Source organism: Anomalospiza imberbis, chromosome 5 (assembly GCF_031753505.1).
Source record: "Anomalospiza imberbis isolate Cuckoo-Finch-1a 21T00152 chromosome 5, ASM3175350v1, whole genome shotgun sequence".
Taxonomy (NCBI): domain Eukaryota; kingdom Metazoa; phylum Chordata; class Aves; order Passeriformes; family Viduidae; genus Anomalospiza; species Anomalospiza imberbis.
In genome coordinates, this window is record NC_089685.1 from 60282791 (window position 1) to 60351087 (window position 68297).

General features: G+C 47.8%; 5 protein-coding genes across 24 annotated transcripts in view; 2 read left to right on the forward strand and 3 right to left on the reverse strand.

The window, feature by feature from the left end:
• MPST (mercaptopyruvate sulfurtransferase) overlaps positions 1–2411 on the forward strand; it is a 4967-nt gene extending 2556 nt beyond the window's left edge. For all 4 annotated transcript variants that reach the window (XM_068191162.1, XM_068191160.1, XM_068191163.1 and 1 more), the window contains 2 exons: positions 150–802; positions 1417–2411. In XM_068191162.1, the coding sequence (XP_068047263.1) occupies positions 150–802; positions 1417–1715 (952 nt within the window). In that variant the 3' untranslated portion in view covers positions 1716–2411. The remainder of the gene's footprint in view (positions 1–149; positions 803–1416) is intronic.
• A 5466-nt stretch (positions 2412–7877) lies between these two features.
• KCTD17 (potassium channel tetramerization domain containing 17) lies at positions 7878–15854 on the forward strand. 10 transcript variants are annotated; one of them, XM_068191164.1, is made up of 8 exons: positions 7883–8808; positions 9430–9538; positions 11282–11373; positions 12295–12390; positions 12770–12895; positions 13613–13691; positions 13936–14225; positions 15122–15854. In XM_068191164.1, the coding sequence occupies exons 1-7, from the start codon at positions 8602–8604 to the stop codon at positions 14190–14192; spliced, it is 966 nt and encodes a 321-aa protein (XP_068047265.1). In that variant the 5' UTR covers positions 7883–8601; the 3' UTR covers positions 14193–14225; positions 15122–15854. The 10 variants fall into 10 exon arrangements, 9 of the variants coding, with proteins under 9 accessions (XP_068047267.1, XP_068047265.1, XP_068047266.1 ...); XM_068191165.1 differs by having other exon boundaries at positions 7973–8808; positions 13936–14152; XR_010999400.1 differs by having other exon boundaries at positions 8006–8808; positions 13613–13757; positions 14153–14225.
• Positions 15855–16257: 403 nt separating this feature from the next.
• On the reverse strand, positions 16258–34800 carry TMPRSS6 (transmembrane serine protease 6). 6 transcript variants are annotated; one of them, XM_068191156.1, is made up of 19 exons: positions 34268–34799; positions 34062–34181; positions 32218–32374; positions 31902–32044; positions 31656–31723; positions 30239–30423; positions 27511–27552; positions 26462–26666; positions 26004–26140; positions 25682–25794; positions 25096–25205; positions 23897–24042; positions 22883–22981; positions 20836–20949; positions 20439–20555; positions 19556–19724; positions 18880–19151; positions 18062–18198; positions 16258–17366 (listed from the first exon to the last, which is right to left on the reverse strand). In XM_068191156.1, exons 3-19 carry the CDS (start codon positions 32363–32365, stop codon positions 17208–17210), a joined length of 2364 nt encoding a protein of 787 aa, XP_068047257.1. In that variant the 5' UTR covers positions 32366–32374; positions 34062–34181; positions 34268–34799; the 3' UTR covers positions 16258–17207. The 6 variants fall into 6 exon arrangements, with proteins under 6 accessions (XP_068047257.1, XP_068047258.1, XP_068047255.1 ...); XM_068191157.1 differs by lacking the exon at positions 34062–34181 and having other exon boundaries at positions 34319–34800; XM_068191154.1 differs by having other exon boundaries at positions 34062–34799.
• Positions 34801–37636: 2836 nt separating this feature from the next.
• IL2RB (interleukin 2 receptor subunit beta) lies at positions 37637–57164 on the reverse strand. Of its 3 annotated transcripts, XM_068191176.1 has the most exons (11): positions 57044–57139; positions 52042–52282; positions 50682–50779; positions 50229–50355; positions 48638–48752; positions 47032–47143; positions 46342–46490; positions 45732–45909; positions 43859–43955; positions 41953–42037; positions 37637–40586 (listed from the first exon to the last, which is right to left on the reverse strand). In XM_068191176.1, the coding sequence occupies exons 3-11, from the start codon at positions 50761–50763 to the stop codon at positions 39759–39761; spliced, it is 1773 nt and encodes a 590-aa protein (XP_068047277.1). In that variant the 5' UTR covers positions 50764–50779; positions 52042–52282; positions 57044–57139; the 3' UTR covers positions 37637–39758. The 3 variants fall into 3 exon arrangements, with proteins under 3 accessions (XP_068047277.1, XP_068047278.1, XP_068047279.1); XM_068191177.1 differs by lacking the exon at positions 52042–52282 and having other exon boundaries at positions 57044–57164; XM_068191178.1 differs by lacking the exon at positions 57044–57139 and having other exon boundaries at positions 45738–45909; positions 52042–52338.
• Positions 57165–64161: 6997 nt separating this feature from the next.
• Positions 64162–68297, reverse strand: part of C1QTNF6 (C1q and TNF related 6) — an 8915-nt gene continuing 4779 nt past the window's right edge. Inside the window, exon 3 of the mRNA XM_068191179.1 lies at positions 64162–67169. Coding sequence (XP_068047280.1) covers positions 66622–67169 — 548 coding nt within the window. The 3' untranslated portion in view covers positions 64162–66621. The remainder of the gene's footprint in view (positions 67170–68297) is intronic.

A 68297-nucleotide genomic window follows, 5' to 3' on the forward strand; every position in this document is an offset into this window, starting at 1 on the left:
GAAACTACTTTCGGGGCTGGAGCATTTCAAGACCCTCATTGTAGGCTGAGCCAGCACCTCAATGCAAAACGGGTCCCAAAATGCATCTTTGTTTGTCCTGTTGCTTTTTGAAGAATGGTCTCTAATTTGTGACTCTCTACCTTCTGCAGTCAGGTGGACTCAGGCAGTATCCAGAAATTGGCTAATCTCAGCCAGGACTCCGGAGCGATGTCGCAACAACTCCTTTACCGAGCTCTGGTGTCTGCAAAATGGCTTTCAGAAGCCATCAAGTCCCAGCAAGCTGGCCTGGCCTTGAGAATCGTGGATGCATCCTGGTATTTGCCAAAGATGAAGCGTGATCCGAAGCGGGAGTTTGAGGAGCGCCACATCCCCGGTGCGGTTTTCTTCGACATTGACCAGTGCAGTGACCGAACCTCACCTTACGATCACATGCTGCCTAAGGCGAATGACTTTGCCGAGTATGTGGGGAAGCTGGGTGTGGGGAATGATTCCCATGTTGTGGTGTATGATGGCAGCGACCAAGGTCTCTTCTCAGCACCTCGGGTGTGGTGGATGTTCCGGGTCTTTGGACACGAAGCCGTCTCCCTTCTGGATGGTGGTCTGAAGAACTGGCAGCGAGAGGGGAATGCACTTAGCTCTGGGAAAACCCAGGTAGCTCCATCTGAGTTCCATGCCTCCTTGGACAAGTCCCTGGTGAAAACATATGAGGACGTCTTAGATAACTTGGATTCCCGTAGCTTCCAACTAGTGGATGCCCGTGCTGCAGGACGGTTCCGGGGAGTAGAGCCAGAGCCCCGAGACGGTAATGCGCCTTCTGAGACAGTGGCATTATAAAGAGGGGTTTAATTTAAGGTGCCCATTACTTTGACTCCTGTAGAGGTAATGCTAAGAAATAATGGCTACCTTTTATGGGATGGGACTTCAGGCAGTGTGTCCACCTGTCCTCCTTTCCTTTTGACTAGCATGTGCTACTCTTTGAAAATTCAGCAGTAGGGAAGCCATGGATCTTTTTGTCCTCATGAGGGGCTGGGGTGAGGAACATAGCTTTTGATACATCCCAAAGATTGTCATTGGTCTCTTCAAGTATTGGTGCTGCTATTCCCCTCAGAATGGTCTATGGAGGTGCTTCATCAGTGTGGGTTGCTCTGATGGGGAGAAAGCTGTGGAGGGAAATAGGGGAAAGAATGGAACTTGACAGGGTTGTGCCCATGTGGTAACATGAAGGTTACACATACAGCCATCCTTCCTGAGTAATCAGTAATCTAGTAAAAGCAAAGTGTAACAAAAATAAATGTACTTGTTTTAACAAAATACTCTAAGCAATAAATATTCCTCTCAGTGAAACAGAATAGGCTTTGCAATAGACTTGTCCCAGACAATAGAGGTTAATTCCTGTCTGTATTGTTTTTCCTTTAGGAATTGAGCCTGGTCATGTCCCTGGGTCGACGAGCATCCCCTTCACTGATTTCCTCACAGAGTCTGGCTTAGAGAAGACCCCTGAGCAGATCCGCACTCTGTTCCAGGAGAAGAAGGTGGACCTCTTAAAGCCAGTGGTAGCCACATGTGGCTCTGGGGTCACTGCCTGCCATGTGGCTCTGGGGGCCTACCTCTGTGGCAAGCCAGATGTTGCAGTGTACGACGGGGCCTGGGTGGAATGGTACATGAGGGCACAGCCTGAAAATATTATTTCTGAGGGAAAGGGGAAAACAGTGTAATAACCTGCATTGTTTCCCAGCTGTGCACGTAGCTTGCCTTGAAATGGGATTTGGAAAAGATGGGTTTAGCATTCCTGATTAAGTGTCTTGAGATAAAGGCATTGGGAAACAATCATGCGCACATGGTGCTTCAGCACTTTCTCCTTACCCTGCTGCTGCTTAGGAAGAAGATGACAGCAGTTCTGGGCAGCCAGCTCTAGGTGACCCTGCTTGAGCAGATAGGGTGGAACAGATGTCCTCCTAAGGTCACTTCCAACCTCAGCCATGCTGTGGTTCTGTGACCATTTCATCGTATCAGATGGATGGCAGAGAGTGCTGCTGCCAGCATGGAGAATTAATCGAGTTAAGCCAAGCTCCTGACTCAAAACATTCAGTCATGCTCATCCATGGGATGGTCTTACTTACATAAGTGTGCCTCATAATCTTGCTGTCTGCTTCTGTCCCATCCATGCATGTTATGGCCACTTTGAGTGCAAAACTTTGTGGAAAGAGATGCCTATTAAAGAAGCAAATCGCATTTAGGTTGGCACTTAGGCTAGAGACTTGATTTGTATTTCTTCTTGTACTTGGACTCTAACTACAGTGTGTACTTAGCCAGCCTTGTAGCCCCATGGTCCATAATCCCCCTTGAGAAAAAGAAACGATTCTGGGATTTAAACAATGTAAATAAACATGTTTCAAGGTCTTTCTGCTGAATGGAACTTACCTGAGTGTTGCTTAGGTGAATACTTTTCAGGAATTCTGTTTTTATGGAATCACTTTGTCCACAGTAAGATTCAAATCAGATTATTTCCTCCTCTCTGTGAGTAGAACCGCACCTCTTATAATCAACAAGCTCTTTGACCCAGGAAAGACAATGGCATGCCTCTCTCTTGGGTCTCTGCACCATCTTCCTGCTTTTGGTCCTTGTCCATTTGCTTTTTTGCCTTAAAGTCCACAGTTGTAGGTTACAGCTCTGTTCTTGAAACACTAGATGTCAACTTACATAGTGAAAAATGGACTGCATGGGTATTTTCATTCTTGCCATGTAACCTTACCCTACCAACTTAGCAGAACTGAGACCTTCAGGGGAATAGCCCACACTGGCACCTATTTTTCCCCAGTACCTTTTTCTTTTATGTCAAAAAACTTGAGAGTACACCAGGTATGCCTGATAATGTTCAAGAATTTGTTCTCTCTGGGATTTTCTCCTCTACAAAAAATGCCAAAAATGAAACAAAAAACCCCACAGAAACCTCCCACATAAAAAGCCTGCATCTCTTCTGGCCTACCGGTGATTTAAAAGTTAATGAGAGAGTTTCTTCTCTTGGGCTTGCAGCAACAGGTACCTGTAGACAATTATGGATGATGGGGTTGCACTTTCTAGGGAATGCAGTGGATGCTTGTTTTCACAGTTTTGACTGTAAGGACTGGATTCTTCCCTATTGCTGAGTGTTTATTCTTTGCATTTCCTCTTACCTCTTTTGAGTGTTTATTCTTTGCATTTCCTCTTACCTCTTTTGGCTGCTTCTTCTTGGCCTTGGCTTGCATGCATGGAAGTTCTGTTTCTGCTTACCTCCTGGGCAGCTGGAGTTTCACTGTCCAGTTTATTTCTTGCTCTGTCCTCCCCACTCACACATAGGCTCTGACCACCCAGTGACTGAGAGCCTGCAATTTCCCTGCTTGCATCCAGACTGACAACCCTGCTCTTGGAGGTTTTGGGGCTGGCATTGCAGCAAGTGCTGAGTATACAGAGTGCACAGGGGTCTGAAACAAGTGACCCTTGTCACAACAAACAACACAGAGAGGCTGATTTTGTGCTTATGTGGCCAAATGAGTGCCTGCTCTGTTTCTTCAGGAAAATTTAGTTATTAGGAAAATTGACATATTGTTTCAGACTTATTTGCAATAGATGCAGGGAGCTCACTCTTGTGTGCCCTTCCAGAATATTTTTGATGCATCTTAAGCACTGGGTTTGTTTTTTACCACTGACCCAGCAGTCCTGGAGGTCAGTGGGGAATCTCTCTACTTCCTCTTGAGACTGAGATGCTTTTCTCTGTCCTGTGTGTTGCAGGGAGGTGTGTGGCACAGCCCAGCCATCCACCCGGAGATTGGAAATTATGTGGAAAACTTCCCTCTCCCTTTGCTCTACATTTCACTCCTGTGGCTTGATGACAGAGAGAGGGCCCTTCCCTCTGGTATTTATGCCAAGCTTGGCAGTACTCAAGTGCCCTTCTCAGGCTGAATTTTCTGCTACAAAATCTCAGTGATTCTTCCCAGCTTTTAGTAAATCTTATCCCAGATGCTTAACTTTGCCTTCCTTTCTCCACAGAGGAGAAGCTGAGATCTTCTTTCCCACAGCAAGATACTTTGTTTTTCTGGGGTATTCCCTCTTATATCATGTATCAAAAATCTGTCCAAGAGTGTCTTCTGATGTTCCCCCTCCTTTTAGTTGAGATCCCTTCTGGTGATGCAGGCAAAGCACTGAGAACGTTGTGAAGACCGAGACAATGTTTTCAAAGCCTGGAGACTTGAAAAACCTATTTTGAGCTATAGCAGATGCTACTGGACATATGGAACAGCTGAGGGGACTTACACCAGGACTATAAGTGTTCTGCAGATCTTTATGTCCCTGACTCAGTGGGTGGGTTTCCTATAGGAACCAAATCCTGGGGAGAAGTGTATATAATGCAAATCACTAATGTTCATGACTTTCCTGTGGAAAATTTGCTACAGGGAATTGGTAATAGCATATCTTTTGTGGAATAGGGCTCATGGTAGCCAAAAAGGGAGCCTAAACAGCAGCCCTGATGTAGGAGGAGGGTCACACTGACCTGTGGCTGCCTTGAGCCTAGAGTTTTTACAGCTCTCTATATAAATTTGAGAATCCCAGGCCAGCATGTAAACTCTTCATTAGTTTATTGGTATTTTTTACTATCTGAAAAACTTTTGTCCTGAAGGAGGTTTGGATTCTGTGCAAACAGTCTGGTCTAGTCAAAAGTAATCCCATGGTCCCCTGTTCTTCATTTGTCTTCTTTGTCATCTGCCTTCCTCTTCCTTCCATCCCCCTCCCTAGCAGTCAGGTTGCACTATTTCATGCTTCATTTCCCAGCAAACTTTGTTCCTCTACAAATTTTTCCAAATTCTAAAGCAGCCCTTCTTCTACCAGCACCACTGGCCTGAGCGCTGCATGAGCCAAGGTAATTGGTGTTGCCTGCAGGGACATTTCATATTCCTCCCATCTCTCCTGGTCCCAGCTTACAGCCAGGTGCTACACAACCATTCTGTCTCCTTCTCACTGCAGTCTTCAGCAAAGGTGCTGCGTGAGGCATGTCCACACACAGGCTTTGCACGCTGCTTTGAATTCAGGTATGTTGCTCACAGATCTCATGCAGCACAAGGAGCTGGAGGAAGATTAGCTTGCCTGTATGCCATGGGGCCTTTCTCTTCATGCTTCAATATGTTTGGCTCAGCTGGCAGTCAAGCTGGACTCTACTATTCAACTGTGTCCACCCCCCAGTGTAGGGAATTTTATTTGCCCGATTCACTGTTGGCTTACTGGCAAAATGTCAGAGCATCACTTGTCTTTCCCTCTCCACTTACTGCAGAAAAGAGAGTGGCACTGATTGTACATGGACATGCCAACTAGTTTTTCCTGGTTTCTTCTCCGGTGCCTCCTGCCATGTAATCCCCAATATGTGTTCCCAGCCTGTCAGAGTGGTGACACTGTCATTGCCAACACATGGTGATCCCTGCTCCCACTGCTGTTCCACAACACAGCAGTTCCATAAGAGCAGCTCTACAATGCCAGCGATGCATCATATGCCATGTACCAAGCTTCAGAGCACTGCAGTGTGTATAACCTTTTGCAGGATTGCATTGCAGGCCTGACTGCTGAACCAAGACACTCCCAGTTTACCTCCTGCTCTGTTCTCCTCAGCTCTTGTTCAGCCCAGTATCCAGTGGCTGTCAAGTTTTTCCTGGTCACAGTCCATCTGTGCAATGGTCCCTATGATTTCACTGAGGACTCTGCAAGGTTGTACGGTCCTACACCACCACACAGCCCTGTGTAAGCTCTTGCTTGTTCTCCCTCTGTTTCTGTGCATGTGTTTTATGAACAGTTATAAAGGCAGCTGGAACAAGTCATAGAATCATAAAACCTTAAGGCTGGGAAAGAACTGATATTGAGTCCAACCTTTGACCAAACACTAACGATTGTTTAAACTTACCTCTCCTGTGTCCTATTGCTTGATTTTAGGGGACCTTAACAAGGGCATATTAATTGCGTCTCAGAACTACATCTGATGATAGTGTGCAATCAAGTCTGTATTTAGTCCATGCCACCAACTCATCAGAACATTTCAGTTGGTAACACCCCACACTGGCTCTAAAGAAGATTTTCACGTACTGTGGAGAGATCCCTGGCCTGGTGTATTTTCAATGATTTTTTTGCTGTATCATTATCAATTTTTTTTTGTTTTGTTGCAGAAAAAAAGGCTCTGATATTGGAAGCGGTGTTCCTTGACATCTTTCCTTACTCACAATATACCTCTTTAGATTTAGCAATTAATTTTTCACCCCATGTTGAAAGACTTGAGGTGAGCAAGACTTGAGGTTCCAGACACAAGTGGAGACGTATTGGTGGAAGAAAGTATGCCTTGAATATAGGCCATCCTGGACTTGTGAGCAGCATTGTCATGGGGGAGGTTGGAAAAGAAGGTGTTGAGAACAAGAGATGGACCTGAAAAAGGAGAAAGAGGCTGAGTGGCTGTGAGAGGAGGAAAAGGAGAGGGTGAACCCTTGGTAAAAGGGAAAAAATTGAAGACAGGCAGATTTCTTGGAGGGGGAGATAAGGGGCTATAGGCTGCCACTCAACTGCTGCATTCATATTGGAGGGCCACAGTCCTCACCCCAGTTCTGTGCTGGAGCTGCAGCCAGCACAGACAGGGTCCTGTAGTCCTCACACACCAGAGTGCAGGGCAGAGGTCTCCAATTTGCTGTGGTTTGACTCAGAGCCAGAATTAGGAGGACAGCAGTCTGACAACCCAGAGCTGTGTTGCGCTGGATCAGTGCTTCAGCTTCAGCCTGGATCAGTGTTAGTCTGAGCATCTTTGATGCATGTTACTGTTCAGTGGAGACTGGTCCCAGGGCTGGGCAGTAATTTTGGCTAGCGCTTGCTCCATATAGGTAGACAATTTTTTTTTCCCTGCTCTATTAATGGTCACTCTAGTGCTGGTTCAAAATTATTTGAATTTACACCCTGGAGCAGATGAATTGTTCCTGTACTTAAATTAGCTGAAGGTCAGCAATCTTGAAACCTCTTCCATGTTACCCTCTCTTCCTCTCCTCCCGTTGGCACTGGCACTCCTCCACAGAAGGAGCAAAGTGCACATGCCATCTCTGTGAAGGAAATCCTGGGTGATTTGGGGGAAGGGCGATGCTGCCTTCTTCCGTAGTGATAAAAGGGAGTGATTTGCAAGTAAAAGAAGAAAGAAGGACAAGAAGAAAAGGAATGTAAGAGTAAAACATAATGTTTCTCTTTACGCAGCCTCTTCACTCAATAACCCCCCACCTCCAAAGGCACTAAGATCTACATGTAAGAAAAAGAAAATGTTGTACATCTCTGCAATGCTGCATTGCCTTGTCAAGGAAGAGCCAGGAAGTTGCTTAGGTAGAGGAAGGTTTTGAGCCACAATGGGGTGAAACACCAGCCTTTCCTTTCCATCCTTAATGTGCTCGACTGCTGGCAAGCACAGCTGTGCTTAGGTGGGAGTGGGAAAAGCAGAGCTGTTGGGGAGAGCTTGTTCAGCTGTGTCCGTGCCAAGGAGTGTGTTTGAACAGAGTCCCCTGGGGCATGAACTGCTGAGCACCAGGCTGGGCCTGGCCAGGAGCAAGTGGCAGAGGCAGAGCTAGATTCCATAACAAGGGATTGGCACGTCAGCCTTGGTGGGTGATACATGCCTGGGGCAGAGGTAAAACTTCACACAGAGCTGAGTTACAGTCTGAGCTCGCTGTTGCCCAGGCACAAACAGGGATGGCAGGAGCCCAGGGGAAGGATGCGGGGGGGGGTTGTGCTGGTAGAGCAGGCCAGAGGGGAAGTTTGCTGGGTCAGCAACTCCTCTGAGCTGGAAGAAATATTTTTCTTGCCCCCTGCCAGCACTTCATGCAGATCCAAAATACAGTTCCCAGAACTGTTCCTACATATGTTAGCAAGAAGGCAACTGTCTGCATATTTTGCTGCAAGAAAGTATGGCAACTGATGCGGCACTGAGCGGTGAGCCTGAGGTAGTGGATGTCCTGAAGGGAATGCTGTGCAGTACAGTGCTGAGGGGCTTAATCTGCCGACTGCCAGGAAGAAGGTTATGCTTCCTGTCTCTGAGGAAGCTTGCAGACACGACCCAGGACTGGAAACAGGCAGAGTGCCAGCTGCAGGGCTGGGGTCATGCAGTGCAGTGCCCTTCGTTACAGCGTCCTCGTTGCCGGAACAGCAAGCTGGGAAAACTACAGTTCCCATCACCCTTTTGTGCATGAACTTGCGAAACTACAGTTCCCAGAACCTTTTACTGAGCCAGGGAGGATGTCTGTGGAAATAAATGCCGACGATTTTTGCATAACACCCTGCACCTCCGGAGTTCTGACCGGCCCATGGTCTGTGAAAACGGGAACAGGGGAAAAGCCAGGGAGTGTTAGCTCTGCGGAGCTGTCGCTTTGCCCACGCAGTGATATCCTCCAGCGCCGAGCAACCTTCCTCCTCTCAGGACTCCCTTGGTAGTCACAGGGAAGATCCTGGTCCCCGGGAAAAACGGCTGCTGCGGAGGGAGAGGCAGATAAACTACAGATCCCGGCATTCTCTGACAGGCAGCACCTGCGGCAGTCCCTGCACGCCGTGGGGGAGGTGGGGGTGAGGATGAGGATGGAGGGCAGGGAGGAGATGCAGGACGCTGTGGGGCTACGCTGCACTTGGGACATTCCGCCACCCGCTGGCACCCAGGCCAAGTGGGTGAGGCTCAATGTGGGGGGCACCGTCTTCCTCACCACCAGGCAGACCCTGTGTCGGGAGCAGAAATCTTTCCTGTGTCGTTTGTGCCAGGGCGAGGAGCTGCAGTCGGACCGGGTAAGGCAGCTGGGTTGCCTCCCGCACCGTGCCCCACCGAGCTTGGGGAGGGCTGGAGGGATGCAGGGACGGAGCCAGACCCCGGCAGCTGCAGGAGCAACTGAGTGAGAAATCCCTGCTTTTTCTCCCTCCCTCCCGGAAAGGATTTCCCCATGTCAGATTCCACCTTGTTGTAGCCTGGCACCTGTCTTTCCGAGCTGGGGAAAAGGGAGGCCATCTCCTCTCTGCTCCTGCTCTCCTTCCTCTTTGTCACCCCACATCCTGGGTTTACTTCCCAGCTGTGTCTGCCTGACTCAGCCTTGTTCCTGTAAGGGGATCTCTGCTCTCTCGCACCAGGCCGGGATGCACAGTTGCACAAAGAGACTGAGGCCTATTTTTTGGGCTTTTTCAGCTGGATTGATTCATGCTGAGGTGGGCATGCTGAGCAGACCAATACATGAGTTAAAGTGCAAGCTGCACTGACGTGGCTAGGGACTCTCAGGGACCCATGGTTTCCAAAGAATCTTAGAAATAGTGGACCTTTTTGCTTTGGTTTGTATTTTCTTGTATTCTAGGGCATTTTACAGTTGGTTACAGTTTTCCTTGGGTTTTTTTCTCCTTGTGATCTATATCTGTTGCTAGGATGAAACTGGTGCATACCTAATAGATCGGGACCCCACTTACTTTGGACCGATTCTGAATTTCCTCCGTCATGGGAAACTGGTCCTGGATAAAGATATGGCTGAAGAGGGTGAGTTGTGGAACTCCGAAAGATCCCACTTACCATAGTCAGGAAAAATAGGACTTGTGGTCAACCTTGTTGTCTCTTGTTCTCATTTTGGATGTTGATGTGGGGGGATTTCAGAGAGCTATCCCTGCAGAGCATGATGATGTCTCCTTTACTAAAGGGGTTTGGAGTGCGTGAGGAAGGCATCCTTGCAGGTGTTGTGGCATCACAACTGTCCAGCAGAGATGTCACCAAGACAGAAGTAGGCAAGATCTCAGAGCCTCAATAAGCCATTTTTTACTCGTTCCTGATCTACTTTTAACCAGGCTCTATGACTGAGTTTTCTATTAATGTCTGTTTCTAATTAGGAATGAAAGCTCAGGAGACCAAACAAAACCAAGCTCATCTCTTCTACTGACTGTAATAAAGACCAACATTAATCAGTGATGTGCACTGTATTCTGCTTGTGCTCTCATGGGTTGTGGACTGCAGAAATTCCAGCGGAGCAAGTCAGACAAACCAGTCCCTCACCTGAGGTTGATAGTGGGTCTAATAGGATGACTTGGTGACATCACAGTGTTACCAGACAGCAGTCCACAGTGCCTTGTTATTTTTTGGATGTTAGGGTCTAATAAGGAGCCAATTCCAAACACAGATTGTGCTGTCCAGCCCTTACCAAGCACAGTTTCTGCATGGTCATTAGTCTTCTTGCCTTTCTTATACATTTTTACCTAAAGCAAGGAAAGTTTTCTTCAGAATAGTCTTACCAGTTATAATTCCAAAAGTATACCCAACTAAGGGTACAGGATTGTAATAAGCACAATTTTGAGGTGTTTCCTACTTGACATTTCTTGTAATCCTGAGGTCAGACAGAGTTCATCCGCAGGTTTTAATATCAAATTGAAATGTAAACAGGACTCCAGTTCATTTGCATTACCTTTTTTTTATCTTGCTGCAAACACTCAGGCTGGTGTAAAATGAACCCATTAGACAATTCATTGCTGAATGAGAGACACAGAAGAAGTCTGAGTGTGTCAGGTAGTGAAGGATCAATCTCCCCATGTATATTTTCTTTGTACTGCCCTGGGGACACGTGAGTGTTTGCTTCCAACCACCTTTCCCTCACTGACTTTCTGGAAACCACCTCCCTTTTCCTGAAGGCCTGTTAGCAAACAGGTGAGTCTCAAGAGAGGTGATGGATGCAAGCACCACCAAAAAGAAAAAACACCACCAGAGAAAAAAACTAAAACCATTTCTGTTTACCTGTTTTAAGTTGAAGCACAGAGAAGAGAGCCAAATATCATATAAAATCATATGGGGCTGCAACTCCAAGTGGCCCAGGAGGTAAGTTAGGCTTTTCTAGGGTCTTTTGGTGACTTGTCAGTACTGCAAGTACTGCCTTAATGAGAGAGTCTGAGCAAGGTCATACAAATGGTCATTGAGAGAGACTGGAGCGTACAGTTGTTCTCCTTGGCCAGGTATCTGGGAAAGGTATTAGCAGTCCTCAGCACAAGCCTTCACTGGCAATGCCTGTTTCTGTAGTAGCAGGCAGCATAAGGAAGTTGGGGTGAGCATTAGAAACAAGAGGCAGAGGGCCAAGTTTCAATCCTCTGCAGTAAGGGTTTCAAGCCTGTTAAAAAGGAAGGCAGTAATATAATTTCTCCCTATGGACCTTGTGAAGTTCAGAATTGATCTTTTGCAAGTCAAAAAATAAAGATGGGCTGCTAACTTTTCTGTCTTTGTGGTCCTTCTGTCTGTCTTTCTCAGGGATCCTTGAAGAAGCTGAGTTCTATAACATTGGTCCTTTGATCCGAATAATCAAGGATCGAATGGAGGAGAAGGACTACACAGTAACACAGGTATGGCAAGATAGAGTGGGATGGGGAAAGCAGGGGGTGTAAAAATGGGGAGAGATGAGTCAAGAGTGAGAGAAGACTTGAGAGAAGCAGCAAGGAACGGAAGGAAGCAACTAATTAGAGATTATGTGCTAATCCCTATGCAGCAAAATCTTGCAGGGGACAAGCTACCACCAATTTAGTTACAATAAACAAGCTGCAGTCTTGCTTTGCATCCCAGAATTAATGCTGGATGTAGCCTCTGAAACTAAGTGAGCTCCTCTAGCTTTTGGAAGAAGGCGGCTGGTTGCTGTGTGATATAGAGGAATGTTTGTGAGGAGAGCAAATGTGTCATGGAGAGGAGGGCTGGTGTGGGGACTCCTGGGAGTGTAATCACAATGAAGGGCATGGAAATACCTGTAGAGAAACCTGGAGGAAATAGGAGAAGAGATGGCTGTGAAAGAGTTAAATGCAGACAAGGAATCAATCCTGTGGCACAATCACACCCTGTCTTGGCCAGGAACCTTTGAAAATCTTTCTTGGAGGAAGGATTGTCTGCTATCTCACTTTTCATCTTGTCTGCCTCAGGTTGTAAGCCTCCAGCAGCAAAGTCACTTTGTGCTGCAAAGCCCCATCAGCATTTGTTGCATTTGCAAAAATGATTTTGTACTTACAAGTGCATACTCCCCATCAACAGAGGGCAGTATCTTCTGGGGACAATGCAGGAAGCACTCAGCTCAGTCCCTGCTCTTCAGAAGAGATACTTCTCTTACCTCCAGTGACAGCACAGGAGAAAGCTGGATTGTGGTTTCTGCTCCTCTTTCACCTGGGGCATGGGGGAGAGGACAGATCAGTCAAGGAGGGGTATTACCACTTCATTCTGCAGGAGGGGAACAGCTTTTAGCATGTGACTATTGTCAGTGTGCTCTGCAATTTTGCTCTCAGGTGCCTCCTAAGCATGTCTACCGTGTGCTGCAGTGCCAGGAAGAGGAGCTCACTCAGATGGTTTCCACTATGTCAGATGGATGGCGCTTTGAGCAGGTATGGATAAGGCAGAGCAGGGGGGGAAGGAGTTGTCTTCTGGGGAAAAGATCATGGATACCATACAGTTGCCAAGCAAGATTCCTTCCCTCTCTGAGAATACTGGGTAAGTCATTGCTTGAGCCATCATGCTCAATCAATGACTCTTTCTTGCCCTTTCTAGAGGTTTAGAGGATACTGTGTGAGACCAGCCCATTTTGCATCCTGGCTGACTTCTCTCCTGGTTCTCTGTGTTGTCTCCTCCTCCTTAGTTATGAGGCCTTTCCAACAGGATTATGGATTGGACTGTGCCGCATGGTGGGCTTTCTGCCTTGCTCCCCAGGTGGAGTGGGTGTTTCCAGGAAAATGGGCTTGTGATTCTTGCTCTCATCTTTTCTAGCTTGTGAACATTGGCTCATCCTATAATTATGGGAATGAGGATCAGACAGAATTCCTGTGTGTGGTCTCCAAGGAGTTGTACAACTCCCCCAATGGCCTGAGCTCTGAGCCCAGCCACAAAGCCAAGGTGAGATTAACTTTGCTATGGCCCTGCTCCCATTGCCTATGAGATCCTTTGCTCTTTGCTCCTTCTCTCTTTTCACTCTCCCTTGAGACAGTGGGGCACCTGAGTGGTGAAATACAGGGGCCTGTCCTGGTGTTCAGCACCGTGGCATTACACCCATTGCCCAAAAGGAGGAGTGTGTGTGTTGGAGGGGTGTTGTGTGGCTGTGTGTGGTAAATGGCTTTAGCAAGTCACCTTGGCACCTCTCATGCTACTCTAACATCCCCCTCATGCCTCCTCATGCCCATTCTGTCTGTGTCACTGCCTATAGGGTATTATTTCCCTGAAGGTTTTGCAGCATTCTCTTTCCTTTTTGAGTCTCAGCCTGAGGGGCAGATATCTCCTGCTCCCCTTTTGAGGGAAGGGCAGAAACATGTGGCAGTGCATGACATTCTGTAGACACCCAGGATGCAGCAAGGAACACTAGCAACTGATGGCAGTTGTTGGACAGTGGGGTCACAGCACTTGTAAGTGGGTTAGATACCCTGATGTGATACTCCAGAAAAAAACAAGCCTCTCTGTTCCCTGACCTAGAATTGTCTTGGCCATGGGGAAAGGTCCCTTTTTATTCCAGTGTTATGACAATTGCTTTGTTCCGTTGTGTGTCAGAAAGAACTGCCATGGCTCGTCTTGCAAGTATTTCCACTCTTTCTTCCTTTTGTCCCACATGCTGGGCCACAGAACACAGAGGAGGACCTGGAGGAGGAAGAGCAGGAGGTGGAGGAGGAGGCAGAGGCAGAAGCAGAAGCAGAGGAGAAAGGTGCAGCAAATCCCTGAGGAAAATGATAAAAATAACCCCCCAGGCATAAACTCGTCCACCTTTCTGGTGAGAGCTCACAGCTAGCAGCAGGGAAGGACTAGAACAGGTGTGGGGTGTGGGGGCTGTCCTCTCCAGGAGTTAGAGTCTCTCTGGAGATAAAGCTGATAGGGGAGAGCTGTTACCATGGCTGCTGCTTTGTATTTTTAACTGTTTGGTTTATCTACGGTTTTATTTTTATTTGCAGACTGTCCATCTATTCGGGATTGTGCTAAACTCTCTTCCTGCGGACCCTCCCTCCTGCTCCCTTCCGTGTCCATCCCAGCACTGTCATCTACCTCCCACATTGCCCCACTCGCCAGCCTCCAGCATCCTTCCCTCTGCTCTCTTTGTCCCTCAGGGCTCAGAGTGGTCTCTGCCCAGGGCCCTGTTTCTCTCTGCTCCTCACTTTTCCTCCTCTGCAGGTATGTTACCTGTCTGCACTCCCAGCTCCTGGCAGCCTGAGCTCTGCATGAGTGACTCACTTCCCACTTGTGGGTATGGCCTTGGTTTGTAGAGCTTGGGGAGGGGAAGGAGGGAGGTGTGAGGTTGACTCATCCCTAAGGTGGCTTTACATATTCTGATCCTATGCGTGCCTTTACCTGCCAAGCAGATCCTATGGCTGTGGACCAGAGGCTCTGGCAGCAGAAAGGAGAGTGCAGCTGGGAGAGGGGTGGAAATGAATGCAAAGCAGGCAGGGGTGGTTCGGGGAAGGGGTGGAATTTTGCCACGTGTCTGTGTGACATGCATGCCAGATCGCTTCTCCAGTCTGCCGTCCGCAGCTCCTTCGCCTGCCAGCCCGGGCGGCTTGCAGAAGGCAGCCTGTTATTTTTCCTTCCTTGGGCTTTTCCCCCACTGGCTCTGCCAGGGTGAGAGTGCAGCGGGAAAGGTGGCAAAAGCAGAGCAGAAGCAGCTGGTCCCCACTGCAGATGTTCTCACAGCTGTGTGCAAAATGAGCCTCTCTGCTCTGTCTCCTGCTTAGGAAGGCTGGCTGGCCGACATGCGTGGGGCTGGGTATGGAAAGTGTTAGAAGGGGGATTCCTCTCCATACTGCAAAACTGTGATGCTCTTGTTAGACTGGAGATGTTCAGTGTCACTCTCCACTGGTCCTGATTGAGAGCACTTGTTAGCTGGCTGACAGTTCTCTCTCCCTCTATTTGAAAGCCTCCTTGTCTGTGACTGTGGGACCTGAGTGTTATTATCTTAAGACTCAGTGTATGTCAATCACATGGACCTTTTCTTCCTTCTGTTCTGTTTTCCCACACTCATTTCTTTTTCTTCTGTTTGTCTTTCCTCTGTCATTTCCCCTTTTCTGTTTCTCACTCTCCCCTCCATGCTCAATTGCTTTTTTTCCCTACCATTGATTGTGTTTCTCTTTCTCTCTCCTCCTCTAGCTGTTACAAGCCAGAGATCTGAGGATGTGATCTGAACACTCCACTCCAGCCTTTTCATTTTTTGTTTATATCTTTATTTTTGTACTGCAGTGTATGGCAGCCCCTTGTCCCACAGTGATGCCCCCGGCCCCCTTCACTCTTCATATGCAGCCATTTTTTTTACAAACTCACCTCGGAGGCTGAGCTTCCAGCCCTGGAGGAGGGCAGATGCTCCATAGAGCTCCTGAGCTGCTGTAGGAGCGGGAGCCCACATCCCCCTCCTATGCCTGGCAGTTTGGCTTTCCTTAATGTCACAGTGGCCCCTGGTGGGGACATAGCGATCAGCCACTGCAGCCTGCGGTCCCTTCCTGAGCACCCTGGATGCAATTGCGGACCGAGGTGGTGGCAGCTGTGGAAAGACCAGCCCTTGCCCTTTCACTGTTGCTGGCAACTGGTGTGGACTTGTGGCCTGGGGACAAATGCAGAGCCACCATCCTTTTCTGGGCCGCCTGTATCGCTCGGAGGTGTCCCTGTGCTGGGTATCACGTTCCTTGGTGCCTCCCTCCCTGTCCCCCAAAGCAGCTCTGTGCCAGCAGTGTGAGGAGGAGAATGATGTGCTGCCTGGGTACCAGGAACATGCTGGTACCTGGTGTTGTGTCAGCCAGCACCAAGCAGATCCCAGTTTTGGGGAGCGGGGTGTTTGCTTCACTGCTGTGTCTGAAGACTCCTGAATAAAATTCACAGTCTGTTCCTCCTTGCCGCCTCTCATTTTAAGTGGCAAGAATTCATTCCTTCTGTAAGGGGGTGGGAGTTGGAGTTTGGATTCATCACCTGGAGCCACCAGAAGCTGCTTGTGCTGTGCCTGTCTTCTGGGGGCTGGAGGTGCTTCCCACTATGTCTGTGCTGCTGCATACCCAGTGCAGGCAGCTGGGCTCCAGAGCAGGTTTGCTTATTGGTATCTGCAGCCCTAAATCATAACAGTAAGTGAGGACCACCTGTCTAGTGAACTTATTGGTCCCAGGGACATCTGATGTGGGGGGGTGGGCAGTGGTGTGGAAACTTTTGCCAGTTGCCAGTGCCAGGACTGGAGTTTGATCAAAAACGTACAAACCTCAAAATAATTTTTAGCAGAGTGAGGCAAACTGGAGCCAGAAACATCCTCAAAGTAATTTTATTTATAATTCCAGAGAGTGGCCAATTACGTACACACACACACATACACACACGTATATCTTTAGTTAAAAAACCAAACCTGCGGCAGTTGCAGTTTAAGCCCTGAGCCCTGAAGCCTTCTCCTTCATCTCCTGCATTACCTGAGATAGGAGATGGAAGAGGTTGAGATGCCCTGATATTAAAGGTATTTAGAAGGGCTGAGAGAAGGGGATGGAAGTCTGCTCCAGCATTTTTACTGAGGGAAGTGCAGCAGTGGAGGCTGGGTGCTGCTCCAGCAGGGAGGCAGGACACGTGCTTGGGGGTGCGATGCTGGGCTCATGCCTGGGAGTCAGTGAGACGTGAAGAGTTGGCTGGCTGAGCTGAACAGCACACTGAACAGCACACGCCAGCTAAGAAAAGAAGCAATTAGGGAGATGGAAGAGGAGGAGTGATGGGAGGGGAAGGGGGATGAAGGATAAGCAGCAGGAAGGAAGAGGGAGGCAGATTGATTTCACAGTTACTGGAATCTCTAACTACATCAGTCACATTTTCTTCCAGCAAATGTTCCAGCATAAGACTGTGGCTGAATCACATGGTTCATGGAAAGTTCAACTCCCCTTATTCCTCTTCTCATAAACCATCAGCTTGGGCCTATTGCTGTGTGTCATGTCATTGCCCCCAGCTCCCCCACCTGCCTCCCTTCTCCCCACTTTTGGATGGATGCCCTAAAAACCCCTTGGGATGCTCCCTGGGAAGCACTAATGGGGAAGTGCTGCTTTTCTCTGCCTGCTTTTCTCTACAATCCCTGCAGCAGCCTTTTTTTACCCAGTTCAGAAGAGCATCCTGGGTCTGACAACATCCCACACTCTCTTCTTTGGGAGTCAAGTGAGCAAGATCAGGAATGAGTGCCATGTGAGTGTAGGTGTGATGGGGAGAAGACAGAGATGCACTTTTCTCAGCTCATGGTTTGGTTCATCCAGCCCAGCACTTGAGTGATCCTGGTGTATACTCCATAGTGATTTGCACGTGCACATCCCATTCCCCAGCTGACCAAACCAGCCAGAAACCATCTGCCACTGGGTTCTTTGCAGGCCAGTGGACCTCCAGAATCACCCTAGAAAAAAGAAAAGTAAAATGAAGTGGTGATCCACCAGCTTCTGCTGCTGCCTGATTACACTGTCTTTGAGCCCCTCTGTATAGAGATCCCTGTATCCCTTCAACTCATGCCTGGGACATCTGCAACATTCCTTGTACCTTGGGCAGATGTCAAAAACAGTCTCCAGTGCAAACATCTGATTCAGTTATTCCTTCATCGTGCAAATTCCTCCCCCTCAGCCAGGTCCCAAAAAGCTGATTGTGCTACTGATTCCTCCTGGTCCTTATGGCATTTCCAAATATGTGGCAGGCAAGGATGATTGTTGGAATTTAACTGGATTCCATGAGGGATGGCAGAGAGGAGTTCCTTGAGATTAATAGCAATGAAGGAACACACAGGTTACTGTGTATGACAGGTGCTAAAGAGGCTGAGGGTGTAAGAGACTGATGTAATCACCTGACTTGAAAGTGGGAGGTAGAGTGGAGAATGAGCTGAAATGAGAAAAGGGTAATTTAACTGTATTTGGATCCTGTCTTAGGCAAGAAAGAAGTGGTCATGAGAGCTGTTGTTGGCCGCTTAGATCAGAGGAAGTGTTGGGAAAGTGACCTTATATGGTCTTTCCTCCCTCATTTCAGGCTGTGGATTGCATTTGTGAGACTTGGGACACATCCCACCTCTGGTAGTCAACCCTGATCCCACAACTTCTCTGTCACCTGGCAGGCATCCTTCTTGCCCTGGTAGTACCCAGCACACAGCATCCTGGGAGTAATCATGTAGTGATAAGCCTCGCTGCAGATGTTCTGCTGGATGAGCTGCACGTCCACCTTCTGCAGAACATTGCTGATATGCCCTGAAAAGCAGAGCACCAAAATTAGCACAGGTGAGCTATGGTGGAACTTCCCCTAGCCCATGCCTACCTCACTGCATGCCAAAACCTGCCACTGGAATTTCTGTTCTGCTTTCCACTGGCATCACAGTCTCTGACTTTAGGCAGAGCACTTTTTCTGCATGGAAGGCATAAAATTACCCTTCATTCCTTTCCCTACAGGGATATGCTGGGGGCACTTCAGCTTTTGGGACAAAGAGTATTCTGCTTTGGGGAAGCCTCTGGGTTGTCAGAATCTTGGGTTTGTTTCTCACTGAAATGGAGTTAAGTTCTTCTGTCTAAGAGTACAAACCAGGAGTGTCCAGTTCTTTATAGTCTCCTGAGTGTTTCCAGTTAGGAAGCAGCTGGAACAGGTCTGTAAGTGGGTGAAGGCACTAAGCTGACCTGAAGGGCTGTTCTAGTCTTGGGATGAAGAAACACGTGCTGTCCCCATACAGATTACCAGACTGCCATGCCTGCCTCTCCACATGAGCTTTCAGAGCACTCAACAGGTAACTTTGGTCAACCTATTACCCAAAATCAGAAGGCGTGAAGGAGGGACAATGTTTTGGGATGAACAGAAGCCTGTTCTGCTTATGACACATCAGAACCTATGTTTCTGCCTCAGCCCTGCTGCAGTAGGCCACCAAGAGACCTTGAACCTACCGCCTTCCTTGAGGGCTCCCCAGCCAGTGATCCAGCAAAGAAGGCCAGGCTCAAAGATGTGAGAAGGAGCAGGCAAGCAGATGGGCTGTATTAAGGGCGAGATGATCACAGGATGATCCAGCTGGAGCAGGGCCACATCATAATCGTGGCTGTCCTCCTCATAATAAGGGTGGAGAAAGAGATGGATAACCTTGAAGGACACCTCTGTACGGCCAGTGGCATTTTGCAAGTATTTACCCAAGTAAACGGTCCAGATGGAGGGGGAGGCCAGCCTGTAGGATGCAGCAGAGGAGCTTGGGACCCAAAGGGCACACTTTACAGGTAATGCTATCCCCATCCTAGCACATGCTGACATCTTCATCATTGTGACAGTGTGGGGACAACACAGAGCCAAAACAAAGGTGGAGCTGTGCAGCATCTTCCGCTATCTTTGCCCCCTCGAAGCTGCTCTGCGAATCCCAGCATTGCCCCTTTTCCCCTGCACACACCACCAGATAATGCTGCCTATATCCATACCCCTTTCTTCAGTTCCAAGCCATGGAGAAGCATGGCCGAAGTGCCAGAGGATGGATGCGGCTACCCCGTTACATTTTCATCAGTCAGAAGAGCCTCCCATCATGCATGACACGGAAAGCAATGCAAATCTTTCTATCCAGCACCTCCCCTCTCCATTTACCTCTCATCCTGGAAGCAGTGTGCGGCTGAGACTACCCAGCGGTCAGCAATGAGTGTTCCCCCACAAATGTGGCGGCCCCGAACTTGCAGGCTGGCCTGCCATGGCCATTCCCCTTCCACAGAATTCATACCACCCACAATCCTGCTGAGAGGGGCTTGCATCCCACAGTCTGAGGAGGAGACACAACAGGTACTTCAGGGAAGGAAGGGAACATGATATACTGTGCCTGCCCTTCCTTTCCTTCATAGTTGACTGAAGAGTTTGACCTCTAATTGCTTGTCTTACCCAGACAGCACATACTTTAGGTACTGCCCAGGACAGGTCTAGTGAGCACTCCCTCCCAGCATTCCCCACCTCCAGCTGCAGCCTGGGGGTGCCTTTGGGGCAGCATGCTGGCTGTGCTGTCAGGAGACTCTCCTGGTCATGCCCCTTCACTGCCTACTGAGGCTCCAGAAAAAAATAAGTAGGGAAATCAAAACATTAACTCTCTCCCTGACAGTGGCCATGCAGACATGGGTGATTTTCCTGGCTGGAGCCTTGTACAATGGCATAAAAGCCAACACAGTGGTCAAACAGGCAGCCTGTGGGTTGAACCTGGCCTGTGAGATATGTCTGTCTGGCTGATGTCTCTGCCTGAAGGAGGCAGGGAGCAGCTGTCTGAAGAGCAAGAGCTTGCTCACACTCAGCACAGAGTTGGCTTGTTGCTGCTGTCCCTGCCACTGCAGGGTGGAGCAGGGGCACTGGTACTGTGGGACTGAGGTGGGGAGAAGGTAGTGGTACAAGGGAGTGTGGGTGCTTCTTCTGGGTGGTGGGAGAAAATGGGGCTACTTGCAGCTGCGTGTCATCCTGAACCTGTCTGACATGTGGCTGATCATTTCCTCACCACAGTGATTCTCATCAGACAGGTCCTTGCAGTCTGCAGTGGTGTCACACAGGGGGTTGGGTTTCTTCACACAGGTCCCGTCTTCACAGCGGTAGGTGAAAGGACCACAGGGGACCCCTGCAAAAAGGAAGCTGAGACTGAGAGAGGGCAGCTGGTTGTAGATGCAGCCTGAAGTCCTTTAAATGAGGGGAAAGGACAGCAGAGACCTTGGGGGAACTCCATAAATGATGACAGGGAATTTCCTGAACAAACAAACAGCTCACAAACATTGTGAGGAGGCTGGGTGAGCTAAGTCCCAGATGGTGCCCTTATGTCACATGTGGGAGGTACTCTACAGACAGCCTTGGTTCGAACACAGGGGTGGGCATTTGTCATCCCAGCACTGTCCCCTCCCTACCTCCACTGCAGTGCTCCTCATCACTCCCATTGACACAATCCAGCTGCTGATTGCAGACCCTGCTGAACTCGATGCAAGTGCTGTCCTCATGGCACTGGAACTTTGCAGGGCACACTGCACAGGAGGCAAGCACATGGGATCAGGCAAAGACAAGGTGTGAGGTCAGGGTCATAAGTCCTGCAGTCTCTACAGACTCTTCCCCCACCTCATAAGCTGTGCTGAAGACCAGCTCTGGTATAGTGCAGCTGTGTAGCTTTTGCCTGATCTGCATTGTAGGTATGCGTGCACCCTGTCTTACACTTTGCTGTTGTTGACTTAACTTTTCTTGTCTTGGCCTCAGACCCACCTCAGCACTATGTGCTTGTCTTGAGGTCCATGGACTCTTCATTTACCACCACCAGTCCTGGTGTGCTTGCCTTGTTAGAGTTTTGTAGGACTGAGCCCTGTCTGGTGAGGTTCCTCCTGCCTTGCTGTCAGCCCTAGCTCATGGGTACTGTTTCATACAGACCAGCACCTCCCCTGCAGCTGAGTCCTGAACAACAAAGGATTCTGCAATGTCCATGAGTTCTGATGGACACTGGAGGATGGAGATGGGTCTAAGCTGCCTGCCCACTTAGAGTTGACTTCTCAGATTTCCATAGCAGGAACTTGTTCTCTTTGTGTGTACCATTTTCTTACTGCAATGACTATAATTTTTTCATTAATAGCATGAAACTTCTAGATGACTAAAGGCACATGAAGGTCTGAGGCAACTTGAACTTTGATTTTAAAGACAGGGATTGTTCCATACCAATATAGAGTGAATAATCAGAGATGCACTAGTGGAAGAGTATAAGAAAGGAAGGAAATAATAATGTTTCTATTTTCTTTTTCAAATATAAAGTAATGTTGGAAAACACTGAGAAAGTGTGGGGTTTCTGTCAGTCTTGGTCTGTGCCAGCCTGTGAAACTGAATGACATGATATCCCTGGGGCCAAGGAGATACTGGGATTCAAGAAAAGATTAGATATTCATAAGGATGCAAATGTATCCGTGTCTACAGGAGGGAAGTATGCAAACCCTGATGTCAGACAGCTGGATGATGGGACACAGCACATTGTCAGCAATACTGCAGACAATATAAAGCCCAGTTTTGGCAATCTTATGTGAACTCTCACATTTCTAGCACTGAATTAAGGCTTCCTTAGAAAGATTTCTCCTTCCTTTGACTTTAGACTTTTCCTACACCTTCCTCTGAATCTTTCAAAACTGGCCATTCTCTCCAGTGGTTCAGTGCTCTTTATCTGTGAAAAAAACATCTGTAGGAAACAACTAATGAAAAGTTAGTGGTGGCAGCAGTATGATGAGCCCCCCATCACACCAGAGGTGAGAGAAATAATGAATTAGGTGTCGTGTCTAAGCCTGAATTGCTGTTCCTATGAGAATGAGGCTCCAAAGAAGTTCTGAGATGCTAAGAGTGGAGTCTGAATCAGCACTAAATGCTTTTGGCATGAAGAACCGATTGAGGCTGATCAAGGACTTTGATGCTCCCATACTGGGGCAAAATATATGAGTGAGGATCTGTACAGATGAAGTGTCACAAATGGCCTGGGGAGAAAGAGGAGAGAGAAGGCCAGCAGGTGGGCTTGGGGAAGTGAGAGCAGGGAGGGGGACGCTGAGGGGTGTGACAGCAGAGGGGGCTGTAGGCCAGGGCTGAAGTTGGTTGTAGACTCTGGGTGGGAGGAAATCAGAACAAGGTGGGGGACAGCTTGGGTAGGGGGCTTCTTTCAGGCTGCCTGGAACTCTTGGTGCTCTTGCTACTAGGGTACTCTCCCGGGAAGGCTGTACTGTGAGAGGAGCCAGAAGCATTACTGCTCTTTCCAGAGCAGGCTAAAGCCATACAGCAGTGGGATGAGACTTCTAAGGGCACAGAGGTTTAAGTTCCTGAAGTTGAGGTACAAGGCTGTGTCTTGGTCACCCAAATCCTCCTCATCTCTCCCTGCCTTAGGAGGAGCAAGGGGCTGTGTCTTGCTGAGACCAGGGACCAGCAGGAGAAGAAATCACTCACCACAGTTTCTCTCATCCAGCCCATTGGGGCAGTCTTTGATCCCGTCACAGGCTGGGACGCACAAACCGTTCACCAAACACAGAAACTCCCCAGGACAGGCTGTGAAACCAAAAGAGAGTAATTAGTCCCCAGTGGCTGGAAACCTCCTGGCAGCAGAGCACCATGTCTTGAAACGGTGGAACTGCACACCTTCCTGACCACACGAGTCATGCTGCAGTGTACTGCACTCCCCAAAATCTGCCATGTCATCTGCTCTTAACAGGGACATATGGAGCCAGGATATGCACCAGGGGAAAGAGGGCTTTCACTGTTTTGCATGGTACCAATGGGCAATATGCAGGACAACCACCTCTCTGGCATGCCATACATCGGGATCACTGCTCTTTCATGTCTCCTGAATGCCACGGGAAAGCTGAAACAGGCTCTTTGGAGTTATCAGAACTTACGTGGGACCTTGAAGGGCTTGTTGTTAGACACGTTGACAGGTGCACATATTCAGGGACTGGTGTGCATTACTGGCACCCTTTAGGAGGGAGATGGTGAAACCTTGGAAAGACAGACTGTGGGCGGAATTCGCATGTGTGTATTTGTGTGCGGTTTTATTTATCTCTTGTTTGCACGGATTCCAAGGTGAGCAGGAAACAGCTCTCTCTAAGAGAGCTTGCAATCAAAACAAATGTTGCTTCAAGCAGAGGTGCTTTCCCATTGAATTTCCAGGGCCCATCTGTGATGTTGACATGAGGGTAAGATTTTAGGCAATTTTGTGACCTTGGGTTTTGTTGCAAGGATGATCTGACCACAAGAGGCAGGGCCACATGGGCAGAAACAGCTTTGCACATAATTGCCTCTTCTTTTGGGGGCATCACTGGTGCACCACTGATTTGTGAGCATCTTCCTGAAGGGTGGATGGCACCTAGGGCTCCTGGGCTGTGCCTTGTGTTTCTCCCGGCACAAGCCAAGTGCAAAGGGGCCGCTGGTCCCCCCACAAAGGAGCAGGGAAGAACCCAAGCTTACGGTCAGATTGCCTGTACAGGCTGTAAGCTGCCTGTACACCAGGGCCGGTTAAGGAGATCTGCGAGGTGAAGGTGATGGTGATGTCAGCAGAAGATGTGACTGGGATCCTCTCAGCATAGGCTTGCAGGGTCCGCAGGCCGCACAACCTGAGGGGCAAACACAGGCGAGGTGGATTGGACAGGGAGGCAGGAGACAAAGCAGGGCAAGGGGCTCAGTGGGGCTGGGGTGGGAAGGGGGTCACACAGACCGGGTGCTGCGGGCAAACCAGGAATACAAAAAGCCTTCAGTATGCATGAGATACAGAGTCCAGAGGGACCTATCTTTGGATATTTCCTGCTTTCTGGCAAGCACTGAGATCAGGTCATGCAAAGCAGTTCAGTTCTTATGGTGTAAGAAGGTTCTCCTTTGTCATCTTCCCAAAGAAGCCATGTTGTAGAAACCATGGCACTGACAGTTTAAGAGAGGAAGGCAGGGAGAGAAAAAGTGGAAATCCTCAGCCAGGGTAACATAAATTCTGGATCAGATCTTTCCTAGGAAGACAAGTTACCTCTAGAGGAACCATGGAGAAGGCACTAATGAGGTGGGTCGGGGGAGGTTTTGGAGGGAAACAGGCAATTTTGCAATATATGGGAGGAAAACCAAAAGCTATAGGTCCATCTATCTCAGAGCCTGCTTTGAGGAGATGGGAACACAACAGATCTCCATCCTTTGCACTTGGGCAGTGGTGAGCAGTAGGATGCTGTTTGTGGGAAGTCCTGCAGGGGAAATGGCTGCAGTCATAGCAGGAGGATATGGAGTTAAGGGGAAGAAAGGTACGGAGGTGGCTGCAAGGCAATGGCAACACAGATAATATTGCAGAGGTGGTGACAGGCAGATTTGCAAACACAGGAGGTGTGGGAGGACACCAAGGTTACACACACAGGAGAAAACTAAGAAGCCTGATGCAAACAGCAAGACAGAGAAAGCAGGTTGGTAGCTCGAAGCAAATCTGTGAGTAATGTGTTCACTGGGGAGAAAGTGAACAAGACGAGCAGAAAAGCAGGAGGCACCAGCACAAAGAGTGGTCACTGAAGAGCTCGGTGTATGGCTCTTCTCCTTCACATATGGTGGCTGAAGTGAGCAGGGAACCTGCAGAGGCTTAATCCCTGCTTTATCCAAGGTGGGAAGTAAGAGACAGAAACCAGGACCCCACCACACACCTTCTGTTCTGAATGATCCACTGGCCTTGGGTACAGGGCAGGTCATGCTTCTGTCTGCTGAGTGCGTAGGCATCGAACCAGAGCGTGACCCCATAGTCAAGGGATGGGACCTGCAGACAAGAGGGTGCAGAGCAGAGGGCACATAGCTCCTAGGAGTGTTACAGCACACTTCATAAGTCAGAAATGAGCAGAGCAAATATGAGGGCCAGATGTCTCTGACCACACTGCAGGTCAGAAAAAAGCACCTTCTAAACTGGAGCCATGCCACAGCCCAGGGTGGCTCTGCTGCTGGTGTCAAAGCCTGGCAATTCTTATCAATTCCTATCAATCTGATTCTGTTTTGAAGAACTCCTCCAGAGATCAGATTTCAGATTCCTCCTCAGCTACAGCATTTCTGTGCTGGTATGCAATATTAGACTTCTTCCCCTTCAGAAATACACCTTATGTGGAGTCTGGGCAGGCTGTCACCCTCTTCTTGCTTCTCATGATGATCTGACTGAGAGCCCTGGCTGTACCCCCACAATATGCAGAGTGCTGTGCGGGTTTTGGGGACAGGGTGGATGCTCTTGTGGGAGCTGGCTCTTACCATCATGTGCCAGGTGCATTGCGTGTTGGGCGAGTAGTAGCTGGGGTAGTGAGGGGTGCCGATCTTCCCCTGTAGCTCCAGGCTCTCCCGCAGAGTTATGTTCACTTCACAAGCTGTAAATACAGACATTCAAAACCCTATTCTCTGTCAGCTCAGCCTCAGCCTGGGGAGGCCATGCAACCTGCCTTTTACTGACTATCCCTGTAATCCAGAATTAATTCTGCCCCTAACAGGGATGTAGGACATCTAGGAGCTGTGATACTGCAGGAGAAAATCAATCTTCTCCCTGTAACTATAGCCACTCTCCTCCAGCCTTCCTCACCTTCAAGGGGCACTACTTGTGCTGAGAGGATGAAGGGGTCATAGTAGCTGTACATGGCTTTCTTCCACACAATGGACATGACAGGGCCAGATGAAAGGACTTCAACGATGGGCTCCTGCCGGCTGCAGCCGTAGATCCTCAGGGGAAAGAGATAAAAGGATGAGAGTGAAGCAAGCAATAAACAAATGAAAGAGAAGAATGAGAAAGAGAAGCAATGGATATCTGTGTAATCCACACATAGCAGTTGTAAGGCAAACAAAGGGCCAACAGTGACAGCTCCTACAGCATGGTGCTGTGAGACATATCCCACATCAGTGGCTTCAGCTGCTCAGCAACAGGCAGGATGTACATCAAGGAGAACCTCCTCTGATGTAGTCTGACACCTTCCCCGCCTGCGGTGTGTCATGCCATCCTGACTGTCTTCCCCACCGTGTTGTCCCTGCTCAGGAGCTACCTACGAGGTAATGAGGTGTTTCTCCAGGGGCCCGGCTGCATCATACATTGCCAGGCGGTCTCTGCAGTCAGGCAGAGTCCACTCCAGGCGTAGCTTGATCATGTAGCCCTTGAGGCCATGGAGGTGCCAAAGACAGCTGGAGGCCAGGTAGTCAGGGCCCTCCAGCCTTAGGACATCATCCTCCTGGACATAGCTGTACCTGTAGCAACCTGAAATAGATGCGGTTGTAACAGATATTAAGATATGGGATTGTCACTTGGTGTATCATTGTAATCCCTTTTTTAGGGTAAGGCTGACTCATCTCAATGATCTCAGTTTACTTTTATGTACGTTGTGGTGGCACTGATCCTTTTGTACCATTGCCCCAGTTTCTCTAAGAACTGTCCCCTCTTCCTTGGTTAACCTAATACTACCTCAGGCTTTAAATATCAGCACAGCACAGTTATTTTTTACTGGATTTATTTACTTTTTCACCTCTTTCTCCTCTCAGCCCCATATTCTTCCTAGCTTTAGATCTCCCTCATCTGAATTCCAGCTTTCAGAAGACCTTCACACCAGGATTTTTGAGTAAATATCAGCTTAAAGGTGAGCTTCTAATAGCATATCTAATGCAACCTGCCAGACATAGAACTTACAACACTGCCTGAAATTACTAAAAGCATCTTCAAACATTGTCAAGACAACAGACTCCTAAATGAGGCACATCCAGTGCAGAGCCACGCAGGAAACCCCACCCCAGTCAGCAGCATTGCATGGGGCCTGGAATCAGCACTGTGGTACCAGCATACCCAGATACTTCACAGTTCTCATTAGGACCAGGACAAGTCTGAGGTGGCTGCATTGCCCCTGGCAGCTGGCATCTCTGGCCAGAGCCATCCAGTACATAGCAATCATGTAGTTTGAATCTGGCCAAGCAGCAGCTCTGGTGCTCCCTTGCTCCTACTTTCCCCTTCCCAGGATTTACATCTCCAGGAGGCCAACAAGCTTTTTGTCCCCAGTGAAAATCACTCCCATAAAGTCATGAACTCAAAAGGAAAGAAAAAGGTAGCCTACCCAGAGTGGATTGCAGCACTACTATGTCTTTCACACTGGATTCTGTTAGAAAGAAAATATATAAAGGAAAATAAACAAAAATATAAACTGGATTAAAAAAAAGATAATCTGATCACCTAGCGTGGTAGGTGAGGACTCCCTTCCTTCCTTATGTAACTACCTCACTCAGAGCTTCAGCATGGGTCATCCTCCAGGTACCTCTCTCTCTGCTCTCAGGGACCTGTTTCAGTCATGCCTTACCCAGCCCATCTCTCTGGGAATTTTTTCTGCCCCTGACTCAAATACAACAGCCCTAATTCTTGCTTTCCAGCCCACCAGGGACTTCTCTGCCTTTTTCCTTGCCCATTTCGATGTGCTGTTCCAGGACCTCTTCCCCTCCCCAGGAGGGCTGGGCATTGCTTCAGGCAGTCATTCCCCTCCTCTGCCAGCCACAGCACAGGGCACAGCCCTACTTCCCAGAGCCTTCACCATCTTCTGTCCCACTTTAAAGAATGCCCAATCAAAAATATGGGAGTCACTGAGGGTGGAGAAGGAGTTCTCCTTTGATAACCACTGTGCAATGAGCAACTCAACATCCTTGTAGAGCCCACCTTTGGAGAAGGGAGTTGAAGAGAAAGTGACCATCCGGGGCTACAAATCTCTGCAAAACAGTCACAGGGTGGATAACACTTAAGAGAGCTGGGCTTTTCTCCAGCCTCCCAGCTGAACTGGAATCAGCCAGAGATCAGGTGCTACTGGGAATAATTGCCAAAATAAAATGCATTGTGAGGTCAGCTGGGTGTGAGGATTGTTGTTGGGGGATTGCCTAGGTCAGGGCTTTGGTAGCTTCCAAGCAAATCTGTGGAGAGAGATGAGTGGTTTTGTCATAGCAAAACCAGTTTGTTGTGGAAAATAGGATCCTGCAGGCATACGACTTGCTCCTAGGCAAGCTCATGTGCTGTAGGGAATAATCTGTGCAGAGCTGGTAGTAAGTACTCCTTTATCTGAAGATAATAAAACTGAGTTCCTGTAGAGAACAGCAAGTCCTGAACGATTTTTGGGGAAGGGGAAGCTAGTGTACTGGGGTGAGTGTGGCTGTTAGTAAAAATAAAGCACTGGCAATGCTGGAGAGGTTCCTGTAGCAGTCAATAGTTTGCAGCTCTGCGTCTCAAGGCAGAGTTTAGAGCTGAGCAGGCCGGCAGGGGTCTGCCAGAAAGCAATGAAGTGCTAATGACCTGCTATTAGCTGGCTGTTTCTTCACTCTAAGTGCACAGGGCAAATGAAACCAGAGGCGAAGGCACTGGCTGGAGGTCACCCTGGCTCAACAGTATAAGAAATTTCTGGCTTTTGTCTCAGTTATCAGAGTGTACTTCTGACTGGTAGTCAGAAGCAGAAGGAGCTGGATAAACTACAACTGGTGTGTCAAGTCCAAAATTGAAACAGATGCAAAGCAAATAAGAGGGAACTGGGAATAGTTAAAATTATGGCACCATCTTTTTTTTTTTTTTTTTTTTTTTTTTTTTTTTTTTTTGGTTTATAAATTGCATTATGAAGTGAGCAGATAAAGGAAAATGCTAGATGGGCTGACTTGGAAGGATTTAGCATATTTCTTTGTGGTATCTTTGTAAATAAAGTTCATTTAAACTGGCTGAGCATAGGATCTGGTATGCTGGAAACAAATACTAAGTAGAAGTAAGGAACTAATGGTAACTGTGGGAGGAGATGTCTTGATGAGATGCTAATACAGCTTCTGACTAAGACCTTAAATGATGGTCTGGATGAGGGATTGAAAATAATTTAGAGGAAATTGAATTTGCTTTACAGGCACCAAAAAATGGCTAACAAAACAATTGGGATGTGGGGGTAAAAGTTAAAGAAAGTATGGGTAGGATATAATAAAAGAAGCTTCATCTTAGAATAATGCAAGCTCGCATGCCTGGGGAAAAAAAAACCAAACAAACCCAAACAACTTGGAGATTTAACATCTCCTGGGAAGAAGAAACTTGGAAATAGGAGTCCCGAGTGGAGGAGAAGAAACACAGTGTATTATAAAACCTAGGAGATTTGGTACTCTGTAAGAGGGATCAGACCAGCCTCACAAGTTAAGCCTCATTACAACCATCAAATATAAATTCCATTGGACTTGTATGCATTGGCTACATATACATCCCTAGTCCCTTACCTAACACCTACTCTGGAAGAGTTTTGCATGGGTGGCTTTTTAAACAGGCTGTGACCTTCACTGTGAGCAACAATGAATAATCCTTAAAATCATATGTCAGGAACTGAAGTGACAACGATGCTTTGTCTCAGGGGAAGACTTAGTGGTGACTCAGATATCTTGCTTTTGTTCTCTCTATCAAACAGTCTGGAATAATCTCCCAAAGGAAAGTAGCAAACCTAAGTGCTTGGTATTTTCAAGATGAGCTGATCAAAGTCATGACCTGTCTAAGACCTTGCTCTACAAAAGCCAAAGCTGATGGGTGAAAAAAGAATCACCTATCTGATTATGGTCAGGTGTACATCCAATAATTTTAATCCTTCAAAGGAAGGAATTTTTTTTTTAATCAAACCTCTGTTCTTCTCTATTAGGAAAAAATGCGTAAAATTGTATCTCCTGTTCCTTACTGTTTCTCTCATCCTCTCATTCCTCTGTCTCCTTCAATAGACTCCTGGCCTTTTCTCCTAACCTTCTGCATCATGGAGCATTTCTGACTGCTCAGGCCACAGCTGAGCAGCTGGTACTTACCCAGGAGAACCAGAGAGTCTGGGTTCACCCTGTACTCCTTCTGGTAGGACAGGCTGCCCGAGCTGTTGAAGCTGGTGGAGAGCTCTTGGTGGAGCACTGTGTTTACCCTCTCAGCAGTTGCCTCCTTCTGCTGACTCTCAGGGATTTGGAGGGTGAACCAGAAGAAGAAGGTCAGAGCTCCCTCCCTAACAGAGAAATAGCATGTAAAATATTTTTGCCCTTCATCTCCAGAATTACTGGAGAGACGAACCCTGGAGAATTACCCTCCCCACTATTTTTCCATAAATCAGACATATCTGTGTAGATTTTCCAGCTCTGCTGCTGTGACCCAGAGGAACGTCTCTGAGTGGGGCAGGAGAGCTGCAATATCCATGGTGTGAGTCAGTGCTTTGTAGGAAGAAGCCTTTCCATGCCATCTGGCTTTAGTGATGACCATATGAGCTCAAATTATTATGATAATTAATCAAGACTAGTCTAATGAGTAACCTCATTTCAGGTAGAAATGACCTTTGGGTACTACTGACCGGGGGTTGAAAAGAGAAGCTCAAGACTTCACTGTCTCATCTCCCAGTGGTGACAAGTGCATGATTTATAACCAGGTACCTTACCACAACCCCTTAATGCTGGGCAGGCTAAAGCTGCAGGAGACTGTGCCTGGGAAACTTCTGTTCAACCAGCTGGCAGAGAAAATTGGCTGGAGGAGGGCAAGAAGATGCTGAAACACATCTTTGTTCAGTAAAAGGCTAGAGCAAGATGTGCAAGTGAAACTTTTCTTTCCCCAGTTGAAAATGGAATTACATCAAAGTTGGAATGCTCCTTAGGTAAAGGACAAATTTAGAGGTGTGGCTTTCCATAGGGAAAAAATCAGAAGCAAATGACCATCAGTCTGGAAATAATTTCTGCTATCCTGTTCTATTGTTATGACCTGCAAAGCTGTAGTCCCACATCTGTCCCATTCCACTGTTACCCTGTTCCCAGGTGGTCCAGGCCTCTTGGCGGGAGTAACTTTTCCATGCTGCATTCTGGCCTCTCCCTTCTGGTGCCTAGAGTCAGGCCATAAAATAGCTTTCTTGAATTAGAAAAATTAATTTCCAGCTGCTTGGTTTCTACTGACAATGCCAAGACAATTTTTTTAAATCTCTTCCCAATGATTTTTTTTTTACTCTCTTGAACTTTTGCCTCTCTGAAAAATTTCTCAGTTTTGGCTTTTCATCATGAGCTGGGATGAAGAGGAACATCAAAATATCTCTGTCTCTATTATGCTGGAACCATTCTGAATCTGAACTGTCCAGCCTAACTTGGAGGTCATGGCAGGGACTACAGAAGTTTGTCATGGGCAGATGTCAGTGAAATCAGAGTACAATTTACTGGAAGCTTTCACACAGGAACAAGCAAATATGCTGTGGGTGCTACTCACCCAAAGGCATACACTGTGCTCGAGTTGTAGTACCGACCCAGCTCTGTGGCACGAATCAGTTCCTTCAGCTGCAATGAGAACATTGTCTGATAACTACAGGGCAATGTTACAGTGGCCGATCCCATCTTTCATCCCTCTTGATGTACAGGCCCACCAAGCCTGCCCTTGGATGGGGGTGCCTGACCCCTTCCTCCTTCTACTCACTGAGCAGCCTCAGGGCTGGATTTGTTCATGAAAAGCCCTCACCATGTTCTGGAGCTTAGCTGACTCCACCCAGAAGGCTCTGGACTCCACGTGCCCGAGGTCTGGGGAGTACTGGCGGTTGAGGACCTGGAGGCTGCCACAGTAAAACTGCAGGATGGATGGCTCCAGATGCCATGGTCTGTAGTCTGCCAAGAGAAGACACTACTGGGTTACCTTAGTGATACGTGGGAAAGAGGAGGTTGCCCCTGTGTATGACTGTCTAAAGGCCACCCAGAGTCACTAATGTGCTCTGGGCTGGGCATTACTGACTACCCCTCCTCCACCTCCTGCTGGGGGGAAAAAACATGTGAATTTTTACCTAGGAAATACCAGGTTGCTGCAGCAGCTCCAGCCAGCACAAGAAAGGCTATCCCAAGGGGCACATAGCGAAGGCAGCGACGCGAGTTAGTTTCTGATTTGTCATTTGAGAGGGAGCTGGAGTCTTCCTCCTGTTCCTCGGCCTCCATCAGGCGCGTCTGGTGACACAGCATGCCAGGGTCAGGCTGGTTTTTCTGTTTCCCTTTACACCCTCTCTGAGGATATTATGCCAAATCCGTCCTCCTCTCCCAAGATCTACGGCCCCAAGAGAACACTGTGCAAATCATAAAAAACTTTGCTCAGAGCAAATGTGAGTAAAACTGCTAAATCAGTGGGAGACAGGCTTCCAGGACACTGTCTTGTCTACGTCTCCTGGTAATCCATTGGTATTCAAAGGCATTCCCTGGGTTTTGCTTCTGTCAAAAGTGCAAATTAGTACAATAATTAATTTTTCTGATTACAAAAGTGTTGTCCTCCCAGGCTGGGAGTTGTTTTAAAAAAACAACTGGTATTTTTTTGATCTAGAAATCAATGCAGAAGAAAATTGGTGGCCTGAAATGTGAGCAAAAGCACAAAGCAGCCACTGCCTAGGAACCTGAAGTTACACTTTGCCTGCTGTGCCATTTTTATCTTGATCCCTTAAAGTAAGCAAACATTGCCATTCCCACCAGGCTGTGTGTTCCCAGGCAAAGCCAATGCTGGCACTGGCTCAATAGCTGAGCTAATGAGAAGAGAGCACCTGAATAATGTTCAGCCCTTCACCACCACCTGCTTGGTCTAGGGGACACCTTCTGTCTTCCTTTGCCCCTCATCTCCCCCACGCTGCTTCTTTTGCTTCTTCCTGACTGCATCTCTTCTGTCAGCCCCACACTCTGAGGGTGAGAAATACCATTACCCAAGAGAGCCACATTAATACTGGTTTTGTCACCCACTTTCCTCCTCCTTTCCTCTGCCACCACATAGTACATGCCTGCCCTCAAAGGTTTTCTGTATTTCTGTGATTGGAGAGGAAAGGGATGTGGATGCATTTGCATGGGAGAACATAGAGGTCTTGTGGAATGCTTGTGTCCTGTCTATGTGTAAGTTGTCTTTGTTCCCAGTGGTGCATGTGGACATGGGGAGAGGAGTGCATGGGAGGGACTTGCTACAGTTGAGGGAAGAGGTGGCTGGCCTCATGCACGTTTTAGCCCATGTGGATGCCACTGAGCATCACTTGATGAGGATGAGTGGGCTTTTCAGCCTCCTCCCCCCAGTTACGGTGCATCACTTGATGAGGATGAGTGGGCTTTTCAGCCTCCTCCCCCCAGTTACGGAGCCCCAAGCCCTCCAGGCTGCCTTGCAACATGGAGACACATTTGCAGAATATAAGCACCAGGTAACTCACACCAGAACATTAAACCCAGCCTGGTGAACATCCACACTTGGACAAGCAGTCATGCATCCACTTGCTCTAACACACCCTTCCAGAGGGGCAGGCGGTACAAACAGGCCCAGCACAGACTGCCCTCCCTTGCTCCTTGTGGGGCACCTTTCTGTGCAACCCCTGGGAAGGGTCTCCTCCCCAAGGAGCCAAACTGGGTAGTCCAGGAGAGCAAGGGCGCTTCTCTGCTACCACAGCATCCCTTCGGAAACAGCAGGCATAAGCACACAAGCACAGATGGAGGGGCAGGGGAGGGAGGGCAGGAAGCAGCATAAGAGCCTCTTTGTTAGTAGATTTGATGGCAGGCACGGGTTTCCCCCAGCGCTGCAGACCTACCTCTAAAACTTGCTGCTGCCTGTGAGACCTGGCCCACACCCCAACTCACACCTGCAGGGAGTGGGGGAGGAAGCAGGACATCTATTTACCCAGCTCAAGGTCTCCTCAGTGATCAATAACCTGGTGCCATGTCCCTTCAGCTCGGCCTTTGTCCTGCACCATCCTGCTGCAGTGGGTCAGCGCACCCTGCACAATGACTTTTTTCTTTTCTGAAATAGAGGGTTTGGAGGCTTAAAACGGGAGAAGATCTGCAGGCTGAGCAGGGGAAATCCAGAAAAAGTCAAGGTAGGAGCACCTCTAGCTGTGCAGAGAAGAGCAATCCAGGAGACTGGTGCAGATCGCTTACATTGTCCTCCTCAGGGGACGGGGAGTTGCTGAGCAACCGCTGTATTTCTTAGCCGCCTTCTTTGGTCCCATCGGTGTGTGCTCCCCAGCACAGGGATGGAGCAGACGCTGGCTGGCAGGGGTAGAATGCTGGAAGGAGGGAAGACGGCAGTACAGAGCAGGTCTGGTCACCACAGTGTTCATCAGATAAAAGCAAAGCACAGTGCCTCTCAGTGCCAACTTCAGAGACTCCCACTTGTCTTCTTGCACTTCTCGCTGCCCAGTCTCCTCACACTGGGCTCCCCACACTCAGCTGCACCACTGCTCACACCTGCCTGCAGCATCTGCTTTTCTTCCAGCCCCAAGTCCTCCTCAGCTACTTTTCCTACATGACCTTCTGCTTACAGTCCTGCAGGTCTGTATGTGCCCTTTTGTTTTTCACAGGAAGCAGAGACACTGCAGCTAGAGCAGAGTAAACAGAGTTATTCTGTCAATAAATGGGTAACTCCTGACCCAGGGCTGAGCTCTAGCCAGTGACATCGACCTGGGGTTGAGCTGATTTGGGCCAAGGCTCACTTGGGCTCATTTTGGCAGCTGTGCAGGGAAAGATATTTTTTGGCTCTGTCAATGGACCAAGTTTAGTCTGGGACTGCATGAAGACCAAAAGCCATTGCTGTAGTTGCCTCATGGTGGATTCTAGTAGAGAAACATTAAATGTAGGTAGAAAGCTGTAGTGTTTGACTAGGAATGCTTTCAGAACTACTCAAGAGATTTGAGACCTGATTTCACTTTTAAAAGTTACTTTGAACCAGAATTTCCACAGATAATGAGGGACAAGCAGCATCTTTAGGCACATATGTATTCATATATAGGTTTTCTAAGTTTACATTATGAGGGGCTTGCCACGGTGGGTCAGAACCCATCTGAGGGTATTTCTCAATGCCAAAGACCTTACTTTTTTGAATTAAATTTTCCTGGAAAGAAAAGTCCTCAATCTCTGGTGTTTTCAGCAGAACAAAAAATGTAGAATCTCAATCTGATCTATCTAAGCAAGCGTACCACATCTATCACCACAGGCTTTTGAATCAACCAAGGACCCAAACCCTTGATCAGATCTGACTTCAGAGGAATTTTTTTAGTGCAAGTACCCCTTGCTTTCTGTTTCTCCAGGGCAAAAAAAAGGAAGAGATATGGGAGGAGGCTGAGAGTGGTATCTATTTATGAACAAGGTATCTTGGAAAGGAGATGAGAGATGTGACAGCTATCTTTGTTGTCTCCAAGCTCAAGATAAAGAGAGGACTCGTGCCTGTGGCTGTTAGCTTGATATTTTCCACATCAATATTTTCCACACAGTGCTGTTGTTCAGCTTTGGTTTGCTGCTGGTAGTGACAGACCTGGCCGCAGCATGTTTCTGTGGGTTTGAGAACCACACACCGTGTTCTCATGGGCTCGAGAAGGCACTGACTGTTCCCCGTGTGACATTTCCAAAGGGCTGTTGGGAGCCCAGCAGCAAAAGGTCCCCAAATCACTGAGAGTGGCATTCACAACCCATGTTACTCACATACAAGACCACATGATCTCGTCTTCCTGGAAGAAAGGTCCGGTTATCGCCAGATCTGACGTTGAGCACTTCCTGCCGCAGTGTGTCACACATTCACACACCCAGCATGGCTGCAAAAGCTGTGCTAACAGCTTGCCAGCTCCAAAGCTGACATTTTCACAAAAAGCAAGGGTTGGGGGGGGGGGGGGGGGAGGGGGGGGCGGTGTGAAAAAATACTGAGCCACCAGGACAGCCCTCAGGAGCTTGCTACAGGATCACCTCTAACTCTGCTTTCTTTTTTAGGTGTCTGAGTTCCTTGGGGCAGGGAGTAGGAAGGAGACCTAAAGATATATTAGTCTGAGCAAAACTTTACCTAGTTCCGTATTTAGAAAAGTTGTTAATCATTTTCCCTCACCGAAAGGACAGAAAAACACTGTGGATTACTTAATATTTTGTTTATTTACAAAGAAGCAAATGTGGTTTTTTGTACTCAGCAGCAAGATGTACTCAGTAAGAGTACAGATATATAGTTTGGTCATGCAGAGAGAAAATTAGAAAGGAGAAAGTCCAGCTAGAACTCAATCTAGCTACTGTCATCAAAAATAACAAATACATTAATAACAAAAAAAGGGTCAAGGAGAATCTCCGTCCTTTATTTGACTTGGCAGGGGAATATTGTCATCAAGGATGAGGCTGAGCTACTTAATGCCTTCTTTGCCTCAGTCGCTAACAGCAAGATGAGATGTCCTCAGGGTACCCACCCCCCTGAGCTAGAAGACAAAGGGAGCAGAATAAACCCCCTATAATCCAGGAGGAAGTAGTTCGTGACCAGCTGTGCCACTTAGACACTCCCAAAGTTTTTGGGCTCGATAGGGTCCATACAAGGGCACTGAGAAAACTGGCAGAAGAGCTCACCAAGCCACTTTCCATTATTTATCATCAGTTCTGGCTAGCCAGAGAGGTCCCAGGTGACTGGAGGTTAGCCAGTGTGACACCCATCTACAAAAAAGGGCTGGAAGGAGGATCTGGGGAACTACAGGCCCATCAACCTGACCTTGATGCCACAGAAGATCATGGCACAGGTCACCTTGAGTGCCATCACATGGCAGGTGCAGCACAACAAAGGGATTAAGTCCAACCAGCATGGGTTTAGGAAAGGCTTGTCCTGCTTGACCAGCCTGATCTTCTACGACAGGGTGAACTTCACTTAATGGAAGAAGGAAAGGCTGTGGATGTTGTCTACCTAATCTTTAGTAAAACCTTTTACACTATCTACCACAGCATTGTTCTGGAGAAACTGGCAGCCCATGGTGTGGATGTGTGTATTCTTTGCTGGGTAAAACGCTGGCTGGATGGCCAAGCCCAAAGAGTTGTGGCGATGGGAGTTAAATCCAGTCGGCAGCCACCCTGATAAGGTGTGCCCGAGGGACCAGACGCTCTCTTGGACCTTCCCCTGGAACCCTCCCTCTCTCTCCTTCTCCCTCTCTCCCTGGGCCTGCCACGAGTTGCGCCTGGCAACTCCAAGCAGGGCCTTTCCCCCTTTTAATAAACCACATTTTCTAAGACCTGACTTCAGAGATCTCTCATCCATCCAAACCGTCCTGGAGACCCGCGCTCGCGCGCTCGCTACACCTGTATTCAATTTTGGGATGCTCAATACAAGAAGGACGTTGAGGTGCTGGAGCATGTCCAGAGAAGGGCAATAGAGGTGGTGAAGGGTATGGAGCACAAGCTGAGGGATTGCTGGGGCTGTTTAGCCTGGAGAAAAGAAGGCTCAAGGGTAACCTTATTGCTATCTATAACTCTCTGAGAGGAAGTTGTGGCAAGGTAGAAGTCAGTCTCTTCTTCCAGATAACAAGTGATAGATCAAGAGGAAATATACTTCAAATTGCACCAGGGGAAGTTCAAGTTGGATATCAGGAAAAATTTCTTCACTGAAAGAGTGTTTAAACATTGGAATAGGCTCTCCAGGAAAGTGGTGGAGTCACATCTTTGTGTGTTCAGCACATCTTTGGAAGTGTTCAGAAAACAAGTAGATGTGGCACTTTGCAATACAGTTTAGTAGGCATGGTAGTATTCAGTTAAAATTTGTATTAGACAATCTTGAAGTTATTTTCCAACCTTAATGATTCTATGAAGGAAAATAGAAAAGCTTAAGAAAGTCTAAATGGGGACAGTGCAGCTTGGATCCTTGGCCCATGTAAGATATCAAACTGCCCATCAGAGGCAAGGGAGTCAGTGTCTCTTTTCAAAGTCCATCTGGGAAGATTCTCAAAGTTCAGGAAACAGCTGGGAAAGCCTTGTACTTCCCTATCTGGGGAACTGTGTCTCCTGTTTTCTCCTGGACACAATGGAGCATTTCATGTCTTGAGACAGATGGTGAAGGAACTGATGAGAGGAGAGGAATAGTTCCCGAAGCCACCCCGCAATGAGTAGGCTCAAGTCTGAGCAGCTCTTTTCAGGTGAAATCCAAGCCAGTACCTGGGACTCTTAATGGCATTCAGGAGGCATACTGCAAGGTCAGGTAACAGTGTAGGAACAGGAATCTCAATGCTTGGACAGACAGAGATAGGAAAGAATTAGTTCTAGCTGACACACGGCTGTGACAGAAGCGTTAACAAGTTCAATATCCTTGAACTTTTTGGTATAAATTCTATTAGAAGAGTTTTCAAGAGATAAGAAGAACTCTTAGCACATGGCTGGTATTTTCCCACTGCTGAAAAGTCCAGAAATATGGCAAGAAAATGGACAGATGATACAAATGGTGATTGCAGGGATCTTCCTTTGCCTTACCACTTTTCTTTTGTGGCTTTTTCTAATCCAGATCAGGGCATGTAGAGGACGAAGTAAAACAAAGTCTGTGCTATCCCCATTCTTTGCAAGTGGATTGAGGTTTTCTTTTCAGTAAAGGTGCTGATTTGTGGGTTAGTTTCCTGGGCTTATTCACCACATCTTTGCTGCTAATTAGGCAATGGTTTCCCTTGAGCAGTGGAAGGAATGGGCAGCACTGCTGTGATGTTTTCCACTTATACAGGATGTGGGATGAACTATTCTGCAATCAGCTTATCATAGCCAAATAACTGTAGTTTGCCAGCAGGGCAGAAAGGCTTTCGATTTCATGAAAAATATTGTAGCAAGAATGGGAAACTGTGAGTTCTTTTTACTGCCACCATCAAGCTGGAGGAAAGAAAGAGAGGGAGGGGATTTCCCCAGTATTTTTAACTCAATAATGGGGATTTCTTTTTTACACTGCACTGCTTAGACAGCTGATGCAGTTGTGGCTCTGAGCTGACCTTAGAGACTCTAAGGTCTAGACTCTAAAGTCTAAAGCTGGACCATGTAGTTTAGAATGTAATTTCTGATTAAAACTTAAAGTGGGGACATCATAGAAAAAAATCACACCCTTGTTTCAGTCAGGAGGAGATGTCTTCATCCATTTCATCATCAACCTCAGCAATGACTGGCAGTGCTATTGGCCCCTGTACAAAATCTTATATCCACATCTTCAGGCATTTCTACATCCCATTAGAGGTTTTTAAGCCAGTATGAGGCAAACTGATCATATGCCTGCTCAGCCTCAAAGCTGAGTGCTATTTTACACCAAAATGCAGAGCATGGAAGTGCTGACACAGTCTCCTACCAGGAGCTGGGAAGGGAAAAATGAATTGGTGAGGTTTGGAATGTCACTTGAGAAGTGTGAGGAGTTTCTATGCCATCAGAACCAGTATCAACAGAGTCTTAACCTTCATATTTGCTTATGAAGGTAAGTCCTTGTTGGCCGGTGCTCTCCAGCCTCATTAGTGAGCAGTCCTGATGGGATTGATGCTGAAGTTACATTCATGTCCTGAGGAGAGAAACTGTCCATCTAGCCTTCCTTGCAGAGGTGGCCTTTCCCACGTCTGGGTCTCCATCCAGGCAGATCCTAGACAGAGCAATGGCTGTACTGGCTTTGGAGGTCCCTCAGAGAAAGGTAGGCACCAGTGTTTGGGACCTGGCTGGAGAAGGCTGTTTTGCATGGATCCTCATCCTGTCTTTGTGTTAGAGGTGGAGGCTGGGAGAAGGAAGAGGTAGCATTTGCTGCTGGTGTGCAGGGGTCAGTTGGAGGGCCCCCCTTCCCACTCCCATCTGTTACACTGACAGTATCACTGTCCTGCACGTCCAGTGGGTCAGGAAGGTCAGTGTCCAGCTGGCACACGGCCTCAGCAGGTTGTGAAACTGCTTTGTCCATCACCTTCTCATCCTGTTCCAGAACCGGTGTTGGTGAAGTGCCTTCACTCGACTGGAGAGCCCCAGGAACAGCCATGGCCTGCTGGGCTTCACCTGCTGCCTCTTCCATGAAAGAGCTCTTTCTGGAGCCCTGGGTTGCCGCCATACAGTGAAAGAAGTTGTTGGGCAACACATTCATGTCCTCTGCCAGCGTGCAGAGGTCTGGGGAGGGGAGAGTCTGGTAACAGTCACCATCCTTGCTGCTACTGCCCTCCTGGCTGAAAGGCTCATAGGAGAAGTAGACCTGACAGGGTTCGATCTCAAAGGAGTTGGAAAGATGGAAGAAGAAGTAGCCTTGGTTGGTGAAGCAGCTGGATACAGAGTGCACACTGGTTTCTGTGGGAGGATCAGGAGTCAGGGTTCCCTTGGAAAGTAGAAACCGGGATTCCTGGTCATTCTTCTGCATCACCTCGAGCATGGAGATCTCTGGGATTGTGCTGTTCACACAGTAGGAAGATGTAGAGAACGGGGAGGAGAGCCATTTCTGGTGGGGAAGAAACACGAGAGAGAGACTGTGACTACCAAAGTATAGCACTCAGAGAGGAACCAAAGGTTTCTTCTACTGACTGGCCACAGCAATCAAGTGACCTCTTTTCTGTCCAAGCCAGGGTTACCACAGGTGGTGGGGAGGGAAATTCCCATTCATGATGTCTCATCTGCAGGATTTTCAGAGAGAGTATGTCATTCTGTCACATTAAAATTAAGAGTGGATCTTGTCAGCCTATGTTTTGAGATTTCAGGAGCAGGGAATTTAAGATGGAAAATCAAAGGGAAACAAAGGGAATAAAAAAGGTAGGAAAAAGGTAGGAAAAACTCTTACAAGACCATAAGGTGAAGCGAAGCATGAAAAACAGTATTGAGGTGCATCTCATGCAATCTATTCCTAGGTGCTCAACAAGCTTCTGATATATCCACATGGCCATAGGCAGATTTCTTGTCTAAAGTGCTCTTCCAGGCCCCTTGTGCCTAATTTTTATAGTCATCATGAGCAATATCCTTCAGTGCATCATTATCCTTAAAAATAAACTGATTTTGATGACACCCAAATCCATTGCCTTTATGGCTTGTAAAGCAAATTTTTCAAGTTCTTCCTGCACTGATAAAATGTCTTGAGTGCCTGCTGCACAACCTTGTCCCCCTACTCTGTACTCTTTCCCTGTAGTTTAAGCTTTCTAAGCCTTTTTACACCTTGGCTTTTCCAAAGCTTTGCTGTTTCTGAACCCTCTGCAGTTTCTTTCTGTCCTTCTTAAAGCAAGATGCCCCTCGGGATCACCTCCCACGTCTTGCATCTGATGCTCCCTTTAATGCTGCACAGAATGGTAATTGTCTCTTTGCAGCTGTCCATAGTCACAGAGAGCGTAGGGGAGGGGAATGGTGGAGTGGGAAAAGAAGGGAAACAGACAAGAATGCAAGGAATAGCTAAGTGCTCTCCAGTGTGATGGCAATTCACATCGGAGCAGAGGAGAAGCTCACAGCAGGAAATCTGGGGAAGAGCTGGGCAGCCTAGTAGGGCAAGTAGGGAGGCACTGAACTGGGAGGGAGAGGGGTCTTGAGAGGCCAAGTTCCCTCCTGCGGGTCCCTTGTTGTCTCTCGAGCTGCCGATTATGGGAGCAGGGTGCTGTGCTTTGTGCTGTGGTTTGCCATTTCTCCATTCTGCAATTAGAGATGCCTTGGCTGAGTGTTGGGTTTTAGAAGGTCAGAAAATAGAACTTGAGCAGAGAACCCAGCAGCTGGTGCTACAGGCATATATATCATGTATGCATGGGTAGGTCTGTCTGTCCTGGGCATGTACAGCTGGATGCTCCTTTCCCTCATTTCTCCCCCCTATGATTCCATCCCCAGCTCCATACCTGAATGTCACCTCCATGAACAGAAACAAGTGGGGGAAAAAACTTCTCAGGGTCTGGGATGTGAATCTTCAGGACCTTCTTAAACCTTGAGGAAAGACAATGAGAAGGACAAATGAAGCAGGGCCTGATCCTGATCACTGTCACTCTGCTGGGGGTGAAAGAGTGCCCTGCAATTTACAGGTACTGCCCGGGCATGGGGGAAGTGGTAAAGTAAGGTCGAGCCTGAGGGCTGACCTTCCTCTTGAATGGTCTGAGAGGGACTAGCTGAGCCATGAGATGTACAGAAATGAGACAGATAAACCTGGCACTGGAAAATGCATTTACCTCAGCATTTTCCCAGGGGAAGGACAACTCCTGGTTTTACTGATTTCTTCCCTGCCTTGTCTGGTCACCTTAACCTCTCCACCTGGCCCCTTCAGCCCCTGTCCTGATGACAAGCTGAGCAGGCCTCCCTTGTTTCCAAGTTCCCACTGCTGTGAGCTGCCCCTTCTTTGTTTTGCTACCACCACAATGACTCAGGACCATGTGGCCTGAGCAGGGCTGTCACTGGGAAAGCTCTGCCACAGCTCTCTGCCCTCCTAGCAGGATGCTGCATGGCACAGCTGGGGCACACTGGCCGTGCAAGCCATCTGAGTGAGTATGCCTTGCATTGTCCACAGACGTCTCCTTCCCTGGAACCAGTGTGTTGTCATCCTGAGGCAGCATGGAGTGATCTAATCTGCTCCTCAGCTTCTCAGAGTGGTTGGATCATCTTGTCATCCCTTTGCTGAACCTTTGCTGTAGGCTGTTTTAAGGAAAAACCCTCCTGACCTCTGGAGGCAATCGGTGTACTCTCTGAAGCATCAGAACTTGCTAGCTCTTGCATATAAACTACCTTACATCATTGCAGATGCTATTTTTATTCATGCATGTCTAATCCTTCCTTGCATCTTACCTTAGCATTATTCTGCACTCAATTCCCCTAGGTTAATTATACTTTGTGGAGAAAGGAGGCCTTTTTAACTCCCTCTGTGCTGTACATCTAGCACTTCCTCAACTTTGTTTTATGACTCAGGGTAAAATAGTGACCAGTGACTTTCTCAGTATCCATCTCCCTTCAGCATGGTTCTCTCACCATCCAGCCTCTGCAATTTCATTGCTGAGAATGTTTGCCCCTGCTCCCTGCCATGAATATCAGCACCCTGCTTCTTTACCCCTGACCTGAGATGAGAAAACCTGTGACTGTTTCTAACCTTGTGCCAAGCTGAGAGGTCACTGTTCCTATTATTGTGTTGAGTAATCTTGTGAGACACATTCAGTCCCTAATAAAAGCAGTGTCTAGGTGGAAACACTGGCAAAGAGGTCTTGAAGCATCATATAGGTTTTATCAGTGTGTGAGGACTGCACAGACCAGGGAGAACAAGAATTGTGCCCCTCACTCAGGAGTTTTGCCTGCAGGCCCAATGTCATCTCATTCTGCCTGAGCTATTGCTGGAATGTTTAAATGAGAAGGTAGTGGTAACCAGGCTTGCTTGGTCCTTGCTACAGGGAGAGTTCTCAACCCAGTGACCTGCTTTTGAGGAGGCAATTTTGATGCATCTCTGCCAGGAAACACCACTCTAACCTCTGGGCAACAGATGTGCTGAGGCAGCTGTTTTAAATTTAGCCAGGGCATGGCACCAGGGCATGGCACCAGGTCACAGGAGCATGGCACAATATGACAGTGCTGGTGAAACCACATCATCTTCGGTGGTGTTATTTTTCCACAGGCAAATATCAGTCTCAGAAGATTGGGCTATAAACCATAAATTGATTGGCTTAAAGCCATCTCTATCCTGAGTAACACCAGGTGAAAAATAATCTGAGTTTTGAGAATATTCACAAAATATAGGAGAGGAACAGAAATGTAAGCTTAATTCTCAATTACCATTTCAGGGTCCGTAAGTTAATGAGGAAGGCAGTTCCAATGATCACAAAGATGAAGGTGCTCACTATTAGAACTGGCAGGACTGGCTGGGATGTTCCTGCAAGATGAGAAAGAATGAGGAAATGGCTGTTAAAATCTAACCAAGATTCTGTAGGTAGAAGCTGCAGCCCTTCCATGGTTGTTCAAGGTGATCGAAGTGGGCCTTTGTTATAATTTTATATAATATTATAATATTATCTATTATCTAGAATTATACAGGTCAGAGTATATGTGAGTTCTGCTGTTGTGTAGGATGCCTTGAACTGATAGGGGTTTCAGCGTCTAAGCATTGCTTAACAGAAAATTTATGCTGAACATCTTGAACTCCCTGGTCATAACAGCACCACAGCTAGGGGTGGCCACAGATGAGGTGGCACAGTCTGCTGGTTGAAGTGTCCACCAACCTGTTTCATTGCCAAGGAAAGCAGGGACTCCTAAAGCCAGCTAAAGTGGGGTTGGAGGCTTGAAACAGCACTAATGGTCAGTGGGGGAGAGGGAGTCATGGTGTTCACAGGTCTCTGAGAAGGCAAGAGGATAAGGATAGAGAAGGTTAGGGGTCAAAGGACTGGCTTCTTTCTTTGGAGAGGTGTAGGGAAGCATTAGGAGGCTAGGAAGGTTACAGTTTTACACCATATTTTAGTACCTGGATTGTAGGGTTAAGACAAAGAGACTGGGTTCCCACATTGCCAGGGCTGCCAGCACTCCTCAGGCTTGTTTGCCATCATCTCAAACATTCCTTAATCTGTCTCTTTCACACATATCTCCCAGTGCACCTTTCCTTGGCCTTGCTGTTCTGGTGCCTGCTTCCTCTGCCTGCCCCTCATCTCCTCCCATCCCTCATGTCCCTTGGCCTGGTCATGCAGAGAATCTCTGGAGCAGTTAGGAGAGTACAGAGAAAAATAAAAGATGGAGGGGACATTTTTAGCACATTCTTTCTTTCCCTGTCCTTGAGATGCTACTCAGATCACTTTGTCTCCTGTGCCTCTGGTACCCTGGTTATCTTTGGGTCTTGGTTGCTATGACAACTGGTTGTGGCTGTATCCTATTCACTGACATCACACACTCTCAAAATTTGATCACCACAGCAACAGTGCCCTTTCTAAACATATCTCCTCTGTTTATACCAAGACCAGGAACAACAGGGAGGGGTTGAGCAGAGGCAGGATGGGGGCAACATGAGAAGGAATAACCTCTACCTGCTTATTTTTTGGAAAAAATATGACAGAGGCCACAGCCACCAACTCACTGAAGGGCACTATCTTCCAAGGCTGGAAGATCATAGAGTGACTGATGCAAATCTCAGCAGACCTTTTTAAAGAGTCTTATCATGCATGTATGTCAGTAAGTCTCTCCCAGTTTCCATGAGACTTTGCTTCCCAAGCTCGGGTGTTCCTCAGCTCAGGAGCTGAGAGCTGCTTCACTGCATTTCACTGATCCATACATACCTCCACTGAACTGGCCATTTTAGGAAGCTGGGAGAATGTTCCCAGGTAACATTAGCTTCTGGGAAAATGCCAATCCTGGCCACTGCTTCTGCTGGTTAGACATCTGGCCTTACTGCTCTGGGGAAGCAGTCTCTGATTTAAACCTTGTGGATTTTGCCTGGCTTCTGGATGTCAGAGGGGCTTTGCTGGGGTCATTTGCCCTTAATCTGTGATGCTGAGATGATCTCACCTAACTGATCAGGAGGGGCATTTTTCAACCTTTCTATTATTCTTTGGGCAACATAGTTCTCCCTACACATCTTCCTTCAGTTTCTCACCCTGTTTTGGCCATTCTACCTTGTTTACCCTGAGATCCTGTTTTCCCCTCCAGGTCAGACTACCTGACTTACCCTTACGGTCAGCGTGTGTCCTCCACAGGACCGGCTTGCTCCAGTCACTCCACACGCCTTTGTAGGGACTTCTGGCACTTGGCCTTGCACGGACAGCTGCCTCATATTTCGAGTTGGGTGAGAGTCTCTCAAAATTTGCCCACATCTGGTCCTGTTCAATGGGCAAGTTCACAGCCTCCTGGGAGTAGGGCAAATTTAGAACATTGTCAACACCCTGGTTTACAGCGTCACATACTCATCTTCTCCAAAACCCTCAGAGAAGACTTGTCTCAAGTCCTTACACCTCGTGCATGGCTTGCTCACCCTGAAGGAAAATTGTTCTTCGCTTTGCTTTTCCCATCCCTTTCAGGTCTGTCCTGGAACTGTCTGAATTTTTTTTGTGACAGCACTAAGTAAAATAGGATCCCCATCTGCCTCCTTGTCATCACCAAACACTGGCAGCAGGTGACACAGATAAAAGAGCAGGGGCTGTCATCATCTCTCCAGCTTCACCAAAACTGGTCACATCCTGAGAGGAGGCCCAGGAGCAGATCTTGGGGGACATAAACAAGGCCAGGATTCATCCAGGACCCATATGGTAGCACGTCCCAGCTTCCCCCTCTGTACTCACCTCCCAGGACTGACTCACATGTCGGTACCGCACTTGGTACTCCCGCATCCCATCCAAATAGTGAGAGGAAATATTCAGGCTCCATGTTAGGTTGGAGGTGTTTTCAGTTATGTTAACCAGCTGAAGGTCTCCTGGAGGCCTCAGCTTTACTGGAAAGAGAGAAGAAGTAGGGCTGATATCCCCATACTGTGTCCATAACAGGACTGCACATCAAGCACCTGAGCAGCAGGATATCTCCTTGAGACGAGTAAACTCAAACAGCCAGCAAAACAATGTCCCAAGCAGATGTTTTTCTTCTGGATTAGTGAGTTGAATCCTTTGAGCAAAGACTGAAACGTGCCAAACCTGTCTTAAAGAAGGGTGGAAGCATGTAACTAGAGGGGGCAGAGGAAGAGCAGCAAGAGTTTCCATCCTTCCTGCATCACACATTTTTCATGAGGGCAGCTGAGCTATCATTACCAGTTTGAAGCCAGATATGGGACAGGACAGGATGTGGCTGGCATGACATTGCATGACAGAGGAACAAGTGGCAGGAGTCAACATTGTGCTCATTGTAGTAGGGGACAAGCAAAAGACAAGGGCCTAAAATCAGCTGTGGGTGTTGCATAGGAGTGGATGAGGAAGGAAAATTAATTTCTACCATCCTCTCATGAGGAAGCTTCAGAGACCAGAAGGCAGATGAGTACTCACTGTTTTCAAATGGATTGAAGTTTTTTATTTGCTCAGGTATTTTGGTTTTATTCTCTTCAGTGTGGCAATGGACAGACAAGCTAAGACGGTCTGAAATGGTGAAGCACTGATTCTGCAAGGAAAATTAACCATTAGTGACAATGAAACCTCATGAATAAGCATTCAAATTTCTAAGCATTGTCTGTGCATACGATGACTAGGCATACTTGACAATAAATATGGAAGGTATTTGTGGCAGAGTGGCATAAATTTCAGTGGTGAGTGAGGAGCCAAAAATTTATATTTCATGTGGTTGGATTGTTTTTTGTTTGTTTATTGGCAAGAAGGGCACAAAATATTGTGATACGCTAGTTTCTTGCGCTTCCTGTATGTGCTGACTAAGCAGGAGAAAAAGTTACTCTCTATGGGTGACATTTATTGAGAAATTTTATTTTTACCAGAACATTTTATGTTCCCTGGTAAGACTGAAACCACATTAGTATTAAACATGACACTTGAAATGTTGTGATGCTGAAGGGCCATGTACATCATACAGTACTGAATAAGCAACAGAGAAATTAGCTTGATTAGAAAGAAAAGATTTTGGAGCTATATACCAACCCTGCAATTTGTCTTTGCACATGACATGCAAATGTATGAAAGCTTGTCTGTCATTAGAACTGGTTGTGACTTTACCAATAAAAATATTAGGTGTTTTCTGAAAACATGGGAACTGCAGTGACACTGGATGTGACTACAGGAAGTACGTAATGGATCCAAAATAAGACTGATTTAAATAAAGAATAATAGTTAGAATATTTGCATCACCATTAGCTCCAGTGATGTGTTGCTGTGTATCTTGCATTAGACACATCTAACCACACTTCACAGTAGATAATGATCTAGAAAATTATATTGATAATTTCTAGGAAAATGAGATCAAGAGGTGATCTCAGAGCTGGTGGTGATGCCCATCCCTCCTCAGAGGAAGGGATTAGGGCCAAACACGGGTGATTGAGACGTGTGTCGTCCTGTTCTTTTAAAAGTTTTAATGTTCTTTTAAAAGAAGTTTTCTGTACCTTCTAATATTTACATATTTCTACTAGAGTTTCTCACACACTGTCATGTAAATAATGATTGTTTTGCACTCTTCTTTGTGAGAAGAGAGAATTGATAGACTGTTAATTTAACCAGTGTAGTTAAAGAAGTGGCAATTTCATCCTCCAATCCATTACCGCTTTTAGAATTCTATATATTGCGAGGTCAGAAATAAAACTTCCTCTTTTCCCTCTTTTGCATCTAACGTAAATGTGTGAGTTGTTTCGTGTCGTAGTGTGACAGACGTGGGACACGGAATATGATCTGTCTGTCCTGCAGCTCTTCTGCATGTGTCAGCACAGCATGGCCCAGCTCACAATGAAGCCAATCCCTTCTGCAGGGGAACCCACAGGAGGCACGTATATCAACAACACATAACACCAAGCCCCATCCCAGACCCAGACTCAGGGATTAGGTTTGGACTTTTTATACTACCCCTGGATGTTGCACTGCTTATACACCCAAAATGAACATATATAAATCCTTTCCCCTTTGTCAGGAGCCAGGACATCCCAGATGAATTACTCACATTAACATTTTGATTGAAGGTTTTGATGCATCTCCTCAGTCCTGTCATATGCTCTGCCCTGGGAAATTTGCAGTGCTTCTTGCGTTTTTCAGGTGAGGGATATAACTCCAGTAAGCTGGGAAGTTATAGTTTTGTAGTTAGTCAAATATTCTGTAACACTAAAGGGTTTTCAAAGCATTTTACATCCTACTGTATTTGCTGAACAGGTTACAGCAAAGATTTAATCCTACTTTCTCTCCCCATTGTATCACTCAGATAAATTTTATGTGCTGGCACTTGGAAGTCAATGCAACCCAGTTATTTCAAGGCAAAAATAACAGCAGATTTCCAGTTTCAAAGATTTTACAAAATCCTCTTCCTATCTTCTCTGCTTCCTGTTGATATCAGAAGGCATACAGAGCCCAAACTCACCTACAGCAACATGGCCCTGGAAGACAGGTGCCTGTTTCAGCCCCTCCAGGATTTACAGGTCTCCTTCCAGACACTGACAGTCCTGTAGGATCTCAGATGCTCAGTGACATGTACCTTCTGAGCCAGGTCACATCTCAGTCATCCAGGACAGTACATCACGAGTGGCAGCACTACACCGTAACCTCTCTTCTGCTCTGACAAGAGAGCCCCAGCTGAGCTATGGCATGGGGTATGGCAGGGTGGAGAACATCTGTGGGGTTGCAGCTGGGGCAGTGTCTGACTGAGGTGCCTGCTTGAGCTGTAAGGTCAGATCAGGCCTGGGACTCACTGACAGTGGGGAGGGTTTTCTTCCTAGAGACCCAGTCAAAGAACTGCACAATTCCACATCCAGCCCCAATTCCATCCACAGACTCTGACTCACACCCATGGAGCAACATCAGTGTTTTAGCTTTCTAGGGCCATGCACCGCCCCCATGGTATATTTGTCCATCTAACCCAATTGGAGGTGTCTCTATGACAGTGACAAGTAACCCACCCAGTGACAGAATCACACTGAGCCTCTCCTTATGGCAGGCACCCAGGGCAGTCCTGGGCTTGGCTGGTAAGCCTCTTGTCTGCAGATGTCCTATTTGGAGATGACAGACTCAGCCAGCCCCCACAGCAGTACTGGGCAAACACCTCCCCTCTGCTGGGAGGCATATGGGAGAGGAAAACATCATGAACTGGAAGAGATGAAAGAGCCAAAGGAGAGAAAGGAGGACAGTAGTTTTCTTCAGTCATTATTACTCAAGGTGCAACATCTCAGTTCATCCTGGCAAATGCCAAATGCCTCTGTATGACTTCAATTCCACCCTTCTCCAGCCCCATCTCTATACATCCTCATTTTCCATTGAAAATGCCTTTCAGTCCTGAGGGTGTCTGCCAAGGAAGAGGGATTTTTTGAAAAGTGAAGTTCAGATACAGCCATGGAGCTGAAAGATGGGTTGTGCTAGACAGTTTGGGACTGTCAGATGGCAAGCACTGAGCAGTGGCTGCCAGCATCTCAGCCCACACAGAGATAGAGACAGAGTTCAAGACAAAACACCTCAGCTCCCTCCACTACACCTGGCAGCCCTGGGAAGGGGAAGCCTACATTTTTGTAAAATGGCATTGTTTTTCCTCAGTCTCTCCAGTCACCTACCTGTCATAAAAGCCTTTCTTTGACAAAATCTCCAGCTGGCATGGTGTTTCAGCCAAGTCCCTGCCCGGGTCCCAGTCACAGAAGAGAGCTGCCCGTGAGTCATACCAACAAGTGAGGCTGGAGGCACCTGCCAGCAGAGAAGAGCCAGACAGCAATGTGGCTCAATTAGCAACGATGCTTGGCATTAAGCATCACCCCAGACAATGCTGCCCCATCCCAAACTACCGACTGAATCCTCTGCTGGACAACTCCAAGTAAGAAAAGCAGTGCTACTCATTTCTCTATATCCTTGGAGGCTGATGTGCTCATCAGAGACCTGTAATATTGCAACCTCCTCTGGCTGCATGTTACAACACAAACATTGCACAGCGGCATATGTGGCGCACACACTCCCCTGGCTGACTGCCCTCCCTGTTCCCCCAGCTGGCACAGGTGAAAGGAATTGCTTCTTACCTTGTGCTGAGTCTGATGCCCACGAGGGAGGCATGAGGCTGAACAGGCAGAGGTGAGACAGAAGCAGCAATGAGAGCTTCATCAGTACTGGCGACACACTGAAAGAGAGAAGACACCCCCACAACACAACTCAGCAACGGAACTTAGGGAGATCTCGAGATGTCATCTCACAGAGGCATCCACTGTCCTAGGATGCAGTGCCAGTCTTCTAGGCTCAGAAACTCATATCCCTTCCACTCTGGAGTCTGCACTTTTCCCTCAGCACCTCACTGTTCTCCTGCCTTGGGTGCTTTGCTCAGCAGTGAGGCTGTTCACAGGGCAGGACAGAGGCTGTTTGCAGGAATCATGTCTTCTGAAAACGCGTGAGTGAGCGCACAGCAGTCCGTGTGCGTTGTCTCAGGCTGCCTGCTGACTCAGGTAGAGAGTGCTGCCTCGGCTGTGCACAGCTTGTGCTTTGAAGAGCTTCTTTTTTTTGGTAAACCCTAGGGCTGAAATAACTAGGTGCTTGCTGAGTAAGAGGGTCCCTGTATGCAACTGACAGAAGTTAGTTGCAGAGCTCATGGCTTAGGAGGCAGATTTTGAATAGCATGTTTGGGACAGGTGGGGGAATCAGGGAGAAGTGATTACCACATTCTAGAAAGTCAAGGCTTTACCATATCAAAAAATACTACATAATAGTTCACAAACTATGCATCATCCTCTCCAAGTAGATCCTTGCTCTGCCTTGGAAGGAGTCATGATTTTAGGCGTATCAGAAAATTTGGGCTTTGTAATTAGGAAACTCAGCAGCAGCCCTCATCCATTCAAAGCACCCAGGGAGCCTCCTTGTCTTACAAAGCCTGTACAGTCATGTTCCATATTAGACAGACTGGCCTTACAGTCTTCTCATCCAAGCCTCTCTCCCCATCCACCCGGACACCCGTACATTGACATCTGCCTTTGCCCGCAGGAGAAGGAACCACCCTCACCTCTCGCCAACCCTGGAGCTCAGGGAGAGCTGAGGAAAACAAGATGGAAGCCCCACTGGACCTTACTGGCACTGCCAGAGGGGTGGGAAGAGAGGGTTTATAAAGGACTGGCATGAGCTTAATACCAATTCTCCTTGTGATAAAAGATTAGGTTCAGAGGAAGAAAAACATGATGACAACACATTAGCAGAGAGGGGACAGAAAGAGAGAAAGCGGGTGGCATGGTTGTGAGATGTGGGGTATGATTTGAGAGGATTGTGGAGAGACAGAGAGATAAATATGTTCTCAGCCCTTCCCAACAGCGAGATCAGTTTGTCAGATTGAAACTCCTTCTAAGATGCTTTCAGATCAGCCACCCCCATGTGGGAGAGAGCCAGCATTACCCCCTTTACCTTCCAGCTCCAGGCACTGAGCAGTCCAGACGAAGGGAGTCCCTGGGGTCGTGAGGTTGGACGGCAGCACGTGCTGAATGTCAAACAGTGAGGGGAAGGGTGAGGGGAAGAAGGGAGAGCGATGAAGGCAGATATCCTGGCTCAGTGCATGTCCATGGGAGAAGAGGTGCCTACAACCCAGCAGTTCTGCTCCAAAGCTGTTTCTCTCATGTATGCATGGTCTCTGTCTTCTCCCTCTCACCTGTGCGCAGGAAGCTGCTGCTTGCTTGCCTTGTCAGACTGAGACAAGGCCCCAAAGTATCGAAAAGGCTAGTAAGGCCAAGAATAAAAAAAAAACAAAACCCAACCACATTCTACTTCCTGCTGATAAAGCAGTAAGTGCAAAAACCGGGTTAGAGGGGTCAGGTGTTAGCAATGCTCAGACATTCTGGGACCAGTTTCAAACCATTGCTGGGAGGCAAAAGAGAGAGCAAAAAGGACCTCTTGGGATACTGGCAAGACCCATAGCTTCCTCTTTTAGACACCCAAATGGATCACTCGTATTGCTCTCAGGGTCTACACAAGTTTACAGATCACTTTGAAACTGGGGGCAGGAGTCTGTCTACAGTAGAAATACCACTTTGTGAAAAATAGCTGGAGTTGCCGACCTGAGCAGCAACACCTGAATGAAACCAGACATCATTGCCCCAGTTTCAAAGGATCCATGCTGGGTCGCAGTGTGAGTAGAACCAGGTCAATGCTGAGTGTGAACAAGTTTGAGGCACACCCTCACACTTGCAGATGGTGTGACACCACAAGAACACCCATCCCACTGCCTCCCTACCAAGACAAACACCCCATTCACTCCACAGAAGGAAGAACCACCCCTCTATGACCTGAGCCTTGCAGCTAGTCCAGCCAGGCAATACTGCCCTGCAGTAGCTGCAGTGCCTGTTTGGCATGGCTTGTCCATTCAACAGGCCAGAAATAGATACAACAGGCCAGAAAAAGACGCAAAAAATATTTTCACCTTCTTCCAAAGCTTCCTATGCCCTCACCTTTGCAGACAGATAGCCCCTTTCTTTGCCTTCACATCCCAAGTCAGAGCAAATGTGCAAATGCAAACCCACAGCCTGATGGTTGCCTGGTTCACAGATAAACATGGACTTGCAAGCGTGTCCTCACACCCCTTTCTCTTTTCCATACAGAAATAGAATTCTCTAAAGTGCAGCATATCACATTTCCTATCTCATCTGGGCTGCACAATGATGGCTGCATGATGAGAGTCTCCTCTTACATGTACAGTGGTCATCACACTCGGTGCTCCTCATCTTTCTCTCCTAGAGCATCTCAAGGCCCAAGCTCAGCTTTGGCAAGAAAGTTTTGCTGACCAAAAGTTGCCAGAGGCTAATCTCAAGTCTCCAGGCAGTTCTTGTTTAAGGACTCTATAAACCTGGAGGATGGGGACATAGTATAACAACAAAGTGATCTTGGATTCAGGTAGTGGAAAAAGGGTGTAGGAGGAAGATGGATTCTTAGACACAGGAAGCCCAGCCCAGAGACTGGATCTCAGAAGATACTAGACCTCAAAAAGCACTAGTGTTGGAGAAAAACACAGTAGTTTGAAGGCAGAGCCATTTTGCAGAAGACTGCAATAGCCAATCCTCATAGCCATTTCTGGGAAAGCATTATAGTTGATCTAGAACCAAGCACCCTCTTAGCCAGCAGTAGTGGAGTGCAGCACCTCTTTCTGCACCGCGCACAACGAGGACCAGGAGTCTTGAGAGCTGTCATTTAAATGCATCTGAAAAGTCTTGTCAGGCCAGGCCTGGGGAGGACAATTAGGAAATCAAAACTAGCCAGCCTCTGCTGAAGAGGAGCAGGGGAGAGGATGGGCTGTGTGCTCTCCTGCTCTGATAACTGCTGGCTGTGTATGTTGCACCTTGGAGGCTCTCATCGGGATGGATATGTAATGGCATGGGTCATCAAGCCACAGAACACCTTTCCCAGGAACTCTGAAAATGAGTGCAGCTTACTCTGGCACAGAAATCCTCAGCTGAGGCAATAAAATTCTCTGTAAGTTCTTGATATCACCACCATTGTAGCTGCAATGGAGCATTCATGTTAACTATAATTTTTCCTGTTTGTTCTTCAGGCTAGAGAAACCTACACTTTCCTTGAGACCAGAGATTACTTTGGGAAAACAAATGCAAAAAGCACATGTTTTTTATTGTTCAGCCTATCAAGGAAAAAAACCTCCAATGATTCCCTTTTATTCCTTTTTTTTAAAAATTTTATTTTATATATATATATGCATAAAAATCATACGCGGTTGATTGTGCACTATGGCACCTGAAATAGTGGAATAGGAAATCTTAACATGTAGTCAGTCCCTATAGGAGATGGGTGGCTGATGCAGTTGGAAGCAAGGATTTGTGTGATCAGCTGCCTCTCTGGAGACTGTTTTTTTCTAGATTTGTTTCTCTGTGGTAGATTCTTGTGCAGATTTTCTGCCATCTAGTAGGGACTGATGTCACATTGAAGACTTTCCCAAAGAGGGTCCCTATGGAAAACCAGCACTCTTCTGTCAAGATACCCTTGCTCAATAAGGGGTATACGTCTTTGTCAAGGGCAACTGGAATTGATTGACTTTTCCAAAACTATGAAGGGAGGGCGAATGATCCGATGGATCAGCTACAGACAACCAAACCTCGATGTGTGGAGACACAAACTTCCTCAGCATATTTTCCTTGGAAACACAGTTTAAAATGTATTGAAGCAACAACTGTGTGGCATAAATAAGAGAGGGTTTCCTCCAGAGACATGATAATGGTATTATGTCCAGACCCCACCTGGCATATGTAAATTATGCTTGCTGACAGCGCAGTTTTTGAACGTGATTGCCCCAGATGTTGTGCTACTGAGAATGTGGCACTTTTTATCTCCTTCACACTGATATTGTTAGGAATTGCGCCATTCGTAATGTGAGAAGCCAAACAAAACCACACTGTCAGCAACACATACAAGGTGTTCTTGTCTTTACCTTCCTGTCCCCATAATGGTGGCTGAGATAGGTAAACTCTGCTGTCAGTGTTGTTGTTCAGTGTTAAAGTGACAGGAAAAAGTGTGATGATGGAGGTTTGATTAAAGGTGGTGCTTGGTCCAGCTTGGTTTCAGGGGCAGCATAAGTTTTAAAAATACTCAAGACTGAGGCATGTACTTATGCACAAGACTTTTTGCCCTCACACTGCTTTCATTAGAGAAAAGGAGCGCTGCTGAAACTGCTCATTTTCAGTTGCATGTCCACTGAGAGTCTCTGCAAAATGGCAAAGGTGAACAGGGGAACAGACACAGAGAAATGTGAAGGGCAAAAGCATTGTGTGGTGTCAAATTACCCCACAATTCATCAGCTCACCACATTTGTTAGGCTGGGAACACCCCTTCCCTTTGCTGGCTCTCAGTGAGACCAGAGTGCCAGGCTAACTGGGATGCCTTGCAAACTGCCCAGCTCACCGGGGTGAGATCAGTGGAGGGCTCGGCAGATCCATCTCGGTGTCCTGTCCCCATGGCCCTCTGGAGTGGAGCAGTGGAAAGGGCACAGAACCAGCAGGAGGTGAAAAGATGAGGGCAGAGGTACCCTGATGGCCACTAAAGTTCGCTTCCTGACAGGATACATGGTGAAGGTCTCTAGAAGCTCTGCAAGTTATTTCTGGTACTTTCCAAATAATGTTGTTCTAACTATAACCTTTGCATTGAATTTCCTGCCAATCGTATGCGTGCGCTTCTCAAAACTACGCTGTTGTTCTACATCTGCACTTATTTTCCCCTTAACTGTGGTTCTACTCCGAAAAATGTCTGTAAAAATGGCCTTGTGGGAAACCACTACTCAGTGTATAAGTGAAGTCTTTAGTGAATTTGTTCACATTACAAGCCTATAAGAGGCTTTACTTTGTATCAAAACAGCAAACTTGGGCTGATGTGAGAGAGATGTTTTCCCTCCTGCTCCATGATTCCTTGAGATACTGCTGCTACAGGCTAAACACTGCCCTCAGGTTAATCTCCATCACTGTGTTTAAGTGGAGAGGCATTTAAGCAATAGCGTTGAAGATCTGGAATCGGGTGCCACAATGGAGTAACAATGCTGGGCAGCAAGTACTAAGCCTACCTATAGAGTAGATGATATTCCTGCATTTCTTTCCTTCCAAATTCTGCCCTACAGAGTTTCCTGATAGACATGCCTGATAGAGGCAGTAGACATCAAATATACACATGACTAGACAAAAATGTTCAAAAGCAGGGATTCCCTAGCCCTGTAGGCTATAGAAGAACATGGACAAAAGTGGTAGGAGGCTGAGGCATTCACAGGCACCTTCACTCGAGGCAAGTCAGAGGCCAAAGGTGGGAGGTGATGGAGGAGTTAGTCACTTTCACTCCTTGACAGTGATGGTCACAGCCCTAGAGAAGTGGGGGGAAAAGGGTGGGAGGGAGAGCATGCTACTTTCGAGCAGTTTCACTCTTAGCCTGCCTGGCTGTGAACACACTGCTATGATCTCATGAGAAGGAGCATGGGACAGTCATGAGATGCTCCTGCTTGGGACCTGACCCCTGGCTCCTCATTATGTTTGGGTTGAACTAGATGGTGTCGGGACTTTGGTTGGAGGGGCTGGAGCCCAGCAGCAGAGTCAGGCATTAAGAGAGCTCCTAGGAGTGGATGCCTGTCTCCCTGATGAGTGCTCGTGGCGCCACAAGAGCTGTTCAGACCCAGAGTCCCTCCCTAGAGACTCTCAAGGAAGACCTGGGCTGTCATCCTGGGCCTGGCTCAGCAACATGAAGGAAGACCACTGCCTACACCCTTGTCTGAGCCTGGGGACATGGTGTCTGAGGCCCAGCAGGCATTTGAGCCACAGCAGTGTGGCAAGTGATCTCTGTCAGCTTAATCATGGTGCCTGTGTATGCAGATGGTCTTATTCTGGCACACTGTGATGGAAAATTCAGCAGTGCGAACTGGAAGGAAGGTATGCACCCACGGGACTATCATCATCTGTGTACAGCTCTCACATCCTCTCTGAGTCTCAATTTCCACAGCAGAGAAAGGGACGTAAAGGACACCTTCCCATCTTCTTCAAAAACAGATTCATAGACCAGGCTCTGGGTCTTGCATCACACCCAGCTCTGTATGGTCATTATTGACTTACAGTATTTAAACATGCCTCTGCAAATCCCTGAGGATTCTCCTGGCATTGAATACTGAAGATGCATGGCTAGACTCCCTACAGAACTTGCTCACAGACCTGTATTGGAGAGGGATTGCTTGTGCAAGTAACATGTTGTACAGGAAGGCAGCACTGGACTCAAAGCAGTCTTATGCCCAAGGAAAGTAATGAGCTGAATGCTGGCTGATTTGCTATTCAGCATCAGTGGCTGCTCTTGTCCTTGAGGGAAATCATTACCTTATTACCTGGGCAGTCTTGGAGAGATAAAGCCCTGCTCTGTTTTTCAGCCTGTCAATGTGTTACATCTCTCTCTGTTTAAAGTTAGAGGGTACAAACACTTGACAAGCCTAATATGAAGCAATGACAGCCTCCAGACCTAATAAATTGGGAAGAATTCAGGGATTTATTGTACATTCAAGATTGCTTGAAGGCAAGACAAGATACTGTAAGGAGATTCTTGAGAATAAACCCTCAGGTATTTTGATTATCAAGGCTTCCTTCCAGTTTAATCACATTTCCCTTCCTTCTCTAGAGGAAAAAAATCATTACAGCCACCACCTCCATTCTGCTCAGAGCTCTCCTTGCTCCTCCGTTTTCTTCACCTCTTTGCCTCAGCAGCTTCTAGAAAGGGAGTCAATTAGATTGTTGATTTTGTTTTAAAATATGGTTGGTGATGTCATGCTTATCCAAGGGCCAACCTCCTACTCCCCCTCAAGTCCTTCTGGGGGTTACTGATTTGTGACTGCAGTAATTATTAACTTCCATGTCATTAAAATGCCTGAACAGAAATTACTTGTTTGGAGGCAGCTTCCTGCCTCCTTACAGCTCACTGCTCAGTAACTGCATTCCTCTTTCTCCCCTGGGCTCAGCCAGAAGAGCTATTTTCTCTCTGCCCTGTGGTTTCCTGGGTTCATCTCTCTCCCCATTATGCCCTCTAATATTGCTGCTCTCCACCTTGGGAGACAGAAGGTCTGATGAGAAAGGCCACAGTCAGTGAACCTAGGTGTAAGGAGTGGAAGGGAAGAGTAGTGTTCAGGTGGACCACCTGACCCAAGGACTTGAGGGCACTTCACTCCCTCAAGGGATGTACCACTACCTTGTGAAACAGCTCAGAACACAGAGCTCCCCAGCCCTCCTGACAGCACACCTCTGCCAGGGTTTTACCTCCGGGATTGTTCCTCTGAGGATTTTCCTCCTGTGGAGCCCTCCTCTAAGATGAACTGCCTTCAGCAGAGCGGCTCTGTGGCTTCAGGACGCTGCACACAATTGAAAAGACTATTTTGTGGCTGTGGGTAGGGAAGGCTGCATGATAGTGGAAACTACTAACAAGATCCTGGAGAACATTGCAAGACCACTACTTGGAGGAAAAACAAGTACTGTGGACACTACTGTTTTCCTCACTGTGGTCTCTGAGGAACTGTCGATGCTCCTTGAGAGATCCAACACAGAACCCTGTCCATGTGGTACCTGCCAAGTTCATTGCCATAACACAAAGTCCAAGCTGCAACTCACCTCTTCTGCTCCACAGGCTGTGCTCCTATTTGGGAAATGGGATGTATATGTCTCAGGGAAAATGGGACTTAGTTCACTGAAAGACACACAGGGTTACACTTTCCTCCTATTCTCTTCCTGACTGACATGCTTGGGCAGGGGGGAAATGTCATTTTGTGTCTCACTGTTCCCTGTTGCTCTGGTAGCTCCCACATAAGAGGCAGGAAAGGGCACAGAGCATGAAGCAGTTCAGAATTTCACCCTCGTCTCCCTGCAGTTGCAAAGAGCAATTGCACGGGGCTGGGAGGGCTATTTTAGGCAGGTGCTGTGCCCTGCAGTTGGAGCAGCCTGTGGGGAAGGTCCATGGGGGCACTGCCCTGTGCTTGCACCTGAGCACACATTCGTGCACACAAACACACACACACAGAGCACAGTTCAGGCCCAGGGGGGAAGCATGGGGGCATCAAGCACTTGGCTCCACTTGAATGCTTATCCTGGAAACAGGCCAAGGACAGCACGTGTCCACAGGCACCAGACTCCCTTCTCTTAGCCACGGTCCACTTAGGTGAGGTTTTCATTCTCATAGGAAACATGTAGTGTTGCTTTTTTGTTTCAAGGACGAGAGCGTCGCTGCATTTCTCCAGTTCTGACCTTCCGTGCACCATAAAAGATCCCCCCCTTTCTTGCTACTTTCCCCACCCTCTTTGCAGGCAGCAGGTTCCTTCATCAGAGATGCTCAGTGTTCGGAGGGAAGGTGGCTGATGGAAAGGACTGCTCAGGGTTTTTATCCTTTTGGTCTTGGAAATGATGCTGGCAGGCTGGTGCAGCATCTCTCCCTCCTTCCCCCTCCCCTGCCTCAGCCCCCGTGGTGGGGGAGGGAAGAGCGTGGGCGGTGGAAGGGGTTGTGGTCCCCAGATGTGTGAATTGTTGCCGAGTAGAAATAGAGCACCACGGACAGACCGCATCTCAGCTGAGAGCCATCGCTTTGGGCTTTCGTCACTGACCTTTTCCTCTCGCCCTTCTCTGTCCTCACCTGCCCTCCCACTGCTCTCCCTGCACTTTGCACTCCGAGAGCTCTCTGCACAGTGCTTTGAAATGCTGAGGAGGACTGGCATAGGAATGTGAAGGAGGAGAGGGCAGTGGGAAAAAAAAAAAAAAAAAAAAAAAAAGACCTGCAGCAAAGAGAAGGATATGCACTCATCCTCTCTCCATTTCCTTTGGGCTCAGGTTGCCATCCTGCAGGACAAGAGAGTCGTGGGCTAAGCCAACTCACTACTGTCCCTGCCTGGTCTGCCCTGAGCTGAAGGTTCAGATGTTCTGCCTCCACGGCTGGCAGGACTGGGGATGAGGGAGGAGAAGGAAGCCTGTCTGAGGGTCAGGGGAGTGCTTCAGTATCTGCTATATAATGAACAAATAGAATTAAAAAAAAAATAATTAAATCATGTGGTACAGCTGTCAAAGCCTGCACAATTCTCTTAGACTAAAACAATGCCACCAGCACACTACACATAGAAAAGTGGGAGTTGGGGGCAAAGCAAGGGCTTGAGAGGTGTTTTGAATTGTGTGTGAAATAATAATCCTGTGGACCCTTGGCCCTAAAGATCTGCTGAATTGCTGGCTGTGGCTGCAAGTGACAGGGCTTTGTTGCCTGGAATCACTGGAATCCCAGTGATCTGCCCCATTCCACTATTTCAGGGAAAGAATTGAGGACATGTGGGGAGAAAAATAGTGTCTGTAGGGGTGAATGTGAGAATGCCACAAACCCAGAAAAGCATGTGTGGGGCAAACAGAATGCTGTGACCATCAGGCATCCCACGGAAGATGCTTGCTCTAGGGCATTGTTGTGTCAAACACCTGGAAGGTGATCAGGGTTTCAGAGCAGGGATCAGAACAGTGAAAATGATGCCTGGGGTCAGTTAGACAAGAGACCTATTGTCTTCCTTCTCCGTGGACCGTTCCTTCCTCTGGCTACTTTGAAGCATTGCATCTGCCCTCAGCAGCACCTGTGAGGCTTGGGCACATCTGCCCCCTCAGGGGTGCACTGCAGCTCACACCGGCAGTGGAGGCACCCCTGCACTTCTCCGTCCTCACCCACACTGGCAACGGGTGCAAGTGTGTTAAAATGAATCAAGAAAGAACACAGACTCCTGCCTCCCACTCGCCCAGGGCTCTATTTACAACCTGCCCAGGTAGATGGGGAGTTCCCTACTCCTTAGCTTCTCCAAGCCGAGAGCTTTATCTACATCCTGCTCCCTCCCATTTAAACTGCTGCAAAGAGAGAAAAATGCACTGGGAAAAGTGTGAAGTTTTGCAATGATTCACAGGTAATTTGTGAGTTAAGTGACACAAACTCAAGAGACTGGGTGGTCTGTGGAATGAGAAACTGTCGGAAGCCTTTAATTTAAACCTTCTGCCCTGGCCCTCACTGTGGTGTAACTGCAAGGCAAGAGATCACAGAGAGCTCGTGGGTGAAGGAGAAGGTATTTCATTAGATGAGGGAGCTGTGCTTGTACCAAAGAGGCCTGGAGCATCAGCACCCTCTGCCCACCTCCTGATAGCATCTCCAGAGCGAGCCAGGCTTGCAAAGGGCAACAGTTTCCGTTGTCAGGAAGGTGAGAGATGTCCATATGAGGCTGGTCTGTCTGTTGGCATGTGTGGGTATACGTGTGTGGGTGTCACAGCAGAGTGTGCACTGAGCTGGCCTCTGAAGCCCGGCGTGACTGTGCAAGTCCCTGCTTTGCCACTGTGGTCAGAGAAGGTCCACACCACACGAGGCAGTGGAACAATTGCCCTCAAATGCAGCTGTGCCCCACCATCCACATAGCCTTGAGCAGGGTCCACATCCAGCCCTTCAAATCCTGTGGTAGCTCCCAGCCAGCAAAGGGAAAGGGAAGTTGAGAAAAAGGAGGTCTGGGCAGGCTGAATCCACTGCTGGCATCTGGCTGCAATGTGCTAGGTGGAGGGAGGTGGCAGCTCTGCTTGTGCCACTGGGTGATGCTGGATGGGGTGTTGCATCACCCCCTCTCCCTCTCTGGAGAAGATAAACATCACCCTCTCTCCTCTCTGGGGGATAAACAAGGCTGAGGTGTGAGTGAAGCAGGTTGTCTGGGTGGTTTGGGAGAGGAGAAAGGACAGCAAGCTGCAGCAGAGGGGAAACTTGCTCCAGTACAGCGTGGTAGCCCCTGAATAGTGCACTGACGTGGGACAGATCTTACACCATAGCTGGCAGCTGAGGAAAGGCCAGAGACACTTCCTGTGACTGCCCCTCCTGTGACAAAGGCTCTGAAGGGATGTGGAGCCAGGTCCTCCTTTCTTGTGCTTTCTGCTCTCCCTGATGATTTGGGTGCAATCACATCCACCTGTGCCCACCTGCAGGGTCAAAGGCCTCCTTCATACTTTTCTTGCCCTGCTTCTCTCTGCCCCTTTCCCACAGCTATCACAGGGCAAGGAGCTATTGCAGGACCTTCAGCTTCTCCTGACTTTTCCCTGATATGTGCTTCCTTTCCCAGAGACAGCACCATGTCCTGCCCTTCATGTCCTTTCTCCCACTCCCTTCCTTTCATACCTGCAAGACCAAAGAGCTGCAGGAAAGCAGTTTTCAGGGACAGCCCCTGTGACTGATGCCTTGAACAAACTTCAGACATGCCCACAGAGCCTTTTGCAGCAGAGTTTGGATCAGTCTTTCAGGGCAAAATATAGGCAGAGCTCTTGGGCTAGTGCTGTAGTTGCACATCCCAGGGCACTTGCTTTGCCCAGGAGAGATATACTGGCTGTCACCAACCCCTGAATCACATTCCACAGGGCAGCTCCATTGCATGGAAAAAAACACAGACCTGGGGTGAATGAATGAATGAATGAATGAACGGTCTCATGGCTTTCTGGGCATGGGTGTACTCACTGGCAGGGTGGCAGGGCTGATCTGACCCATTCTAGACCTTGTTCCTTCAAAGCATTGCAGGGTCCACCTTGCCCGAGCTGAGCCTCACCTGCAGCAACTCCCTGGTCAGGCATTCATGGTGTGATGGGTGGCACCAGCTACAGACCCTGCCTGCCACCGTGCGTCTTAGCCCCAAGGGATTTGGCTAAGGAGACTCTTCAGGTGGCAGGCTGAAAGGCTGAATCCTAGAAAACTTTTCTTGGAGATCTGGCTACACATTTCCGGTCCCCCCTCCCTCCCTTTCTCCTTTCCTCACCTTTTGTAAGTGTGACAAAGTCACTTCCAATCTGCCAGCATCTCACCTCAAGGAACAAGAACATGCACAAACACAACCGCTACACTTCCTGAGGACACATTTTTATCTGCTTCCTCAGAAGTAAATAAAAAATGGGAAGAAGGCTGGGCTCTGACCTGACAGAGTATTGCATTTACTAGGATATATATAGCCTTTGCTCTGGGCCTGTCACAGGACCAAAGAGGCCTGTAGGGATGCGTATGATTATGTATTCCACCCTTTGCCAAAAGAAGTGTCTGGTACACATCAAACCACAGGAGAAAATATGTGAAGGCAAATGAAACTCAAAACAGAAGGTCCTATATGGGCAGCTTGTCTTGCTCGTTTGCCTATCCTTCTACCTCGGCAGGAGTCCCCTCAGTCCAAAGATGATAAACAAAACCCCATGTACCTCTTTGACTTGGACTGAGACCCCAAAAGGCATCTCCCTGTCCTTAGGATTCTATCCTTCTAGATCTTTCACTCAAGCTTACAAGTCTCCAGTCCCTGCTCATGTCTTCCCTTCTCCCTCAACTTTATGAGCAATTGCCCCTTGTCTTTCCACCTCTGACCTGAATCTCAGGCCTTTCTCATCACACACAGCTCTTCAAAATATGCATGTCCAACTTAACTCTGGAACTTCCACTCATTCCAATATTAGGAAGCACAAGTGTCCAATCAACAGTTTACTATCCCTCCTACACTGTACTTCCTGGCCTTCTGCTCTTGGCAGAGAAAAGAGAAATGTCACAGGGAAAACAGTGCTTACCAAGTACTTGATAGAAGAATGTGCTAAAAAAGTTCATAAGATAAAGGGATCTGATCTCCCTTAAGAGAACTCCAACATTAACCCAGCCTTCCTCCATATAAATAAGTACTTGAAGCCTACTCCTACAACCCATTGTATTGTCCTGGGAGTTGTTTGATTTGGTTTTTGTCTTTTTTTTTTTTTTTTTGTAATCTCCAAAGAATCCTTTTTTTAATTTGCTGAAAGCTTTTCCAGCAAAAGGGAGAGGGTTGTCATAATTAGAAGTGTTCAAGCAGTTAATATTTTAAGGTAATGGTTCTTTGCAAAGGAAACAGATACAAGATTGCCAAGGATTACCCAGGGAAGTTTCAGAGCTGAGTTAAACTTTGTACCTGTCAATTTCAGGCCAGTGTCTTTTCCATCACATCATTCAGCAATAACCAGAGCTAGAAGGAATGGGTTGGGAGAGAAAAACAGATTTAAGTGCAAAACAACCAAGGAAAAAAGTTTAATACCACTGAAAAAAAAAATATATATACAAAAGTTCTTGGAATTTGATTGGTTTTGTTACATAAAGCACCATTAATTCCAGAGTACATCACAACTCAGCCTACTACACTTTCCAGAAAGCACCCAATACTCCTGAAATCTGATTTAGCACCAAGGGAATGCCATCTTGTTTAGCACCAGAAGCCTGTTAAACACACCCTTTGGTCCCCCTGCTCTCCTCTCTCATGTGCATCAGGCACCCTCTGGCTGCTCATGGATAGCACAGGAGACCTGTCACCAGCATTCAATCACCAAATAGGAAAGAAGAAAGAAGGAAGCTTGTTTATGGAGATATTCAGTGTTAGAGAGGCTTGCTTCTCTTCAGGGAGGCATGGGGCACTATACACTGTAAATTGACTATATTTGGGTTTGCAGCCTTTTGAGGAAGAGAGAAAGGGATTCAGTCCCAAGCATTGCTTCCAGCTTTCTGCTTCCTCTGCTATCTGAAATCCTGTCTCTGAACAATCCTGCTATGGGAGAGGAAGAAACCCACAGTCTCCTTTAGTTTCTATGATCCCTTCATCACGTTTCCTGGTGAAAAAATCAGCCTTGCCTTAATGAAACTTTGTTTTTATACCCATTGCCTCATTGACAGTGGTGGGGAGGATCCAGAGCAAAGTTCCTGAAACTCACTGCAGTCTTTACAGCTTCCTTAGAAAAGCATGGAGTGTAAGTAAACTGGATAAGAGAGAAAATGCCCTGCAATTTTTTCAAGGTCAGTTTTAATATTTAGCCTTTGTCCCTTTTCCTTTGCTATCCTGGGCTGTGTGTACCAGACATAATCTTGTATAATGATGCACATTTCTTCTGGGAGAGCCCTGGTACTCCCAGGTGCTACAGGTAGAGACCATGGCTCATCAATGAGACAGCAGAACCTGGGTAAGTCTGAAGATTTCCTGACCAGTGATGAGCAGAGGAGAAATAACTGTGTTTCTCCTGCTTGTCCTGCCCTGAGACTCAAAAAGGAGACAAGTTCTGGCACTGCTGTTTATGGGAGGAAGCATCACGACACGTGGAAGTAGGTTTCCTAAAGTGCTGAGCCAGCCTCACCTGCTCCTCCCAGGACTGCAGCATCCCCTCCAGAGGGATGCAAGTGGGAGCAGTGTGAGATCAATATAAATAGTACTAGAAAACCCTACCACTGGCATTCCTTTCTCACTGCGACATCTCCAACCTGACAAAAAGAGCGAGGGTTTGTTTTAGCCACACGCTTTTCTCAGTTACTCTGATGAGATTGCCAGAAAAGGTCATGAAGCATACGGCAGGGAAGCTTTTAACCCTTGGGCAAGGTGCTGTTGTCTCACCTCTATCTCTGTTCCATCACAGAGTTAAAGAAGTGGCAGCCTGTCCACATTTGGAATTGATTTAACTGCAATTGCCCCTGCAGCCTTGAGCTCAGGCCCTGAAACAGTGGTCCTTCAATACCAGTGTGGGAGAACCACCTTCAGGAGAACAATGAAATGGCACCTCTGCCACAGGAGAGCAGATTCAGGTTCGCTCTCTGGACTAGCTTCCCATAGCTGACGAGCCAAGACTGCGTAGCACCCCAGGGGAGTGTGGGAGGGGGTTTTCAAGGTTTTCCTTCTCTGTCTCTGTACTGGTGATCCCTAGTGGGAACAGAATGGTCGCCTCTACTGAATCATGGGCAGAGACCCATGAAGGGTCTGGCCAGGTGTCTGGCCTTTCATCTGTTTGAAGAGCTAGAGCTGGCACAGAGGACAATCCCACCAGGTCTAGGTTTGATGGTCAGCCTGGACTCTGTGACACAGAAGAGTGTCTATGGAAAGCCATTTTAGAAGGCCAACAGTTCCCTTTTTGGAAAGACAATATCCTCTCCCAGTGCTCCTACATCTTCCTTGTGCTACAGGAAACCATCAGACCCCAGTCTGCTCTCCAGACTACCTTGTCTCCAGACATTAAGACCTTGTTTCAGGCTGCAAAACTGATATGTCTAGTTGGGATAGAGAGGAGCCAGGACGTACCTTGGCAGTGGGGACTTTATAGTCCAGTCCACAGGAGTCCTTTGTGTATGAAGCCCCAAGGAAGGACACAGGCCCAGGAGCAGCATTTTAGCTTTCCTCTTGCTCTAGAACCCTAATGCCAGAGACAGCTTGATGGCAGATTGAGAAGAAGCCAATAACCTAAGTTGGGGTTATGAGGTGAGGGGCAAGAGGTGGTAGTGCCATGATGTAAAGTGGACAGATACAGGTCTGGCTACAAGAGAGCGTGAGGTGGGACCCAGTGTGGCAAGTTTCACACTCAGTGCCTGAGATTTGACAGGCCCATTTCCAGGTGACTTGCAGTGGTTACGGGCAATAAAGAGAGAGAGAGAGAGAGAGGGTGGGGGGGGGGGAAAGGAAAAGGCCTAAGAGGCCCTAAGGAAGAGGAGTTATTCAATGCTGGGCTTGACCAAGTACCCACTGAAGGTGATGTACACATCAACATCATCACTGTAAATGGCATTCTCCCGCTCCCGCTTGTAGAGCCTCACCCAGATCTCATCATTTTCCTGGAGCTCCAGCATGAGGCTCTGGCTCTGCATGATGCTGCGGTCGCTGGGTTGGGCATACAGGATGACCGCCTCTTCTTCGTTGTGCATGATGTGCATGTAGGTCTCCTTGAAGTTCCAGGTGTGGACATTGAGGCTGAAATAGTAAAGTCCACCCACTGAGCAGTAGAACTTGCCATTGAACATGTCGAAGTGGCTGTAGAGGTTGACAAAGACGGTGTCAAAGATCAAGACCTGGAAGCCCTCGCTGCTGTGCAGCGCTTTCTTGCGACCGACGGAGAATGCAGCGTACTGATGCTTGCAGGGGTCTCCCGCTGTGCCCATCTGTCCTTTACTGCCTTTCTGGCCCTGGGCACCCCGCTCGCCTCGTGGTCCTTCTTTGCCCCATTTCCCGGGCATCCCAGGCTCTCCCCGGTCTCCTTTCTCTCCTACAGGAGGAAGCAGAGGACACAACTCCTGTGTGATACCAGAGGATGTGGAAGTGGCGGTGAGAAAGCCTAATGAGGAGGCAAAGGATTGCACAAGAATGGGGCAATGCCAAAAGAAGGAACACTTCTGAGGCCACGATACCACTGCTCTTCATGGGAAAGGAGCTAGCAGAACTCTGGGAGTGACTGGAGTCTCTTCCCCAATGAATCCCCTGCTCACCAAATGATACGGCTCTGCTGGAGGCACCAGGATGTCTCCCTAGGAGACAACAGCCTCAGAGGGAGCCCAGCAGTCCAAAGTACCACTGAGGCTCTTGACCTCTTCTACCTCCCCCACACTCCTTTACCTCCAGCACAGCCTTGCCCTCCACGCACCTCTCCTATGACCCAATTTTCCACACAGGATCCACACTGGTCTTGCTGTAGGCTGGAGGAGGGGAAGAACTGCTAACATCTGTGGGGGAATATGATTAGGGAGGGATAACAGGGTGGGTCACAGGGAAAAGATCCAAGCTGGACTGGGTAGATGAAGCACTGCAACTTAGAGGGATGGTGCTTCCACAATATTGGCATGCTTTGAGCATCTTGTATAATGAATACTGCAGTTCTAACGTGCGGTGTGTGCACTGCCCATCACACACTTGGGCAGGTATCAATACATAGAAAGACCAGCACCAGAATTTACTTTGTGTATACAGAGAAGAAATAGGACTCAGAGCAGCCTCCAGCACAAAGTGACAGCATTCAAAAATCTGTATCTTGTTATTTTTCTCCTCTCCATCCCCTGCATAGTATTGAAGGCCCCCCTACAACACCCCACTCTAGTCTAGGCCTTTATCTGCCCTTGTGAACTTTGATGGACTGCAGCTACTTCCAGGCAGGGCAGGGGAGGGACAGCATCCACCCAGTTAGCCCAGATGAACCACAGAGCTACAAGAAGCGTGTGGCAGCGTCCAGCAGGGAACAGGCTTTTGCCCACAGCAAAGGCTAAAAGGGGAGTCCTGAAGGGAGGAGCTGATCGAAAATAGGGAACCCTTTCCCATTAGCCAAGCCAGCCACTGCAGGGTGGAATGAGCTGGAGGGTTACTGCCAGTTTAACCTGGAGGTTCTTGCAAGTAACTGCTGCTT

Bases quoted from the DNA above. Each gene is read 5' to 3' on its own strand.
- IL2RB (XM_068191177.1), bottom strand. From the start codon at position 50,763: ATGAAGCTCTCATTGCTGCTTCTGTCTCACCTCTGCCTGTTCAGCCTC. The intron at 48,753-50,228 runs GTAGGTGACTGG...ATAACTTCCCAG, and splicing joins AAGAAAGGCTTTTATGACAG to CTTACTGGAGTTATATCCCT. The intron at 42,038-43,858 runs GTAATTGAGAAT...TCTTTCCTCAAG, and splicing joins AACTTACGGACCCTGAAATG to GTTTAAGAAGGTCCTGAAGA.
- TMPRSS6 (XM_068191153.1), bottom strand. From the start codon at position 33,250: ATGCAAATGCATCCACATCCCTTTCCTCTCCAATCACAGAAATACAGA. The intron at 32,045-32,217 runs GTAAAAATTCAC...TTCTCTTGGCAG, and splicing joins AGCAACCTGGTATTTCCTAG to ACTACAGACCATGGCATCTG. The intron at 27,553-30,238 runs GTAAGTACCAGC...TCTTTCTAACAG, and splicing joins AGACTCTCTGGTTCTCCTGG to AATCCAGTGTGAAAGACATA.
- KCTD17 (XM_068191164.1), top strand. From the start codon at position 8,602: ATGAGGATGGAGGGCAGGGAGGAGATGCAGGACGCTGTGGGGCTACGC. The intron at 11,374-12,294 runs GTATGGCAAGAT...TTTTGCTCTCAG, and splicing joins AGGACTACACAGTAACACAG to GTGCCTCCTAAGCATGTCTA. The intron at 12,391-12,769 runs GTATGGATAAGG...CATCTTTTCTAG, and splicing joins ATGGATGGCGCTTTGAGCAG to CTTGTGAACATTGGCTCATC.